The sequence below is a fragment of the Ipomoea nil genome, unplaced genomic scaffold, assembly GCF_001879475.1.
Source record: "Ipomoea nil cultivar Tokyo-kokei standard unplaced genomic scaffold, Asagao_1.1 scaffold2921, whole genome shotgun sequence".
NCBI lineage: Eukaryota > Viridiplantae > Streptophyta > Magnoliopsida > Solanales > Convolvulaceae > Ipomoea > Ipomoea nil.
This window is the reverse complement of record NW_017619349.1, coordinates 3336048-3408136: the sequence shown is the minus strand read 5'-3', so window position 1 is coordinate 3408136 and position 72089 is coordinate 3336048. Positions and strand designations below refer to the sequence as shown.

The 72089-nt window shown below is 32.2% G+C and overlaps 6 protein-coding genes and 1 non-coding gene across 16 annotated transcripts in view; 6 read left to right on the top strand and 1 right to left on the bottom strand.

Annotated features, from left to right (window-relative positions):
• LOC109161160 overlaps positions 1-8093 on the top strand; it is an 11028-nt gene extending 2935 nt beyond the window's left edge. The window contains exons 3-5 of the mRNA XM_019309513.1: positions 6110-6550; positions 6642-6723; positions 7786-8093. Coding sequence (XP_019165058.1) covers positions 6110-6550; positions 6642-6710 — 510 coding nt within the window. The 3' untranslated portion in view covers positions 6711-6723; positions 7786-8093. The remainder of the gene's footprint in view (positions 1-6109; positions 6551-6641; positions 6724-7785) is intronic.
• Positions 8094-15035: 6942 nt separating this feature from the next.
• Positions 15036-16096, bottom strand: LOC109161161 (probable membrane-associated kinase regulator 3). The gene has a single exon (XM_019309514.1). It carries the CDS (start codon positions 15881-15883, stop codon positions 15077-15079), a length of 807 nt encoding a protein of 268 aa, XP_019165059.1. The 5' UTR covers positions 15884-16096; the 3' UTR covers positions 15036-15076.
• Positions 16097-21034: 4938 nt separating this feature from the next.
• Positions 21035-21115, top strand: TRNAL-AAG. Its single transcript has one exon. It is a non-coding gene; the product is annotated as a tRNA-Leu (tRNA).
• Positions 21116-22538: 1423 nt separating this feature from the next.
• LOC109161071 lies at positions 22539-25207 on the top strand. Of its 4 annotated transcripts, XM_019309389.1 has the most exons (6): positions 22541-22796; positions 23479-23583; positions 23672-23927; positions 24009-24086; positions 24594-24773; positions 24888-25201. In XM_019309389.1, the coding sequence occupies exons 1-5, from the start codon at positions 22677-22679 to the stop codon at positions 24734-24736; spliced, it is 702 nt and encodes a 233-aa protein (XP_019164934.1). In that variant the 5' UTR covers positions 22541-22676; the 3' UTR covers positions 24737-24773; positions 24888-25201. The 4 variants fall into 4 exon arrangements, with proteins under 4 accessions (XP_019164935.1, XP_019164934.1, XP_019164933.1 ...); XM_019309390.1 differs by having other exon boundaries at positions 22539-22796; positions 23484-23583; positions 24594-25206; XM_019309388.1 differs by having other exon boundaries at positions 24594-25203.
• Positions 25208-26141: 934 nt separating this feature from the next.
• On the top strand, positions 26142-39490 carry LOC109161069 (glutamine--tRNA ligase-like). 6 transcript variants are annotated; one of them, XM_019309384.1, is made up of 24 exons: positions 26142-26470; positions 26912-26962; positions 27221-27292; positions 27528-27627; positions 27759-27854; positions 28143-28204; positions 28550-28651; positions 28753-28848; positions 29151-29303; positions 29383-29438; positions 29553-29643; positions 29727-29813; positions 30098-30295; positions 30374-30472; positions 31164-31295; positions 31413-31549; positions 31652-31751; positions 31949-32044; positions 32245-32345; positions 32433-32538; positions 32649-32738; positions 32866-32995; positions 38294-38384; positions 39455-39490. In XM_019309384.1, exons 1-24 carry the CDS (start codon positions 26330-26332, stop codon positions 39456-39458), a joined length of 2391 nt encoding a protein of 796 aa, XP_019164929.1. In that variant the 5' UTR covers positions 26142-26329; the 3' UTR covers positions 39459-39490. The 6 variants fall into 6 exon arrangements, 5 of the variants coding, with proteins under 5 accessions (XP_019164929.1, XP_019164928.1, XP_019164927.1 ...); XM_019309383.1 differs by lacking the exon at positions 39455-39490 and adding an exon at positions 39250-39268; XM_019309382.1 differs by lacking the exon at positions 39455-39490 and having other exon boundaries at positions 38294-38613.
• On the top strand, positions 34626-37371 carry LOC109161070 (4'-phosphopantetheinyl transferase HetI-like). 2 transcript variants are annotated; one of them, XM_019309386.1, is made up of 9 exons: positions 34626-34876; positions 34987-35105; positions 35250-35425; positions 35533-35600; positions 35692-35793; positions 35924-36079; positions 36156-36275; positions 36520-36649; positions 36727-37371. In XM_019309386.1, exons 2-9 carry the CDS (start codon positions 35026-35028, stop codon positions 36834-36836), a joined length of 942 nt encoding a protein of 313 aa, XP_019164931.1. In that variant the 5' UTR covers positions 34626-34876; positions 34987-35025; the 3' UTR covers positions 36837-37371. The 2 variants fall into 2 exon arrangements, with proteins under 2 accessions (XP_019164931.1, XP_019164932.1); XM_019309387.1 differs by lacking the exon at positions 35924-36079.
• A 9788-nt stretch (positions 39491-49278) lies between the features above and the next one.
• LOC109160866 (transcription factor bHLH75-like) lies at positions 49279-52391 on the top strand. Its single transcript, XM_019309113.1, has 6 exons — positions 49279-49662; positions 50427-50552; positions 51003-51068; positions 51187-51255; positions 51372-51452; positions 52215-52391. The coding sequence occupies exons 1-6, from the start codon at positions 49309-49311 to the stop codon at positions 52308-52310; spliced, it is 792 nt and encodes a 263-aa protein (XP_019164658.1). The 5' UTR covers positions 49279-49308; the 3' UTR covers positions 52311-52391.
• The last annotated feature ends 19698 nt before the right edge of the window (positions 52392-72089 follow it).

The following is a 72089-nucleotide window of genomic DNA, read 5'->3' as shown; positions in this document are numbered from 1 at the left end:
ACGACAAAATAAACTTATTCCATGAATTTTAATGGTATGTTTGGTTTGAACATGGGAACCGGAATCAAAATCAAAATGATAATCAAATACTTGATAATTGGAATGAGTTTTGGTGAAAGTATTCTGCATGTTTGGTAGAAAGAGGGAAATGGAATGATAATATTGATGTTTGGTTATGTATGATCCTATAATCGGTATAAAGGTTTTTAAAAAAAAAAAAAAAAAAAAGCGGCAATGAAAGTGAGTAGGCAATACAGTGAGGAAGTTGATGAAGTGAGGATAGACGAGTGAGGATGTAAAAAAATGAGGAGGCGATGAAATGATAGATAATATTAAATTAATGAAATGAAACCTTATTTAAATAAAGTAATGAGTTCTGTAATTATAGGAGTAATCAAATTATATACTTGTATTTTAAACTGTTGTCAACCAAACAATGTGTATGACTTTTATTCTTATTCCTTCTGTCTAATCCTATGAACCGAACACACCCTTATTTCATGAAATGTCATTTCATTCAATTCATGTATACTTCACAAACCAAAAGCCATGTTAATAAAATCAAGATATGTCTAGACTTAAGATACACTTATCATTATCCATTTTGTTACATGGTGTATTCAATAAAGATTTTTATAAACTTTCAAAAATTGTTAAAGTGATGAATTTAAAATGATTTTTTTTTTATAATTCTTTAAAATTTTTATAGAATCTTTTTAACTTTCATAAACTTGGTAGAAGTCTATAAGACAATCATTTATAAACTTTTAAAAGTATTTAAAGTCTTGAAAGTATAAAAGTTTTAATTGAATATATCCTCGCACAACTCTAAATTGAATGCATCTTTACAAACATTTTATAACTTTTATGGATACATTTCTTTTTTGAAATTACTTTTATGGATACATTATTTATAATTTTCGTAAAAAACTTTTATAATTTATAATATATAATACGAGTATATTCTTACAAATCATAAATAAATTAATGCATTGTAAAATAAAAACACAAAAAATGATTGCCATAAAAATAGATTGTACTATACATAAAGATAATATCAATTCATTTTCATTAAATGATATATAGACGGTATGAAACTAATAATACTATGAACTCTTTTTTTTTTTTTTTTTTTTTTTTTTTTTTTTTTTTTTTATGGAATGAAAATATAGTGCTTATGTTGCTTGTTAAGAGAGAAAGGATCTTAAGTTTCTCCTGAGTAGAGAAATGCATGTTTGAAAAAAAAAAAAAAAAAAGGAGAGAAAGTTAAAAAGTTTGGATTAAACGATTGGAATTTAACTATTTATATTTTTGAGAAAAAAGGTCTACAGGAATTCTAATATTAAACAATCTATAAAACTTAATAAATTTTTGAATACTAGTAAACTTTTAAAGACTCTAAAGTTTGAATCGAATACCACCATTATCAGACTTGACTCTTTAAAAGTTTGAATTGGATACAACTAGACTTTTAAAGTCTTTAAAAGTCTAAATTGAATACACCTCTAAATATTTAAATTTTTACAATTGAATATCAGAGTTTTTTATTTTGTGACCATTATATCCCATTGTGCATAACAACTAGATTAAAGCCTTTAAAATTTGAAATTTTAATATCAAACATTATCCAATCAATTCTTCTTCCTTTTTTATTTCCAATTTATTTTCTTTAACAATTTCTCATAATTTTTAAATTCCTCTTCTTTATATACAAATAAATTTAATCTCAAGTCTCATGTATAAGTCACTAGATTACAAAATCCTAGACTATATTTGATGTTTTTTTTTTTGGGTATATAGTAGAACTTGTAACTTGAGTTTAAAATATATAAACTATAATTATTATTTTTAGATGACGACGAGATAAACATACAATAACTATCTAGGAGCATGCACTAATTAAACCTCAATCATATATATATATATATATATATATATATATATATATATATATATATAAAATAACGTGCAAATTATACAAATACGAGAATTATATTTACTCACTCAGTGACGCCTTTCCTGCTTAGTCAACACTAATTATTCATATAAAACATGTATTTTGGGACGGAAATATTATTGTATCTTTCATACCATGCCACGTGAGTAGTGGGGCTGAATGGGAAACGCATTTTGAACAACTTTTTAGTTTTTAATCATGTTATAAAAATTTTAAATAACCAGAAAAATAATATGGCATAATTCATTAAATATTTTATTTTTGTTAGAACTCTGTTATTGTGTTAGACTATAATTCTATTCCTATACTTGTTATATTAGGATTCTAGTCCTATACTTGTATATATTCTGTATTATTCTCCCTCATTAATCAATCTAGATATTCTCCCTCATCTGGTATCAGTGGTTTCACGTTTCTGAAACTGTTGTCTCTGTATCATCACTTTGTTTCTATCAAACTTATTATCCAAAATTATTTATTTTGACGAACTCAGTTGATTCCTTTCCTGCGCTCATCATTTTTATGTACAGAAATAATTAAATATGGACGTTGAATTTTTCAAAATATTATTACGTGAAACAGTTTAAGTATACCTAATTGGATAACTTTCTTTCAAAAAGAATCTTTTGGAATTTAGGTTTGTGACAATTTTACCCTTGTACATATTATGTATGGACTTTGTTATTTGTACAATAATATAAACATATTATTTAATCATTACTTATCTTTTTCAAGAATTCCCATGTTGTAAAAGAAATATTATTTGTAACTAATTTTGTTTAAAGAAAAAATTGTTTTTAGTCCCTAAGTTATGTAGAACAAACTTTCATATATATATGATCCTTTTATTATTATTATTATTATTATTATTATTATTATTATTATTATTATTGAATACATTTCTAATACATAATAAAAATAAATAAGGGCAAGGGAAAATTAGGAATTGGCAAAATACATGATTCCCGAAATGCCCCCACCCCTTCCCCTCAAAATAACTATTTTCCTTGTAAACACTGTTGCAAAAATTGCGCCTAGGCGCTAGGCGCCCTAGGCTGTCCCCAGGCGCCTAGAGGGTGCTTAGCGATTTTTTCAACATTGCTTGCAAATGAATAATTCATTGTATAGAATTATATTTTTATGAATAAAATAACTTACTACATAGTAGAATAGACTTATTATCAGGAATATTATTTCATTTTTAACTTATTTTGTGAACCAAACATGTTATTGTGTAACACAAAATTATTTATAAAAATAATAATAATAACGATGGATGCAATTGCTTCTTGTACATATCGTTCAACAACTAACCTTTAACTTTTCAGAACAGATAACATCCCTTGACAAACATAGTAGACTTACTTTTTCAAATGAAAGCAATGTAGTTTTTTTTTTTTTTTTTTTGTCAGAGCAATCCCCATTCGCACCAGAGGCTCAATTAAGGGTCAAAGTACTGACCAGATTGATTTTTCTATACGAGAGGGGGCTGACCAAATTGCTTTTTCTATACGAGAGGAAGTTCGAACTTCCGATTTCTCTTAAAGGATAAGAGTGTACGGTCACTCACACCAACCAATTAAGCTGGTTATGAAAGCAATGTAGTTATCCCTCCACGAGCAAGTCAAGACTAAGTCGCCATGGGCTAGCTTCATGGTACAAGTTGACTCTATAAGCGTGTGCCCAACCTCACCGGCAAACACAAACCTCTTAGAACTAGACCTTTGCCAATTATTTGTCACTATCCTTTAATTTGTAATTTCAACTTATGGTATCATTTTCAAAATAATTGTTACGTTTTTCTTTTTTAAAAAATACTCACTAATATTTGCTCTATGTCATTATTGTATTTGATTATTATGTGGTTGAATAATTCATGAATACTCAATCAAAATAAACATTTTTTTTTCCTAACACTTATGTAAAGAAGTGAGATTTTATCATTTTAATGTGGAAAATAACTTTTGTTTTTAATGATATGGGAAAAAAAGAATAACATTTTAAAAAATTAAAATTATTCAATTAGCAATGAAAAATAAATAAGTTGTGATGTTAGTTATTTTTTCCCTTTTTATTTTAAAAATGATTTGTATGATTTAGTTGTTACTATAAACTAATGTTTAACTAATGTTTTTAAACTCATTCTGACAAATTTTTAGGTTAATCTAAGTATCGATTGGTCAAACACTTGAAAAAATTAAGTGCCACAAAGGCGTTATTGGTGAGCAAGGAGAATTCTAGGTGATATCATATGAAAATGGGGAAGTGTTTTATTCACTCAAGTTAGATCACTAAGAGGTTGATCAATGGTCCAATCGAATGGACGCTGGAGAGATGGTCGTTTCTTAAATTAGGAGTAACTATACACTTCTTTAGTGCTAGATTGTTCTCCCCCTCTTCGCATTAAATGGGGCTATTTATGCTAGTTAAATTACAGTAATCTCGAAGTTGACTTTGGGGGTCATCATTATCTCAGTACATAATCATTGTCAGCATGCCATCATACCCTAGACTATGACCAATTGACCTTGGTTATATGCTCCTTATCACCCCATGAGTTCATTTCTACCACCGGTATACCCGTTAACTTATATTCAAGTATGAAAAGAACTGATGGGCTAGGGTTTAGTTCGGGCCTTCTTGAGTTGCAAACCCTATTGCCTCTAAATTCGACCAGCATGATTTTCTTTATACCATCAAATTTTATTTAATATTTGAATTATAGCTTTTAAATTTAATTTTCTGGTTTAGTAGTATTTTTATATAATTTATAATTTTTATATATTAATAATAAATAATCCTTCAATTAATATTATCTTTGTAGTCGAGCGGTATAACTGTGGCTCTCTCATTTGGGAGTCACAGGTTTGGACCTCAGTATGAGGTGTAGGGGTAGGATGAATCCTTCTTTTTTTTTTTTAACATTGTACAATTTTATCTAAATTAAATATTAAAAGTTAATTAAATTAGACACATAGGTTATGTTTAGCAAACCTAGCAGAAAGCAAGCTAAAAATTAAAGAGCGGTAACTAGTTGATTATGCTTAAAAGTGTTGGATAAAATTAACTTTTTGATAAGTTGATAATGTAAAAAAGACTAAAAAAAACATTTTCATAAAATGTAAATAATGTAATTATTATATTGTTTTTATATTATTAAATACATGAGATATATTTAACTTATATATATAAAAAAGTTTTTGTTTTTAGAATATATATATGAAATACATATTAAATTAAAACAAAAGAAAAAAAGTTTTCAATTGATTAGGGTAAAGGATGTCATTTATTTATGAATGGGTGAAGTTAAAATTTTAAAGAATTGCTGGGTAGTGAAAGAGTTGCTAGGGAGGATGAATAAAAATATAAGAGAAAAGAAAAGGCCAAAAGTATTTTAATTAGGCGAAGAGTTGTGGGAAAGGATGAATAGAAATATAAGATAAGAGAAAAGGCCAAAGAGTTTTAATTTAGAAGGGCAAAAGATGTTATTTATTTAAAATAATAATGATAAAAATAAAAATAATAAGGCGCACGCCAGAAGACGGCGCAGTTTAGCACCCATTGTTGTCAGAAGCCGAACGTTAAAACCGCCCTCTGTGTCTCCCATATAAACTTCGTTCCCGGCGATTTTACGACTATAACGAACCCAATACGAGAAGGAGAAGAAATATATATATATATAAAGGGAAAAACACGAAACCCTTTTCCTCTAATCTTTCAGAGAGAGAGAGAGAGAGAGAGAGCTGAGAGAGAGACTTTGGGGTGGCGTTGATGGGGATGGGGCCGGAAAGATCAAGGCCGCTGCATAATTTCACGCTTCCATGTGAATTGAAGTGGGGGAACCAGAAGTTCTTGAGATGTGTTAAGCTGGATTCGAACGGGGAAATCGCCGCGGTTCACCGGAGGTCTAATGGGTCGACGGAGCCACCGTCAACAGGGAGGAGGAGGGTTGCGGCGTCACACCGCGCCGTCGGATCAAACGGCGAAATGGGTGTGGTCAAGAAGGGCGCCGCGGTGGAGAGTGGGCAGGAATTCGTCGACGACGGGATCGCCTCCGTGAGGGAGAAGTTGATGTTCGATCTCCAGACGGCGGCGGACAAGATGAAAGACGCGATTTTGAGGGAGGGTTTGAAAGAGGAGGAGCAGGGACAGCCGCCGCCGCCGCCGCAGGCGGCGGCGGCGGCGGTGGAAGAGGACAATATCAACAACGAACACTCTCCGCCGCCGCCGACCACTGTTCCCCCACCCGAATCCGCCGGCGCCGCCGACCCGAATAAGCCGTGGAGCTTGAGGACTCGCCGCTCAGCCTGTAAACCACCGAATGGTTTCCCCGCCGAGGCCGGCGGCGGATCGAGCCAGGCTTTTAAGGTTGATGTAATGAGGCCGGAAAACAACAAATCTCCATTACCAATACTCCGAAGTGGCTTCGCCGCCGCCGCTGCACCGCCCACCGGCGGCGAGAAGAGAGAGAGAGCGAAGTTCTCCGTCCCGCTCGCCCGCCGTGAGATCGAGGAGGATTTCATGGCCATAATAGGCCACAGACCCGCTCGCCGCCCCAAGAAACGAGCTAAATTGGTCCAGAAAAGCTTAGATGTAATTCAATTTCCCTCCCCATTCATCTCTTCTAAACAATCTTGAAATAATTATATTTCTGAAATTCATAGCTTCTTTGATTTCTCTGCAGACCCTTTTCCCGGGCTTGTGGTTGACGGAAATTACAGCTGACTTATACAAAGTTCCCGATGATCAGTAGAATATATGAACAGGTAAGAATTATATTGTTTTCAAATTCTTCTTCCATTGATGTTTCTGTTCAGCATATAATATATAAACATAAATGTACAATCCAATCCGGCTTAGACTTTGAAACATAACACAAACATGCTTCAATTCAAGGTCATATATAATATATAAACATAAATTTGCAGTTTAGTTTAGACTTTTAGTTGAAATAGAGCACGGACATGCTTCAATTCAACCCCATGTAAGGTTACCTGACACGTGAGGAAGCATGTTGAACATATATAATTATATAAACAGAAATCTGCATAGACTTTTAGTTGAAACAGAGCACACAAATCACGATTCTCATTCAGTCTTCAACGTTTTTTTAAGTTTTCTCGAATGCACATTGCATCTGAGATAAACTAAAACCATCATGTTTCTCACTCTTTGCATTTGAAATCGATTAAAATCTGGGTGTGTTTAATTTGCTTCTGATGTTGAGTTTATGCAATCAAAGTTGTGGGTATGGCATGTTTCTGGGGAGGTTTTAGAAATGGAACAAAATAAAAAACCATTCATTCTTGGCTGATGTGTAGTTACTTTGTGGTTTTAGTTCTGTCAAGTGTGAATTCATAGGATGAGCAAACACTAATGTTGTTTCTTCTCCATTTGACATTCTGGGATGTGGTTACAAGTGATGAAGTTATGGTTTGTAAAACCATTCATGATTGGCTGCTAGTGATTGTGTGTTTTCTTGTAAACTAAAGAAAGAATAGAATAAGAATGTGAGTAGTGATTGTGTGTTTTCTGGTAAACTAAAGTCGAGTTTAACACATGGGTAGCTCAGTTGGTTGTTGAGCATATATAGTATATAAACATAAATTTGCAGTTCAGCTTAGACTTTTAGTTGAAACAGAGCGCAAATATGCTTCAATTCAACCCTAAGAGGTTACCTGACACGTGAGGGGGCGTGTTGAGCATATAATATATAAATATAAATGTGCAGTTCAAATGGAGCATATGCTTCAATTGTTTGATTCTCGGGCTGAATTGAATGCTGATAATGCTAACATTATTGAAACTGTTTGCTTTGGTTTTTGCAGGTGGGAGGTTGATTTGCTGACAGGCAATGGTAAATTGTAACCAACCAACAACTAATATAGTGAGATACTGCAAAAACTCTTTTTTTGTGAGACTGGGAATTTGATCAAAGTGTCGAGTTTCCTCGGGTTACAACAAAGCTTTACTCGCTTTGGAAATGCTAATTTTCGGTCCTATATTTCTTCATATTCTTTTCTTTTTTTTTTTATGTGATAGCGGGAATAAGTTAATGTAGTACAGAAAAGTTTGATGAATATTCTTATCTTTATGACAATTGTTCATAGTTTGTGCTGAACTTCCATTCTTCCAAGTGCACTATTGCTCATCATTGTTCTTTTATGGATCCGATGTTTTTGTTTCTTGCAACAATTTTAGGCTTTTAAAAAAAGGTGTTCTTTAATCTTTAATGACAGCTCAGACAAGTTTGTTTCGTAGCAACATACGAGAGGTATGAGTTTCTGGGAATTATGTTTCCGGTTTGCATTTGCACTGCTAAAACTAGTTTGCTTTGTTTCTCCTGCATCTTTGTGTTTTGTTGAAGCTGTAAAGGCAATTCTTGAAATTCTGTTTGTAACATGGTGAGTCTTAGACTCATAGGCCTTTTCGGTTTTGTGCCAATTTGCTGTTTCCTCTTTATGATGTCTGGGGAATAGTTGAAGTAAAACCGTTCATGTTTAGTTGCTGTAATCGGGGATATAAAAGTCTGAACTGATAGTTGGACTGCACATTTATGTTTATGTATTATATATATGCTCAACAGAACCGACGACACCTTTGGTGGGGCGAAACACATGGGTAGCTCAGTTGGTTTTTGGGTAGTAAATTACAGACAAGAACAAAGAATCGAGCTCGGGCAGTTACACTGTGAGAGTTCACCCAATGTGATGGGCTTTTGTGGATATCAGACAGACGGGCATTGGCCTTTTTACTTAATGGACCACTGAGTCACTGTGATTTACTCTTTTGTTAAATGTGAGGTCTTGAGGGCGAGAAAATTCCGTATTTGTAGGCAAGATTTGGTAATCTTTAGTCAAATGAGTTAAATAGTCCTGTGCCTTAAATGAACATCAATGCAACTAATGAACTATTGGTACTTTATTTGGACAAGAGGAAGAAGAAAACGCACATGTTAAATAAGGTGGAGAAATTCTTACTATATTTGACTTTTGAACTTGGCTACCTTTAATACTTTGAATGGAATGTTGTTCTTAGATTGAATCATCAACCCAATGCCCAACAGAGTATTTAAAAATGTATAAATTACGGGTGAATTAAATGTCAGTATATATAATGAATCTGTCTATTTTGAGAGCTTCAAACTCAGACTGAGTGACGCCCATGACCACAAATTATGCCGTGAAAACGTGTTTACCATCCATGGTGAACACAGTTCCAAATGACATCGTTTTTACGGGAAAAAAAAATTAGTTAATGTGCTGTTAACGGTGTCGTTTGTTCAGATTATGAATTTACATTTATTAAATTATGAATTTTCTGTTATGAGATTATAAATTTTCTGTTCTGAGATTATGAATTTACTGTAATAATCTCATAACAGAAAATTCATAATCGCATAAAAGAAAATTCATAATTTCATAACAGAAAATTCATAATTTCATAACTGCACATTCATAATTTATTAATGTTGAAGAAGCTTGTGCGAAGAGGAAGTGAAATCGCGAAACGTGAAAATGAAGAAAAAAAAAAAGGCACGCGGTTAATTAAGAATTAAAAAAAAAAAAAAAAAAAAAAAAAAAAAAAAAAAGATAACGGTGAACTGTTATCATTGGGACCGTGTTCACCATGGATGGTGAATACGGTTCCATGGCATAACGATTGGCCCATGACACCCGCAACGGAACCAATGTTATGTGCTCCCGTCATGGGCAAGAAAACACTAGGGAAAGGGAAGAAAGAATAATAGTTGGAAAAGGAAAAGAAAAAAAAAAAAAACAAAAAAACAATGGATTACTCAAAACTCCCTTAGACCCTTTTTGGGATTGAATTTCTAGTTATCATTATTCTGAATAATACTCCCTTTTTATAGGGTAAAATTCAACTCATAGAATGACTAAATAAGTTAAGTAATCTACTGAAAAATCTTCTAATTAATGGTTGAGCACCTTGTCTTTTAAGCATGAGGTTGGGGGTTCGATTACCACCCAGGTGAATGGAGCAAACCATTTGGCCAGTCCTCTATCACTTAGTGTGCTGACAGTAAGGATGGGGGATTAGTCTTCTGGCTATCGGTTGGACGGATACCTTTGGACAACAAAAAAAAATTGATCTATTTATTTTGGACATAATTCACACATTACTATCGCCATCGAGGTTCGAACCTTGATCTTTTCTTCCAAATACTATCTATTGAGTTAAGCTAATAATGGAATATTATTTGTTTCTCAAATACCGGTGCAATTAGGCATACCACAAGAGATTGTATGTAATACAAAAGGCAACAATTTGCAACTTTTGTTTGATATTACTTGTGCATGTTATATGTATCGTTTACTCATCTACATAATGTAGAGAAATAAAATTCTACAATGTCAAAAAAATGTCATACAATACAATGTTATTGATATGTAATGTCTCAATACGTAATTTTTATCTACATACAAAAATTGTACTCCTATCGCAGTGGTCTTGATTTTTTAAATTAGTTATATACAAAGTTAAATAATATGATCAATTTCATACATTCTCTTAGTAAGAATCGAATTTTACATCATGTAACTATAAGTTGATTCTCATAAGCAATTTGAAGAATGCAAGAATTGTGCTATGCAATGTATTGAGACTATTTAATTAGACTAATGCTGCATATCCTTTCTAAAATTTTGATTTGAATATTAACTTTTCAACGATGTAATTTCGAATCAGATTTTTTTGTATTTGATTGTTAAACAAATTTCTCTTTTAAACTAGTGGTGTGGTTAATAAATTCATGACACCTAACAAAAATAAATAATTTTATTGTCACGACAATATATGAACTTAGGGTCTGTTTGGAAAGCAGGAAAATGAGTCATTTTTTATAAAATATTTTCATTTTTAGTATTTGGTTGCATTTTGGAAAATTTGGTGTTTAGTTTATTTTTAAAAAAAAATGAGTAGAATGGTATGTTTAAACATTTTGGCGGGAAATGACTTCCCCAAATTTTGGCGGAAGTCATTTTCCGTCAAAATGACTTCACTTTCCCCCGTCAATGAAAAATATATTTCGTTGACTAGATTTTCCTGTTACATCAAAACACTAAAAATTTAGAGAACATTTTCTAGAAGTCATTTTTTGGATTTTCAAACAGACTTTTAATAGAAAAATAACATTATTCAATTAATAATAGGAGTTATAAAAACAATTATTACGTGGGTCCAAGTTCAACTTGTTGCACAATTGACACTTTGGAAGAAAAAAGGATTATTTTCAAATATTCAATTTGATAATGGTCATGTCAAGAACTTTGGACTAATATTCTTAAATTTTTAATTTTTATAGAGGACTTATCCACATACTGTACCTGTGAATAAATCAAACAAATTCTTCCAATCATAATCATTGTCATTTCTGTCAATTATTTGTCAATATTCTTTGTTTTTTTTTTTTTTTTTGGTGGGGGTAAGCGAGGAATTACTGTTGACTTAGGTTTTAGTGAGGGGATTATTGTGTAAATTATCGGGTCAATTCTTAAGGTAGGAAAAATATAAAATTTTTTACTTTCCTCATTTTTTATTGTTGACAATAAAAAATTACTGTTCTTTTTAGTATAAAAAAACTACTACTTTATTGTACTTTAAAAAAAAAAAAAAAAAAAAAAACCAAAGAACTTTCACCAATTAAAGCGTTCAATACAAAAATGAATGTATTAAGTCAAATTAAAAAATCAGAATTAGTATGAGCGGCCTTATTCTACTTCATTATATCTAAATAATCAAATAATATATACATCATTTTCAATATATATATATACACACACACATACACACCATAAATAATATATAAAAATAAATAATAGACCATAAATAATTACCACTTTATTCATTAATCCAAACATTAATAACAATTATTGAATAATTTTATTTGATAGACTAATAAGTCATTAATTTGATTAATATTGTCCACAGACCACAATCATTAAATCCAATGCATTTTGTGTTAGTTATTAGTTGACTTAATTAAATGTAATTATTAATTAATCAATATTCTCTTTAAAAAATTAAATAGTATGTTACATAATTAATAGTCATGTATTCTATTACATATATTGTTCCAAAACTTCACTCATATAATACAATGAGATTGTCATTTAACCATGTATTTGTTCTATTTATTCAATAACACGACATTTTTGTTTTAATATTTACTAGCTATTTATAAATTGACTACCTCATCATGCATTACTAGAAATTATGAAATTTTCGACCACCTGAAAGTGATCTTAAATCAAGTCGAAAGCCTTGTTCCGACCACTTTTGGTATTCGAAAAAACCTTTGTTGCTATTTCCGACCACTTTTTGGTATCAACTTAATTTAATATCACTTTCAAGTGGTCGAAAATTTCATAATTTTCAATAGTGATGAGTTTCTTACTCATTAAAGACCTTTTCGTATGTTTACATAATGCTAATTGTGAATTTCTTAAGGAAATTGTTGTCTGATAAGACATATCAACTAATACCAACAAAATATTCCCTACTACCTCTTATGAATGCATTTACCTAGTACACAATAATTGCACATGGTTACATATAAAATAACCAAATAAAATATTTTATGCATCTAGCTAGATACAAATTAAATAGTATAAGTATAATAAAATCACATTGATTTATTTATTAGTTGCTTAAAGAAGAGCAAAGTGCATGGATGTTTGTTTATTACATTGACACGCATAAATAGCTCAGTTGGTTCTTGAATAGTAAATGGTAAATTATGGGTAAAGACGTAGAATCGAGTCTTGGCAACTGCAATATAGGAGTTTCACCCTCCTTGTGGACATCGAGCTCTCATTTAATGACATTGAGTCAGTGTAATTTATTCATCCACAATCCTATTGGATTAGGAAGTTGAGACTTTCTGGGGTAAGAGATTTCGCCTTTTTCACAAGAGAATACAATTCAATGCCAACTACCATGGAATATTCTTACTGGGCCTGAAGAAAGTCACATAATACTTTGGGCTGCAATATTGAGCCTAATGATCCACTATCATAATAATTAAAAATGAAAAGGAGAGAATAGGCCTAACGCTCAGTAAATTTTTCCGGTCCACGAATACAAAGTATATTTTTAATATATTAAAAGTATATTATTTATATGTTGAATATACATTATTTGATAGTTTACAAAATAATGTACTTTCAATACTCCCAAATAATGTAATTTTTACTTATGGTCGATATAGCTTTGTGGACCATGGTCCATGGGATAATGATTATAACACACATACCTGAGCCGTTGTATGTTGTCTAAGCTACGATGAATAAATGGAAGGCACATCACATGGTAATAACAGACACATAACATGTTAAAGTGATAACTACAAACACATAAATTGTTAACTGCAGGCCAAGTACATAATATGTTAACTGCAAAACACATAATATGTTGGTTTAACATCTTATGTGTCTGTAGTAAACATTTATGTGTATATAATTATCATGTTATGTGTCTTTAATTTATTTACAGGTAGAAAAACGGTTAATTGCAGGTACAGAATGCATCAATTATAGGTACATAATCTAGAAGTTATTCTTTTAACCTAAACCTATCCCCAGGTCTATATTGCAGATTATTTATACAATGTATGAACGAGTCAATACCGTCTCCACTGAGATTCAAATTCATGACCTTCCACTTGAGAGAGTCACTTCATGCCGCTTGACCACAAGGTCTTTGGTCTCACCCACACTACCAATGCATGTTATTTGGTGGCAAAATTTACTCGATGAATTTATTCCATTCTGACGGCTTTGGTTATTGAACAAATATTGAAGTATAAGATTGCAGTACAATTACAAGACAAAATATGACACATATACATGGTTGCAGTAGGCGTTAAGCGCTAATTGGACAATAAAGTAGCGCCTAGACGACCTAGGCGGCTAGCTAAAAAAATAATGCAGGTGTGAGTGTATGTCACACAGACACACACATATATTAGCAAGGGTGAGTCATTCAAGTTAACTCGATCGAGTTTATTCGGCTGAGTTCTCCGTCAACTCGGCCGAGTTAAGCGTCTAGGCGGCTGACTGCCTAGGGGGGAAATCCCTACCGTCTAGGGGCATCTAACGCCTAGACTAATTTTTGCAATAGTGTACATATACGATGTGAACAAAAAGAAATGTGCATACATAAAAGTGAAACAAGCTTCATGAATTCATTCATTCATTGTATATAATAATCTTTTTGTTCTTCTTTTTTTCAAAGAAAAAAGTACAAAAAAAAAATAAAAAAATTCATGCATGATTTAAAGAATCTGGTCAATAAATGGCACTTTGTGTTCTGGGAAAGGTATCCAAAGCTATGGCAAATGGCAATAGGAAAGCAATGCTAACTAAAAGCAGTTAATTAGATTGGTGAACTGTTAGTTTAAGTGGGACCCTCAATCATTAATTTCTTTTTTAAAAGTACTCCTTAGATCCAATTCTTGTCATCATCTCCTCAGTACATTTCTGCACATTCACACAGACTATCCAATTATCTCATAATAATAATAATAATAATAATAATAATAATAATAATAATAATAATTGTCAATTATATTGTCTTTCAAAATGGTTATTTTGAAACTTTATAACTTAACAATTAGTAAGTGAATTGTTAATGTAAATGTAATGTCAATGTTATCTAAACTGAATTCAAATTAGTCTCACAATAGTAAAAATATCATATGTCGTATGTAAAAAAAATGTTATTTTAGTTATTCATGTCACAAAATAGTGATTTTATTATTTTAAAAACACAATGCCGCTTTAGGGGACCAAATTAACTACTTCAATACATATATATTTGAAGAAAATTTTCAATTTATTTTTAGAGATACTAAAAAAAAGAATTGAAATAAAAACATATCTTCAATGTTGTATTTATAAAACACTCCTATGTTATAGACCAGTGAGCTAAGCCTATGCCGGTTACACATTTTATTTTTTTAAGGTTATAGTTATTTAGTACAATGTTGTAATAAAGTGATTAGGAAGAAATTGACTACAGTTGAAGAGAAGAAGAAATTGTAGAATGAAAATTTTGATTTATGAACAGTATTAATAGATATAATGTAAGGATTTACAGTTATCTCTTCTTCTTTTTAGAAGACTTACCATTACAAAACAAAGAACCTAAACCAAAAAAAGTAGTTTTTGAGATGTAATTAGGTGGGATGTTTAATACTGGGCTGATTCTCACGCCATGCCCGCCGGAAGATCTACAGCTACTGCTCTTCTTTAATGGCGAACTGTTAGTACTGTTCTTCTTTGAAGAATTCAAATGGCTATGGCTATGGCTATGGCTATGGCTTTGGGTGTTGAATAGTAATGAGGAGAGTGAGCGTGATATGAATGGCTCCGACTTTGATCTCTGTTTCCGGCTGGCCCGCGGCGGCGCGTTGGGTTTGGGGTTGGGGGCGGAGCCGGTGGAATTGCTGCGGGATAGGAATTGAAGGGAGCGGACTAGGGTGTTGCTTCGGCGGTTGTCGCAGTTCAGGCTGCTGCTCCGGCGGAACTGCCAGAAGTGTTTCGCCGGCGGCGAGTCGTCGTCGTCGGATTCTGGGTTTGTTGACAGGAACTCCTTCAGCATCTTTCGGTTCTCGTCGGAATTGGAGAGCCTCGGGGGCGTTTTGGGCTCCGGCGAGGCCGCCGGGATTTTCTTGATTTCCACCGGGAGGATCTGGCCGTTGGCGAAGAGCTCGTCGGCGGGAAGGGTGTGGGCGGCGGTGGTGCAGAAGTGGAAGTCGAAGTCGATGGTGGGTTCGAAGAGGAAAGGATCGGCGGCTTGGAATTGGATGGGGACGATGTCGTCGGAATCTTGGAGATCATGGGAGAAGGAGATTCTTGGGCTCGCCGTCGAGCTTGAGGCCTCGGAGCACACATCCACGGCCATGGCTGGGGGAAGGGGGGGGGGGGGGTGCTTCAAGAAGATTGTAAAATGGTGACAGAAAGGGAGAGTTTATAAGAAAAGAAATGAAGATTGCAGGGCAGGTGGGGGGGGGGGGGGGGGTAAAGATTTTGTGGCAAAGAGAATCAGATGTTGCTTTTTATGCTAAGTTTACAAACTTTAGAATGCACTTATAAAGGTAAAAGGAAATTTGTGATGTGTAATCAATTTTGCATATATTTGGTTCCTTAGATAGTTTTGATTGAGGACCATTTTGGTTAACAATTGCATAATTGGGGATGAAATTGAACAAGCTTGGAAATCGATGACTAAATATGTAAAGTCCAAATAGTCGAGGGACCAAATCGGGTATTAACTCTTGTTTTAACGATATTAAACTTGGAACGTCGTTGTTACCTAGCCAATTGTCCGCGAATTCAGATGGGTTGCTGCCGAAAATAAGAGGAAATTTGTGATGTGTAATAAATATATAACCTTGCAATATGGATCGTGGTCTACAGTATAATGATTGCAAAAGGAGTACATACGAACAAACAAAACAAATAAAAAAGTGAAAGTGAAGTGGCCAATTAAATATTTGGGCACCGAAAGCATTATAAGATGTTGAAAATGAAAGTTTTGGAGGTGGAATAATGACCTTCATCTTCTAGAGAGCCCATTTCTTTCAATGGTAAAAAACATGTTAACTATTTAGAGTTGCGGCTGAACAATTTACTGGCAAACAAAATAATAAAATTTGATCAGCCCTGACGAATTGATTTAATTGTTAACTTAACAATTACAAGATTTTAAGTTCGATCTCTGTCTTCAACTTTCTCAATTTGAATCAATTAGTTATATATAACATAAGCTAGTTTACTTCCTTGTAGTTCTTTGTTAGCTAACGTTATAAGGCAAGTTCCACCTAAAATGCACGTCTAAATAACTTGGCAAGTTTTTTCTTTTTAAATATTAAAAGAAAATGACTATGTTGTTTTTCTTTTATTGTTGATTTAAACCTTTATCTCTAAGTCAAGGACATTGTGGTCTAATGACACAAAATAAGAGGTTATGAACAGATACTACATTGTAACAGAGTCAGCAGTATTCAGGAAAAGAAACTTTTCAAATGGAAAAGAAAACACAAAAATAACATCAATTTGAATAAATGATAATCTGAGAATTGACTGAAAACACAAACATAACATCAATTTGAATGAATGATAATTTGAGAATCGACTTGGTAACTATATAAGATTCCAAGTTCTACTCTTTGTTTTTAGCCTTTTTGATTCAAACTGGTTAAATATAGATAACATAAATTGGTTTATCTTCTTGTGATCCTTTTTCGACTCATAAAACATACTTCACTCAAATCACACATTTAAATAACAATTGTTTGAACTTTTCCGTAAATTGAAGTGCCAATATATTCAAAAAAAATAAAAAAATTGAAAGTAAATTTAAGCCATTATTTCCAAATTAAAGTCCATAACAATTCTCTCTCCTCCCATCATTTTCTTACTTCTTCCCCAAAAATTGAATCCTCAACCCTAAGGGCTTCTACACCCCGGCCTGACAGAACATTTGGGAGAATATAAACCACGACGATTTAATGACTCAGCAAACATGATTAAATGCTGGTGCACACAAGGGATCTCAGATCTGTTCACTTTGAGCATAATCCCCATACTGTTACCGCCGAGGTTCAAACTTTGGTCTCTTATCCCATCTTTCTTACTTTTTGTTTTCAAAGGGGGAAGAAAACACAAAAATAACAACAATTTGATTGAAATAATGGTGCTATGCTGATGGCAACTATTGAGTAGCAAAGAACATGAAAGTCAATTTGGTAATTAGATGGAAATTAAATGGATTTGTATGTAGACCTATAGTAGCTAATGTCTTGTAAAAGACAAGCCTACTTTCATTATTGTGTCATGCAATGCAGTAAGCAAAACAAGAAATGTGGCAATCTGAAAGTGATAGCAATTGTGACATTACTATGATGATGACTATGAGTGACTTTGCTTTAATAATGAGCATCACATATATACAAGATAGATAAGCTAAGCTAGGGAGTGTACAACTCATTAATTGTGGCAATTAAACTATAAGTAAAATGTTTAGTAATTACTGATTGATTTAAAGTCTATTTATGATCGTTGATTTGTTGTGATCAAGATATTTACATTTTAGAATATTCAATTCATAAAGCTCAAGTGTGATAGCTTGTGGGCTCACGCGATCTGATTTATTATTTGAGGATATACACTAAGTAATATTTGGCAAATTATACCGTGCACCATTGTGCGCTCTGGTCCAAAACAACGTCGTTTTTGTACTCTTTTTTTTTTTGCGTGTCTGCTGTTAACTCCTTAAAAAAACAAAAATTCATGTTTCGAATGTACAGAATTGTATAATAGAAAACACAGAATTTTATACCTGAAAGCACGGAACTTTTATAACTGAAAATCTCCATGCTTCGAATGTACAAAATTATATAATAGAAAACACATAATTTTATACCTGAAACACATAATTTTATACATGAAAACACATAATTTTATACCTGAAAATTCTCATGTTTCGAATATACAGAATTTTATACCTGAAAACATAGAATTTTATAACAGAATACAAAACGACGTCGTTTTGGGAGGCGCGGCGCACATTGCTATGTGCACCTTGGTGCACGGTATAACGATTGGTAGCATTGCCTTGTAAAATAAATTAGCCTATGTTACTTTAAAACTGATCAACTCGAACCAAGAAGATCGATGTGAAGGTAAGTTATCCAAAATTGGTATCAAACTAACAACACAATCAATGTAAATTGGATATAATACATTTTGTAATGAGTTAATACTCAAAATCGTCCTCGACTATAGTGATTTTTCTCAATTTCGTCCTAAACGACTTTGGTGACCTAATATCGTCCCAGACTTTTGTGTTTCGCTCAATTTAGTCCCAGACTTTTGTGTTTTTGCTCAATTTAGTCCTTCATTTGTTATTCTGTCTATTTGGTGTTAAATAAATAGACAATTCAGTAATTTTAATATTGGCATCTCTTTACTCATAGACATGTGAATTGTGAAATCCAATTTTTTTTTTTTTACGAATTACTCACAGAATTACTCCTAAAACTGCGAATATAAAATTTGATTTGCAGGTCCGGGAGTAATTCTGGGTGTAATTCGTACAAGAAAGAGGAATTTCGCACTTCACAAGTTGAAAGTAAAAGATCAATATTGACATTACTGAATTGTTCCTTTATTTAACACCAATTTGACGGAATAACAAATGGAGGACTAAATTGAGCGAAACACAAAAGTCTGGGACGATATTAAGTCACCAAAGTCGTCTAGGACGAAATTGAGAAAAACCACTATAGTCAATGACGATTTTGGGTATTAACTCATTTTGTAATTGTAATTGTACCATGGCCAATTAAATCACATATATTTAATTAATGGAAAATAGAAGGAGAGAGAGAGAGGGGGGCAGCAGACAGATAAGAGGGTGTATGTGTTGATATATCCTCTTATTATTGGATGCTGGAGAGCATATCATGTTACCCGACCACTACACCCACCTCGTCCTCTGGGGACAGATTTGGCATCTCCTATGTGACATTTTATTAAATAGTTGTCAGTTGGGGAAGAAATGATAGTATGGTCAATTGCCCATGGAAAATCCTTTACCTCTTTCAAATATTCCTTCTTCCATGTGACCTAATCCTAACATTTTATATATATATATATATATATATATATATATATATATATATATATAGGGTTTGGTTCCCGTGCAGCCATGCATCATCAGGTATATAAAAATGTATCATTACGTATTTAGAAATGTACCAGGGCGTGGTGTATTTTTATAGTGTATTTGTACATTTCATCCTGGTGCATTTTTGAACACGTTGTAGTGCATTTATGTATACCTAATAGTGCATGACTGCACAGAATCGCAACTATCCATCTTGATAGTCTAACGGATCATAAACACTTAAAAAAAATGTGGTGATATTTTTGTAAATAATTTGAACTTTGAATTGCAAGTAATAGTTTCATAACGTGCACCTAACTGCAAGTAAAATGTAACCAAAGTGCAATAATATAATATACACTGAACAATAATATTAAGTGCACTTAACATTATTATTAGTAGCATCAAACGTTATCATTAAGTACACCAATATGAAAATGTAAATTACTTGCACAATTAAGTGTAAATTGTTGCACTTTTAAGTGATTTTACTTTCACACTTGCATATGTTACGGTCCGCGGTTGTGCAATTCTCATCACTGGCATTACCATCAAAACTACAACCGGTCCTACCCCAAATCCCACCAAAAAGCTTGGAAAGCCATTAGACCACCGAAACCAAGATTAAATCCAATCCATCAGTATGAAATTCTATAAATACCCTCAATTAGACAAACATTTGATGGCTGATTAAATGGATGACCAAATTGGGTAAAGTTTTCATAGTTGATGACTTAATTAGACAAAAATGATAAACGAAGACAAAATTGATAATTTCGCTAAAGTTAATGGACCATTTCGGTTATTAGCTCATTTAAAATTTATATATTTATGATGCTATATTAGTATGGACGCGTATTATGGATTAAAAAATATATATAAAAGGTGTTTTTAGTACTGTACTACAAATGCCTTTTAATTTAATTCTAATTTTGTTAATAGGCTTTACGTGTCTATAGTATTTTACTTTAGAAGAATAAAGATTTTACATTTTTTATTTGGACTTTGCGTGTCTAGATTATTTAATTACGAACACGTAAAGTTGCTTAAAAAAATTATAAGATCACCAACATAAAATTTTAAATGACTTTAGGAGTCTTATTTTTTTAAAACTATAGGTACTTACTGTCCTTTTTGTTTTTTTGGCTAATTCTTTATTGGTGCTAATGTATGTTAGGGACCTTACTGTTTTTGTTAGATAAACTATGTAGAGAAAAGGTTTACACAAGTTGAGATGGGCGAGTTGGTCTAAGGCGCTAGATTAAGATTATGGTCTGTAAGGTTGTAGGTTCAAATCCCACTCTCATCAATTTATTTTGCAGTTTTACGTTAGCAAAGAAGGCTGAGTAGTGTTAATATTATGTAGAGTAAAGGTAAGCGTAAGTTGAGATGGCCGAGTTGGTCTAAGGCGCCAGATTAAGGTTCTGGTCTGAAAGGGCGTGGGTTCAAATCCCACTCTCAACACTTTATTTTCCAGAGGATCAAAAGCATTTCTTTATATTAACAAATTGGAACAAAAAGTAATAATGCCTCTAATATAAAGTTTAAGTCCACTAGTATCTTAAAATTTGAAGATCTAAAAACACAATTTTTTTTTTTTTTTTTACAGTAGGTTCCATCCTGACTCGTGGTTCTGGACAACTGATCATAAAGGAAACTACACGATTCGTTCTTGCTATCGAAGGCAGATGGGAGAAGCAACTGATATGCGTTCATGGGCGAAGATATGGAGTCTACATGTTCCTCCTAAGGTGAAAAGCTTCTGTTGGCAATTAGCTTCACAATACTTACTATCTCGTGATATTCTTAATGGCAAGCGTGTTCATTGTTTGTTGACGTGTCACCTGTGTCGACAGCAAGAGGAATCCGCAATCCATCTTTTCTCAACCTGCAGTGAAGTTAAGAAAATCTGGAATGCATTGAACCTGCCGATCATATCCACTAATCTCGGTAATGTCTCCCGCTGGTTTTTTGATAACCTAAATACATTAAAAGGAGATTGTTTGTGTAAATTTGCAATGGCATGTTGGGGTATTTGGTGTAGCAGGAATGATTATGCGTGGAAGAATGCAACTTATTCAATGGACTCTATGCTACGATCTGCTTTGTCACTTTGGAACAATTGGAAGGGTGTTAATGAGCAAGAGGCACCGGTTAATACCCCCACTGATGAAGATAATTGGAGTCCACCTTTGCATGGTCGTTTCAAGCTAAGTGTGGATGCGGCCATGGAGTCTAACAACGGCACAATGGGCATGAGATGGATTATAAGAGATGAAATGGGTGTTCTTATGGCTGGCAAGAGTTCAACGTATTCGGGCTATTTTGATGTCAAGGAAGCCGAAGCGGTGAGCATTCGAGAAGCTCTAAGCTGGGTGAAGGCACTGAGTTATGATGACATTGATGTAGAAACTGATTATCAAATTGTTTTTTTATGCTTTATCTTCTACTTCATATAACTCTCCTTTTAGTTTAATAATTGATGATGTAAAAGAGGCTGCATCTCCGATACGTGATGTAGTCTTTCGTTTTGCTAGGCGATCTGCGAATTGCGCTGCCCATGTTCTAGCTAGGGAAGCCGTTTATTTGTCAGGTTGCGGGGAGTGGTTCCACACTCCCCCTCAATTTCTTGTGAACATTCTTGGTTATGATATAATGCATTAAACTTTTATTCTAAAAAAAAAAAACACATTTTTTTTTTTTTTTTCCTTTTTTAAACTAGGGTTTAATTCGTGGACCAAACAAATAAAATAAAAGTTTAAAGGTTCAAATGTAACAACTAATGAAAAATAGAGGGTCCAAATGTAAGAAAAAACCCTAATTAACATTTAACAGAAATCAGTAAAATCAGAGATATTCCATTTCCATTGACTGTGAACTAGGCAAAAATCTCCCAGTGAAGATTCTTATTACAACACGTAGAAGACCCAATCTCGGTGATGCAAATTGCATCTTCAATCGAATCTTGCAGAGCTTCTTCTTAGCTGAGTCGCTAGGGTTTGTAGTCTTCTTCTGGATTGGAATCATGGTGGAGAAGAAAGGGAGCAGCGACGGCGGGGAAAACCCTCTGGACCTCTTTCTGAAGATTGGATTGGATGAGCGGACGGAGAAGAATACCGTCGCTAACAATAAAGTCACTGCAGAGGTATGCATATTCCTTTGCTAACAATTGGTTAATATTATGGGCAATTGGGGTTCGTTTGGCCGTGTCATTTCAATTTTAATTCTGTTGAATATTGGGAAGTTTAGACTTTTTAGTGCCTAGAATCAAAGTTTTTCTAAGTAGCTAAGAGTTTGACTGGATTCGGTAATTGTTTATTATTGAATAATTCAAATACATAAAAAAAAAAAAAGTCCTATAAAAAGGAACAATTGAATGAATCTCTAGTAAATTTGTAGATTAATGCTAAAGTAAACAGAGTTCATTACTACAGAGTACATATGAAATTCTCTTTGTAAATACTGAGCTCAATTTTATGGAAATTTGATCAAATTAAGTTTTGAGCTATAACAACATTTATCAATTTCTTATCACTCCCTGGAAGTTGACAATTGGGAATAGTAGAAATATCCAATGGGTTGCGAGATCCCTGTTGAAAGTAGGAGATACTCTTCGATTCGTGGATTTCACACGTGCAGTGCATATATCTATTTTTCTCTTGCATCCTTAAGCTGGTGCAAGATCACTGATTGTTCTGAGTACACCTTATGTGTTGTCAACGCTCTTTTGAAAACTCTACAGTGGGTAGCTCATTTCTTTAACATTGAACAAAAGATGATTGGATTTTCCTTTGACTCTGAATGGAGTTCATTCATTTTTTTGTCAGAGAAGTCCAAGAATGGCTGGAACCGTCAATTGGGGCACTGCTACTGTTATTGGGGTATTTGCTGGCATGTTATATGGGGGTAGCAAGGAGGCAGCTGCCTCTGTTGTAAGTATGCATTCTGGGAAAATCTTTTGTCAACTCTTTTCTTGCAATGATTTATGATTACTATGATCATATTTCCATGTTTTGACAGAGCAAGGATGCAGAGGTAATGTTGAAGCTTGGAAGCACATCAGATAAGCGTGAACAGCATCGGCTGATGAGAGATGCTATGGAGAAAAGATTTATACGAGTCACTCGTGGCTCAATAGTTGGTGGTGTACGCCTCGGGATGTTCACTGCTGCATTCTATGGTTTGCAGAATCTTGTTGCTGAAAAACGCGGGGTGCATGATGTATATAATGTTGTTGGAGCTGGATCTGCTACTGCTGCAGCATTTGGTCTAATTAGTAAGTAGAATAAGTTGTTAGAATCAAATGTCTTTTCTGTGCTTTCCCTCATCTTAACTCATTTGACTTTTGTATTTCCAGTGCCAGGGTCAGTCTATTGGCGTGCAAGGAATGTTATGTTGGGTTCTGCTTTGGGTGCTGTAGTTTGCTTTCCTCTCGGTAATAATTCTGGCCACACTTGTTTCATCATTAGCTGCCTATTCAGTATTCATTTAAGCAGTGTTTCTTTTCACATTAACTCTGATCCTTATAGTGTAATGCTCTTATGGATTCCCTTAAATTCTATACCACCAGTGTGTCATGGACTCTATATACATTTCACATATTTTAGATGTTTTAGCAGCTATCATTAAGGAACAATTGCAGCTATATATATATATATATATATATATATATATATATATATATATATTCTCATGGCAACTTGGCTAGATGAGGCATTTAAGGAAACACTTTGTGTGCACATTTCCTTACAACTCCCTTTTCTCAAAGGTTTTTACTACATTTATTCAAGAAGTCACTTTTATGGATTACTAATATTTAGGTTGGTAAAATATTCATGTACGCCTTGAATGCATAGATGATCTGGTTAAGCAAAATGAGTTATATCCTAGTTCCTTTTGGGTGATTGTGTTAATTAGTAAGTGAAGCATATTCTTTCTTCAGGTTGGCTTCACCTGAAGCTTGTAGAGAAAGCAAATGAAGGGAAATATGATGCTTTTCCCCAGACTGGTGACACCAAAGTGAAGAGTGGAGTTGGTGCCGCAATTGAGAGGCTTGAAGCTCATTTGGGCAAAAAGATTGAGTGATGCCATCCATTTCATTAGATCCGGCAAGATGAGGAAGGCGAGGGACTAACAAAAAAGGATATTGAAATATTACTAAGTTCGCTTCGAAAATTATCTATTTTGCTGGTCAAGTTCACCAGTTTTAATTAACAAAGAATGATTGGGTGTTTAGGGATGATTGTGGAGCCGTGGAGCATTTCTGGCAGCCATTAACAGGTGTGTTCTGGGTCATTATACGGCTAAAGAAGCTGAAGCACTAAACCTACGAGAGGCCCTATGTTGGTTGAAGGACATTGGAATGAGATGGACTCGCAGTTAGTGCTTACTGCCATTAGAACTGTTTCTTTTAATATGGGATGTTCAGTTCAACTTTGTAAAGCGATCTGCGAATTGTGCCGCCCATTGCGTTGTTTGGGAGGTCTTTTCTGAGTCAGGTTGTGGGGAGTGGCTAGATTCCTCTCAGTCTTTCCTTGTGAACATTTTGGCAAATGATTTAATGAATTAATTATTCTTTCTATAAAAAAAAAGTCTTCAAAAAGGCTTCGAAAATTTCCTATTTTGTTGGAATAAATTAGATTATAAAAAGATATTGAAATATTACTAAGTTGTTCACGCTTCAAAAATTTCCTATTTTACCGGTTAAGTTCACGCCTAATTAATAGAGGATCAAAAACATCTCTTTATTAACAAATTGGAACAAAAAGTAATAATGCCTCTAATATAACGTCTAAGTCCACTACTATTTTTTTTTTATTATTTTTTTGTTGAAAGAAGTCCACTGCTATCTTACAACTTGAAGATTTAAAAACACAAATTTTTTTAAAACTTTTTTAAATTAGGGTTTGATTTGGATTGATCAATTAATAACGAAACGAAGAGTATATCTAAAACTCTAACAATATGTTTGGTTCACGGAATGAATTTTGAGGTAATAGGAATGTTATTCCATACGGAATGGAATATGCAAAGAATAGAATATGAATTGTATTCTTGGTTTGCGGAAGGAATAGACTTTAGGAATTATATTACACTGTTTGGTTGATTTAAGGAATAGAAATGAAATATGTTTTAAAAAACATAAACACCCTTATAAAAATATGTGATGATGGCGATGGTGGTGGCAGCGGCGGCGGCAACGATTGTGGTGGTGGTGAAATTTTTTGACCGGTTATTCTAGGTGAAAAATCTGTTATTGAGCTTATTTGACTTAAAATAACAAGTTGAAGGGCTTAATTGCACATTTTTAAAGTTAAAGGACCTAATTGCTCTTTTGCCAATAGTTTAAGGTTTATTTGACCCTTTTCCCAAAAAAATAAAATAAAAGTTTAAAGGTCCAAATGTAACAACTAATGAAAAATAGAGGGTCCAAATGTAAGAAAAAACTTCACTGCAAAAACCCTAATTAACATTTAACAGAAATCAGTAAAATCAGAGATATTTCCATTTCCATTGACTGTGAACTAGGCTTTAGCCCCAAGCAAAAATCTCCCAGTGAAGATTCTTATTACAACACGTAGAAGACCCAATCTCGGCAATTGCATCTTCAATCGAATCTTACTGAGCGTCTTCTTAGCTGACCCGCTAGGGTTTGTAATCTTCTTCTGGATTGGAATCATGGTGGAGAAGAAAGGGAGCAGCGACGGCGGGGAAAACCCTCTGGACCTCTTCCTGAAGATTGGATTGGATGAGCGGACGGCGAAGAACACCGTCGCTAACAATAAAGTCACCGCTAATCTCACTGCCGTTATCTACGAGGTATGCATGTTCCTTTGCTAACAATTGGTTAATATTATGGGCAATTGGAGTTCGTTTGAGAGGTTTGGCCGTGTCATTTCACTTTTATTTCTGTTGAATATTGGGAAGTTAGACTTTTTTAGTGCCTAGAATCAAGGTTTTTCCAAGTAGCTAAGAGTTTGACTGGATTCGATAATTGTTTATTATTGAATAATTCAAATACATAAAAAAAAGTCCTATAAAAAGGAACAATTGAATGAATCTCTAGTAAATTTGTAGATTAATGCTAAAGAAAACAGAGTTCATTACTACAGAGTACATATGAAATTCTCTTATAAAAGTGAGTATAGTGGTATACAGATGGTGGGGTGGTGTGCTTGTGTGATTGCACATTTAATTGCATGTCTATGAAAATTTGTGGAAGTTGATCTGAATATTGAGAAATGTGAATCATCATTGCAGGCAGCTGTTACTGATGGCTGTGATCGAACTGCTGGGAACCTTCTGTACACGGTGAGCTGACTCATTTTTATTTTTACTGTTTTTAAGTGCTTAGATAAGCTGCTTTAGGGATGTCTGTGCATAGAAGTGGCAAATTTCTAATCTGCCTGCTGAATATTCTGTACATAGATCTGCTAGATTGTTAGCTCATTCACGTGAATACATTATTGAGGTTTTTAAAGAATGAACCTGGCTTTCTCTATCTTTCACTATTTTAGTGTGATTCAGAAGGATTCACAAGATTTGATATTTCATTTCCTTGCGTTATAGGTTGCCACAAAATTTCCAGCAAATGCTCTTGTACATCGGCCTACATTGCTCAAGTATATCGTCTCATCTAAGGTTTGTGGCTCAGTTAATTTTAGTATTTTGGTATATGGAATTTCTGCTTTTCCTATTTCAGAGCTGAATTTGTTTAAATGCATAATAAAGCATCAGTTATTTTTCAACTGGCATCATAAATGGGTGAAATTGTTGGACTCATACAAGAGGTGTTGTTGAAGTATAGTGTTTTTATGTTGCATAGAATATTTTACCGTTTTCCTGTTGGATTAACTTGAAACATGTACGCCTACAGATCAAAACCCCTGCTCAGTTAGAAGCTGCTTTTGGGTTTCTTTCGGCTAATGCGTCTGAGACTTTGAAGGTCAATGAATTTGAGGAGGCTTGTGGTGTTGGTATGGAAATTGGATGTCATTGTAATTTTGTCTGTTCCATTTTTTTTTTTAAAAAAAAAAATTTATTAACACTCTATTTTTAGTATTATTTCCTTTCTGAAACAGGATTTTTAATACTTCCTTTTGAACAGGAGTTGAAGTGTCGATAGAAGACATAGAACTATTAGTTAATGACATATTTGAAGAGAACAAGCCCAAGATTTTGGAGCAGCGATACAAAACAAATGGTTGGTATATCTTGTTTTGATAATAACCCTAGTGAATGCATAATCATGTTACCATAATCATGAATGCATATATGGGTGCATTAATATGTTGTGGAGTTCTTCTATTCCTGACATTGATTTTATTTCTGTTCATTACTTGTGTGACAACTTATTCATTTTTGCTTCTGTATTCATCACTTATTCAATGATGTGTGGGGGTTTATGAAAATCTTTTAACTGTGATGACTTCTCTGACAAGCGTTTTCCTATGTTCCAAGATGATATAATTAAATTCTTCTCTCTCTGTAGTTGGTGAACTATTTGCTGCTGTTCGGAAGAGGCAGCCATGGGCAGACCCTAAAATTGTCAAGGTAATAATCAGCACTTATTTATAACAAATAATAAGAAAATACTAAAAAAAATTAATCAAGGAAGAAAGAGTTGGTTTGAACAATGAATAGTAAACAAGAGAAGTAAAATGGGACAGAGGGAGGTGTGTGTGTGTGTGTGTATATTATTCGTGTGTGCATCTGTGGATAAAATGATTTTGGACATTTAAAACATGATATGTGAAAGGGGGCTTTCTTATCAAATTGAAATGAGAAAGTAATGAAGGCCTTGACATTCATTGGCTTGAGGCTGTTGAATAATCACCTGGGGTTGCACTGTGTGATATAATTCCTAGATCATCTGTAATATTTATTTTATTATTGCAGCAACTCATAGATGAAAAATTGGTTGCATTACTTGGTGAAAGAACTGCTGAAGATAATGCCAAGCCTGTTAAGAAGAAGAAAGAAAAGCCTGCCAAAGTTGAGGTGTGAGCTACTTCACTTCAAAATTACTTTATCCCTAAATATGAGGGGTTATAAAACAGAAAGAACACTTTCTTTGCCTTATTATGTGTTCTCCTTTGCAGAGTAAGGCTAGTAAAGAGGAGACGCCTGCGCCAAACCCATCTGAAGAGGAACTTAATCCATATTCAATTTTCCCTTCCCCAGAGGAAAACTATAAGGTACCTGGGTGACTAGCTGCATGCCTCATTCCTTTGTAATAGTCCCCCACATTTTCTGTTCTAATAATTAATGATATAATTACTGGCTTCAAATGAGATCCTACTGCTAACATAGTTAACCATTTGGGCAAAATACAGTTGCCATCCTTGGAGGTGTGTATGATTTGGGGTAGGTGCTGTGTTAATTCAAGGATAGTAATTCTCAACATGTATAACTTTAATTGTTTTTAGTTTGTTGCTTGTCATAGTTACTCTTTTTACTTATTTCTGTAAATAACTATCAAACTATGTATCTTTATCAGGTACATACAGAAGTATACTTCAGTGATCGGCCTGTTCTTAGGATATGCAATACAAAGGAACTACTTGAAAAACATTTAAAAGCAACTGGAGGAAAAGTTTATACACGGTTCCCTCCTGAACCTAATGGATATCTACACATAGGGCATGCCAAGGTGATAGTTGTGTAAAATCATTTATAAATTATTCACTTATGTTTTTTCATTTAAATGTGAATATTGAATTATTAAACAGGCAATGTTTATTGATTTTGGGTTGGCGAAAGAAAGAGATGGATGCTGCTATTTGAGGTCAGAATCCTTTTCCTGCTGCTCTTTTTCTCCCTCCCCTGTTTTCAGTACTTTGAGATTATTTGTGAAATATCTCTATTGGCTTTTGTCATTGAATTTGCTCCTACTCTCTAGATATGATGACACAAACCCTGAAGCTGAAAAGAAAGAGTACATTGATCATATTGAAGAAATTGTACGATGGATGGGATGGGAACCCTTTAAGGTAATCATTCCCTTAATCCCTTCAAAACCATTGATTACAGCTTGCCTCTCTATTTCTTACTTACTGCCTTTGGCTTTTTGCAGATTACATACACTAGTGACTATTTTCAAGAGCTTTATGAGCTGGCAGTGGCATTGATACAAAATGGTCATGCTTATGTTGATCACCAGGTATTTTTGTACAAAACAAGTTCCTTCCAAGATTAATAATACATAGCATCACATGTTGTGCTTCGTTTGGATGTGATCTATGAGTTTTCTATCTCAATACTTCCCATCTTGAATCAGGTGCTTTCTGCTTATTGTACCTAAGAAAACAACCTTTTGATGGTTGCATTGATATGCCCACACACCTTGTAGATATAACCATTAGTTAGTCCTGCAGTCCTGCTACTTGTGTTTGGAATTATATATACAGAAGACTCCATAATTGTTTGGCCTTTCTTTTTATTTAGACACCTGAAGAGATAAAAGAGTACAGGGAGAAAAAAATTAATAGCCCTTGGAGAGATCGGCCAATTGAAGAATCTTTAAGACTCTTTGATGAAATGAAGCGTGGCATGATAGAAGAGGGTAAAGCAACACTTCGGATGAAGCAAGATATGCAGAGCGATAATCCTAACATGTATGACTTGATTGCTTATCGCATCAAGGCAAGTATTTCTGGAATGACATTTTTTGTTCCTGAAAACTAATGCTAGTTACTGATGTTAATTACATTGTTTCTCCAGTTCACTCCTCACCCACACGCTGGAGATAAATGGTGCATATATCCAAGTTATGATTATGCCCATTGCATAGTAGATTCTCTTGAAAATGTAACTCATTCGGTATGTCAAGATTACATTTTTTAATTCGTTTCTGTTTTCCAGTTACACAATTTAGATTTCTGCAATTGATTGAAAATTCTATGTCCTTGCCTTTTAGTCTACTGAAATATGATGTCTCAGTGCAAATATTTTCTTGGCATTTTCAACCAGATGCCATGATGGGTATTTGGGTGTGTATACATACAGATATCCTATACATATATATATATATATATATCCATGAATATATGTGTGTATGCATGCACATGCATACACACTCATAAAAACATGTTTGGTCTTTAGTTAAGAAGTAATAAGTTGGAAGGTCTGGTATGTGGCAAAGAGTCACTACCTGCCAATAAGGCAGAAGTTATATGTGTTAAGCAAGAGACTAGGGTACAAAGAGAGAATGATAACTTAATTACTAGATTGACAGTAACTTGTTTGAATGAGTTGCAATAGCCTAGTATTTATAGGTCAAGAGGAGTCTAGATTTATAATTTCTCATTTTAAACATTTTATAATTATGGGACTACAACTCTTTGATGGGCTGTACACTCCCTTGAGAATATCCGATTTTTAATAAATTTGCACAAACCTGGTTTTCCGACAGTGGTAAGCTCAATATCTTATTTCAAGGGAAAAACTATTAACTATATTTACTTACAATAGTTGATAATTTGGCCTTTGGAATTGAACATCTTTTTTGCAGCTGTGCACTCTTGAGTTTGAGATCCGTCGTGCTTCATATTACTGGTTATTGGATGCTCTCGGTATCTACAAACCCTTTGTGTGGGAGTATTCACGTTTGAATATCACTAACAATGTGATGTCTAAGCGTAAGGTAGATTGAATCTTTGAGTGTTGTGGCAATACTTATTCTGTGATGGTTCACTACTTCACTTTTCCTTAGATGACAACTTTCTATGAATTAGTGACTGACCACTTTTTTGTTGTCTAGTTAAACCGTCTTGTAACTGAAAAATGGGTTGATGGCTGGGATGATCCTCGTCTGATGACTCTAGCGGGATTGCGTCGTAGAGGTGTGACTCCAACAGCTATTAATGATTTTGTTTGTGGAATTGGGATCACTAGAAGGTTGGTTTCATATTATAGTATATCTGTACATTCATGTATGAAAAAATGTGAACTTTGTTCTGTATTCTTTGAATAAGTGCATTGACGGTTCTTTTTATGCAGTGATCACAGTGTGATACGTTTGGACCGTCTTGAATATCATATTAGAGAAGAACTAAATAAAACAGCACCTCGGACAATGGTTGTGCTTAATCCACTAAAGGTGTGTATCTGGGTAAACATAATTACATAAATTGCAGAGTCATGCTTGTGTCCAGAAACTTATTTAAGTCTAGTATTATGAAATCAAGCCATAATCTTATATATAAATTGCAAAGCTATGCTTGTGTCCATAAAGTTACATGTATACATAATCTTATATACTAAATTGATTATTATTTTACTTGGGTTTAATATCAGGTGGTCATAACAAATCTGGAAGCTGGCTTAGTGATGGAACTTGATGCAAAGAAATGGCCTGATGCACAATCAGATGATTCTTCGTCTTTTTACAAGGTAACCAAACATGTAAAGCAATGTATGCATGCAGACTATGATATCAAATTTTATGTGGATGAATCATCTACTTGGATCTCTCTAATTTACTATGGAATAATGTATTTGGTCTTGTTTTCCATGTATGAGCTGACAATTAATGATGTCTTGAATATATTGATCTCTTATGTATGGCTGCGTTGTTTGTGTTCTATTCACAGGTTCCCTTTTCCAAGGTTGTATACATTGAACATACTGATTTTAGAATGAAGGATTCTAAAGATTATTATGGACTTGCTCCTGGGAAATCTGTGCTTCTTAGGTGACAATATCTTAATTTAAATTAGTTCAATTTTTCAGCACACTTAAACACATGCCAACACCACCATGAAACTGCTTTTCTGTGCAGGTATGCGTTTCCTATAAAGTGCACAGAAGTAATACTTGGTGATGATAAAGAAACTGTTGTTGAGCTTCGGGCTGAATATGATCCTTCCAAGACAGTCAAACCGAAGGTGGTTATTTAAATTTTCACTAACACATTTGGAAAAATTAGTGTCGTAGTTTACCAGTATTTTGGGAAAGCACAGTTCTCAGCTCTATACTTCTTACATTTACTTTGTAGGGGGTCCTTCACTGGGTTGCAGAACCATCACCTGGAGTAGATCCACTTAAGGTTGAAGTGAGATTGTTTGAGAAATTATTCCTGTCTGAGGTTTGTTAGCATCTTTGTTTTATTCTCTAATTTTCAACCTGCACGGGCTTCCTTTTAAGTACAACAGGTCTCTGCATTGTTATTGCTATTTTCATTTGACACTGATCGTTTAATTTGTTGTTATCAGAACCCTGGTGAACTTGATGACTGGCTTGGTGATTTAAATCCGAACTCCAAAGCAGTGATGCCAAATGCATATGCTGTTCCTTTGCTACGCAACGCTACACTTGGAGACAAATTTCAGTTTGAAAGGCTTGGTAGGTTCTTGACCCCGCTATTTTTAACCACAAAAGATTCAACTTTTGCTTTTACCTGCATGTTTCGTTAACAATTATTTATTAGTAACAGTTTTGAGTACTACAGGCTACAGCATATATATAACAAAATGTAAATGAATTGATGTTTCAATGTGAAAACAGGGTATTTTGCTGTTGACAAGGACTCAACTGCAGAGAAATTGGTGTTCAATCGAACCGTCACACTGCGAGATAGCTTTGGTAAAGCTGGAAAGTAAGAAATCCATGGAATAAATATACTTTGTATATGGTGCTTGTTTTTAAAGTAGATGAGTTTGAGATTGTGTACACTGAATGACTAATTGAGAACAAATGGATGGTAAATTTACATAGTTTTTACTCTCTAGTCTTGTAGCTGTTGCTTGGTATTAGACTACCTACCAGTTTTGTCTGAATTTGGATTAGAAATCATCTTTTAGTGTATACATTTGCTACGACTTGCTTGCCCTTTCACCTATTTGCCAAAGGGCTTTCAACAATCTTTCGGTTACGAATAGCTGACCGTATTTGTTCATCTAACACTTCGAAAGGTAGGCCCTTCCACCTATTGGCCTCTTCGAAAGGTAGGCCTTTCCAACAGATAAGAATTTTAGACTCCAATTATTTTATTTCCTAACTTAAGGTTATTTCTGCTCACATTCGAACTAACTGAATGTACCTCGAGTGGTGACAACTCTATTCATCCGGATGTCAACTCAGAGAGGTTAATCTTATTAAAGAGTAATTCGAATGGTGCAAGACGAAGAGAAGAGAAGAAGATTGAAGATTAGAAGAGTAAAAGATACTAAGATCGAAAGGTTGCAACTATTTAATTGAGCACCAACAAATAGTAGATGGAACTATTTGAATTCTTGTCAAACTTAAAATATTCAATGATAATTGTTAAATTACCTCAGAAGAGAGATACGAAATAATAAATTACATTAAAATATCATCATCACATTAATCTTGGGATAATATAAAATTATTAAATTAATCTCATAACTTGAAACATAGTAGTATAACACTATCATATATACTAACTAAACGCCCTTTGACATAATGTTTGGTTAAAGAAGATTACAATTCCATTCTCACATAATGTCAAAGACAAGCAAATTACTTTGTTTGGTTTGAAGGGATTGTAATTATGTGGAATTGAAATTTTCATTTTCATGGAATTAAAATGCCATGCCTTTATTGTAAACGTTTCAGCGTATAATTAATGAATTAACTTCTTTATTTTTTAGAAAAATAAAAATAAAATACCATGTCTTTCATGATATTTCAAGTCCATGGATTTTAAAAAGAAAAAAAATAATTTAAAGACAAAATTACTCCTCATTCTATATCTAAAATTGACGTATAAGATATCTTTTTCGATATTAGCGTGTCTTTTTCTTCTACTCTCTACACAGAACATTAATCACTACGCTAGCCTCAATCAAATATGTCGTCTCAAAACTCCTTTTCTATTTTATTACTTTCAATATGCAATTCTAGAATTTATTTACAATGTATTGCATAAATTTTCAAAAGACAAAATTTGTATTTACTCATTCTCCATAAAATTATAATTTATTTATTTTACACCTAATTCCCTCTCTCCCCGACCAAACGCTTGTGTTGAGCAAAAGTCTCCCACCACGCAGACAAGACACACAACTAATCAACCATTTCGTCTCTGCTCATTCTTCTTCTCAATTTGAATCATGGTGGACGATAACGGAAGCAGCGATGGCGCGGCGCCCAGAATCCTCTGAATCTCTTCCTGAAGATAGGATTGAGGTATTGAAGTAATGGGTATCAAAATTCCCAATTGAAATCCAATTTAATTGAGGCGTTGAAGGATTCTGCTGCCCGGTAAAATTGGTATTCAACATCAAATTTTATCCAATTTAATTTAAGATTTTCGATTGTCATAACAAAGGAGAAAAAAAAAAAAATACAATCTTTATTTCATTTGTATGCAGAAATTCATCTTCTTTTGTGGAAAGGGTTTTAGTCTTGGAATGAGGATGCAGTGTAGCTTATATCGGAAACTATTCACTTGTTCACCCTCTTTGACTCCCGTTCAACTGCCATCTCCAAAGTACACTTCTATTACACTCTCTCTTTCTGTTTTTGTTTTTGTTTTGACAAAAGCGTGTATTGTTTTTATTGTATAATTGTGATGAAATAATTGTGGGTTTGAATTTTCTTGATGAGGATTTTCTGGGATTTATTGTGATTTTAGAGAAACACATCTTTGGTATGTAAAACCCAATGAAGTAAAGAGTGAGGCACTGTTAAAACAATACATGGAAATTCTGTCTGCATCTGAGAAGGAAAATGTGCTTCGTTTGCATGGAGATGAGCACAGGAAAACTGCTCTGCTTGCACGTGCATTGGTTCGAACAACCGTTGCTAGATGTAAGTAACCCTATTGGGTTTTTCTTGATATCGTGGTTATTTGATTTTATTTGTGTTTAGCGTAATTAGCTGCCTTTCTGTGTTGTATCAATACTGGTTTTGTTTAGATCAGATAAATTCTCATGTTGATCCAAGAACACTGAAATTTAGAAAGAACATTCACGGGAAGCCTGAGGTTGGTTGTGATTTTGGGTATTAACTAGCTCCGTTTTGCTTTATCTCACTTTGATATATTGCAAGTAATATAGAACAACCATTGTTGATAGGTAGAGTGGCAGCATAGTGATCATTGGCAACCGCCTCCATTGCATTTCAATATCTCACACACCACTTCTCTGATAGCCTGTGGAGTGACTGTTGATTCTCCTGTTAGTATTTCTGCCCCTTCTTCTTTGCACATATATATATATATAGTGTTTCTTTGTGGATGTGATGATGAAGTATTCCTATTAATTGTTTTCGTAATCCTAAGTAAAGCAGCAATGTTTTCCTCCATAGATAGGTATTGACGTGGAAGAAAACCAGAGGACAGTAAAGAACAATATTTTAAATTTAGCTCGAAGATACTTTTCCGAACATGAATATAAAGTCTTGTGTTCTATTGGTGATTCCCAAGTTCAGCACCAGGAATTTATAAAACTATGGACCCTGAAGGTCAGCATATGTGAATGCATTACATGTTTTGCACTCGAATAAGTTTAAACATTTATAGTATACTATTTGCTTGCAGGAGGCATATGTCAAAGCACTGGGTATAGGGTTCTCAGGAGCTCCTTTCAATACATTTACTATTCGATTTAGGAACTCTGTTGGAGGAAGCTCTCATCCCTCTTTGAATTCAGATTCCAAGGTAGATCATACAATCTCATTCAGTAGAGCTAAGTGGTGTGCTTCATATCTATTCCAGAAAGCCAATCATTCCCTAAAAATAGTCAGTTTTGTACAGCCTTAAGTTCCTACTTTTTTTTTTTTTTTTTTTTTTTTTTCACGAAACATTCTTTTTCAGTGTTTTGCAATCATAAATAGTCCATATAACTTTTTCCAATTCAAACATTAATGTTCTACTACTACTGTCCATATGTACATTTGCTCAGGCATCTGAAATAGCTGTAGATTACCTTGACAATCCTCACAGCAGTACAAGCAACTGGCAGTTTGCACTAATTGAGTTGGATGGTTCTCATTATGTTGCCATTTGCACCAGAAAAGATTCTGCAACTGGTGGTTAGACTCAAATTTTCTATAAATACTTAAGAATACGGATGCAGAGATTGTATGATAACATTCTTTTCACTCTCTAGGTGAAACTAGCGACTCTATGAAGCTGACAGTATGGAAGACGATTCCATTTCTTGAGGACGTATGTGTTTCTGGAACTGATGCAGTTGTAGAAGTGAATGGCATGACATAATCCTTCGGTCTGTGTTTAAGTGACACGACAACCGTACACTGGAAGCATTAGAATTCGACGTTTTGTCAGGAACGCATATGGTTTCGAGCTTGTTGAAGAACAAGATCATTCCATCAGTAACCCGACACCAAAGGCTGATTGTTTGTTCATGGGGCTTTGGCAAAGCTTGGTTGCTTATGGTGTGGCTACTTAGTTACAGCATTCCCAAAGTGCCTATATTTTTATGGATCTAACAATCTACCAAGATTTCAAAACCCATTCTTTACCCTATTTTAGATGTACTGTGTTCATTGGTCATATGAAACAAATATTTCAATATAACAACACACTTTTTCAGTTAGTCCAAATATTGATGCTGGTAGCTGCAGATATGAATCCATTGCTCCTGTATTTTACTTTATGCCTTAATCTTGATTATCAATCCTAGTGCATCCAAAGTTCATGTTTCTTTGCTAAACTTTATAAATGAAGGGATGTATTATGAAATAGATGTAACTCTGATACTAAATTGAAAGATTTGTTCTGTTTCAACTTATATTTGATGTATTTTATATATATATATATTAAAAAAAATTAAGAGTGATCCATGTTTGGTATTTAGCATCAAGATTCCATGTATGAGCTCACAATTAATGATGCCTTGAATATATTGATCTCTTTTTTTGTTTGACTGCATTGTTTGTGTTCTAGTCACAGGTTCCCTTTTCCAAGGTTGTATACATTGAACATACTGATTTTAGATTGAAGGTCTCTAAAGATTATTATGGCCTTGCTCCTGGGAAATTTGTGCTTCTTAGGTGCTAATATCTTAAGTTAAAGTAGTTTAATTTTTCAGTACACTTGAATACATACCAACACCATAATGAAACTTATTTTCTATGCAGGTATGCTTTTCCTATAAAGTGCACAGAAGTAATACTTGGTGATGATAAAGAGACTGTTGTTGAGCTTCGGGCTGAGTGTGATCCTTCCAAGACTGTGAAACAAAAGGTGGTGCCTTGAACATATTTATTTATTTATTTTTGTAGTTAGCCACTATTTTGGGAAGAATACTTCCTTCTCTGCTCTATACTTACATTTTCTTTTCAGGGGGTTCTTCATTGGGTGGCAGAAGTGCAGAACCATCACCTGGAGTAGATTCACTCAAGGTTGACGTGAGATTGGTAGGTTCTTGATCATGCTATTTTAATCACTAGTGATTCAAGTTGTAAAACATTCCCGTAATTAGATATGGTTGCGACTTACCTACCGTCAAGTTTTGTTTTTGCCTGCTCATTTTTATAGTAAGGTTTTTTTTTTTTTTTTTTTTTTTTTTTTTTTTTTTTTTAAAGAACAAAAGTTTTAAATTTTTTTTAGCTCTAATGAGTGGTTTGTTTCCATTTCGAACAAAATGCTAATTAATTCATTGCAGAATGTAACTAAAGTTGGGTTTTTGTTTTTTCTAAATGGAAATCCAGGCTATTTCTCGGTTGACAAGGATTCAACTTCTAAGAAATTGGTGTTCAATCGAACAGTCACACTACGAGATAGCGATGCTAAAGTTGGAAAGTAAGGTTTCCATTGAAAAATATACTCTGACATTATGAAAAAAGTTTTCAAATAAACGAGTTTGCTTTCTTGCTATCTTGTAGTTGCTTCCTTGGAATACATATTTGCATTATCGTAAGAAACTGCATTTTGGGTATGTGGTGTCCTATGAGCCATAGATCATTATTAGTATGATATGAACATTATTGCAAGTATACTGAGTGAACATTAGAGTCAACATTTACTTCAATGCCTCGCAATATAGTATGACCAATCATTATAAACTTGATAAATATGCGGAGTTGGAGGTGCGTGTTGGGGGGGATGGGGGGGGGGGGGGGTGATGGTTATCACTAGCTTTGTGATATGCCATTGAACTAATCTCTTACGATAAACTATTTTCAAACCCGAGATTTTCACTAGATAATACCCTAGTCATTGTGCTAGTCACTCTGATCTTTTTAGTAGTCACTTCCTCTTTAGTTTTGCTTGACTTGAATTGGATCAGTACATGAATTCCATTTCTTAGATAAATTGTATCTGGACTTCTCAAACTTTTAGCAATCAATGATGGTGATGTTGGCAAGAATTGTTTAATTTATTTGATTAAATAATGGCTTTGTTTGTGGATTGGCATTTGACTAGTTGATTTGCATTAACTTTTTGTATATATATGTTTGGTAAAAATTAGTATTGTCCGTCGGACACAGTGATTAATCCTCTCGCTGAATTGTAGGCATCTCTTTTGGATGGGACAGCTGGCCTGGAGATTTAAGGTTGCTCCATACCCAAACCCAAAGCTAAGATTTAAGGTTGCTTCAAACAATTTCATTATATTTTTCACATTTCTCTAAGTATAGATTTTAACTTGTTCTTGAAGTTTCAGCTGATTGAGTTGGTTGAAAAACATGTTCTGTGACTACTAGTAACAAGGATGTGAGATTCGAATCCAGGAATTTTAACCAGTTCTGCGATAAAATTGAAGGATGCGTTCTGTCACAACTAAAAATTCAAACTGATATGATAATGATAATATATATTGAAATTATACTTAATATCTGTAAACTTTTAACATGTTCATGAAGTTTGAGTTGAGTTGGATGAGAAAGATGTTTTGTGAGTACTAGCTAGTAGCAAGGTTATGGGATTCAATTTTATTTGAGAACAACTTTTAGTTAAGTTGGTAATGATAATATATTGAAATTAAACACAATATTTGTAAATGGATTACAGCATTATACAAAAGTGGTCATAGGTTGTTAGCTATTTGTACCAATATAGATGATAAGCTATTGAGTGTCCTTATGAAGGCACTATTTTTGTCACAGCTTTGATTCTCTTTACACTAAAGTTTTTCAGTCAAATCTCATTATCTGTATGTCCAAGCATATATATATATATTTGGAGTTTTGGAGATAAGTTAAGGACTACTATATATAAAACTTAGACCAACATGGGCCTAGCTATGAAGTAAAAATTTGAGAGTTCTTATCTAGAATTCTTCCAAAAGGTTGAACCCCAACCCTGACCCGACAAAGCGTTTGGGAGGATATAAATCATGGTGACTCAACTGAACATGAACCATACAGGTTAGATCGGTGCTCACTGCGCACAAGGAGCCTCCCTCACTTTGAGAGGTTGCTCCCACATTGTCGCTGGTGAGACTCGATCTCTGGTCATTCTTCCAAAGGTTCACCTCTATGACCAGTTGAGCTACCCATGCGGGCTCTTATCTATAATTAATTGCACTTTTGGTCGCTAAGATATGTAAAAATGGTCAAATTATTCCCTTAGTTATAGGTATGAACTAATGTTAACTCGGCGGCAACCCGGCTTAACCAAGTTAGTAATTGGCTAAGAGCATCCTCAGTTATTGAGGTCTTTTGTGGGTTTTTAGGTTGCCAAGTAGGAGAGAGGAGAGAGGAGAGAGCGGAAATGTGAGAAAAAGAAAAAGAAAAAAAACAATTCTGACAACTAAAAAAAATAAAAATAAAAAGGTTGTTTAACGTGCCCAGCTTGACACGTGGTGTGCACGTGCTCGACTGGGCGCTTCTAGTGTGCCTCACGCGCACCCGGAGACAGCTTTTTTTGGTAGGGCCTACTGAATCTGACAGAAATCTCTCCTGCAAGAACTCAATTTATTATATTTCATCTGTGCATTACTACCTGTAAAAAGACTTTCAAAATCTCCCTATTGGGATGCTCTTAATCCTCTTATTGGTTATCCAATAATTATCCCATAATCACCCACATAAACCATCCACGTTACACAATCAATTGGTGCCACCTTAAACTCGGACATGGAAATATGTTGGGAATCCAATATAATGCTGACATGGTAATTAACACTCCCCATGCCATGTGTTTTCTCTACTTCTTTATTGCTTGGTTTTGTAATTGTTGATAGGAACACTAATAACAACTTGGCTCGACAGATCAGATTGCAATTATATTATTCCATCAATAATCTAGGCATCCCAAAAGGCCTTAAATCCCTTAATCACTTCAAAACACATAATTTAAGCACTCGTGTGATAATCCATTGTATAATCATGCATGCATGTTTTGAAATAAGGGGTAAGCCTATTTTGTCTTGATGGCAAGAAACAAAGGCTCCATGGCCTCTCCACCCACTTGAAAATTTGGGGATGTGAGTGCAACTTTGAACCCAAGCTAAGGTAGCTATATATAAACATTAAACTAAGAGCATCACCACCTGTGATGTTTTTTTAGAGTTAATGTCAGAAAAACAAGCCAACTAAGCAAGAGAGAGACAAGAGGTTCATCTGCAAGGGTTGGAGATAATGGCAGAGAAGTGGGACCCACCAAAGAAAAGGAGCATTGTGACAGCCTCGCGTGGCTGTCACAATGGCGCCCAGCGGGCGCGTGCAACTGGGCGCGGACAGTGCGCCTGCCACTATTTTATTTTTCTTTCAAAATCAGTGTTACTATTTTTTTTCTTCCTTTTTTCTCTCCCTTCCCATATTCTCTTCTTAATCACACTTACAAAAACTCATCAAAAACCACAAAATATCCGCAACTATTATAGATGCTCTACAATGAGATCGAGATTGAGCACTAATGACAGCCACCTGAACCTGAAGGGAGAGTCAATCCCAAAAGACTGATCTATGGTATAAGGATTGGATTGCGGAGGGATATTCCAATCCCCAAAGGGAATTGGATATTACTCATTCATATTGAGGACCTTGTTAGATCAGAGTTGGGTAAAATTGACATCTCTAATTTTTCATTGATCTTTGAATTGTTATTCCTAATTAGATGCACTCTTATATTTGAACAATTTTTTTTTTTTTTTGAATTCAAATTATGTGAATACATAACAAAAAAGTTCTGACTTCTGACTCACTTGGGTAACTGAAAACTTTACCAACATGAAATCAATATATATATATTGTCCATAAAAATGCATTCAGTACTGTATATGATATGAGAGATTATAGTAATCTTGGACCAATAATTCCCACTATACTATTGCACTGATTGTAGACAATGCACTAACACTTAATACTAGGTTAGGTTCAATGTAACGGATCTTCTAGATTATTAAAGTTATTATATAACCTCTCAAATGTTATGTTATTCTGTCGAGTCGGGATGTGAAAAGCCGTAAAATTAGAGATTCAACCTTTTGCTGACGTCAAAAGAACATGTTGTGGCCCATAGAAACGTCAAACCTATACTCCATCACTACAAGATCTTTTGAAGGGATGAATGAAGATTCATAATCAATTGCAAACCTCGAATATGATGAAATTAGTATTTTTTTAGAAATCTTTATTGATTCAATAGGATACAAAATGTATAATTTCATTTAATAATAGGGAATCCAAGTGATGTTGATAGAAGTCTTAATATAGTCTTTCTTGTCTCGAAAAGAGTGGTCGAGTGAGTGGAGTATGATTTTCATATTAAAAGGTAGCTCACGAGAAATTATTTTTTATCAATACTATTTTTGTCCAGCATATCACATAGGGTCTTCATAGTGCAGTTTAAGAGTTATTACTAGGATTGATTTTTGAACTCGTATATTGAAAATTATACTATGGACTGTGGTTCACATTGTAATGTGGATCGTTGGTAAATGTTTATTTTTTTAATATACTAAAAGTTCATTTTTAAGTAGTATGTCAAATTACTTGAAATTCACAAGTTTTTAACAATTTTATCTACACAATAATAATCATGAAAAATATTCAAGATGCTTTCGTAAATGCAAAATAATCAATAACTAGATCAGTGTCTTCAACTATAAAGAATTTTATAAAAATGAATAAAAAATTTAAAATCAAATAAGTTTATAGACAATCACATTATTATCATAATAAATAATAAAATTAATTATTTATAAAACAAAACTTACAAATAAGAGCAGAGCATGAAATCTTAATGACTGTGGGCAATAAATTAAAATACTTTAAAACGTGATAAAAGATATTCATAACAAAATATTAAACATAATTAATTTGATAAAATAGTTCGAATGAAAAGCACATTATAAATCATACATCTTCTATATCGATATGATATTTATAAATACTCTTTCTTTTAGTCAGATTAATTTTAAGTTTTTTTTTTTTTAATATTAATTTGAATACGAAGATGCATAATAGAACTTCTGATCTAAATTATATTGACAAGATAGTTCATAAATAGTAATCTATCTTTTAAAATATTTTCCATACCCAAATTATAATTTTTTTTTTGAATGCTACTGACTCTATTACAATGTAGTGATGCTCGAACCCACAATTTCCTATATAAGGGAACAACTTGGTGCTATTGGACCACAAGATCCTTGGCCTAAATTACAAAATATATTTCTTATCAATTAATTAATCAAGTTAAATAATTTTTTCTATGCATAACTCACTATAGAGCTCACAAAATAACACATGTTATAAATATAAGTAATAAATTACCAAACTAGATATAGATACAAAATATGATATAAATCACAAATCAATTCAATCTATATTATAAATTGTTGCAAATAAGGTTGAGAAAATCAATAATAATCCTACGAAAAAGGATTATTATTTTCTGGGAAAAACTGAAAATTTTTGGGAAGGACGAATGGATATGGTGGGTAGGTGGTTAGCACGAGTCGAGCGAATCATTCTTTCCTTAATAAGGTAAGGTGCTAGGAACGTTAAGATTTAGGTTTCTCAGGATAAAACATACTACGATTCTAAGTTGTGAGCACTCAAACTTAGAACCCAAAGAACAAGAGCACAGGATGAACACATGCATGAGACAAGAAAGGAGTAGGACCAGAGTTTCGAGAGAGAAAAAGTTGATTTCTATTGTATGTAAAAATCTGCTGCTCTAATATCAACTTATATAGGGATTGAAGATTAAATAACACTTAGTTACCAGAATAGTGTACTTTTAATATATTAATTTTTTTTATGGTCCACATAATTGTATATTTGTATGAACCATGGTCCATGTAATAATATTTACAGGGTGGGGTAGTGGGTCCCTTTTATGCGTGGGCTCTGAGCAAGGGCCTAGCCTGCTAGACTGAAATAATATAATATTTATATGTTATGGAGCTTAGAGATAATAAAACGTGGGATATATGTATATATGGCAGGCCGGCAAAGCATAGTTGTGGAATATGCTATGGCTAAAAGCATGTATATATAGAAATCATTATTTACAAGAATTGAAGATGATGCCAAAGGCATAGACTATCAATTTTATGCCATAGATTAGGAGTGTGCTTAAATCATCAAAGATTTTTTTTTTATTATTATTAAAATAAAATCATCAAAGATAGATTTTAACTTAATTTTTATTGGATAAATAAACAATTATTTATGAAAATAAATTATGAAAAATATAAAGGAAAGTTTGTATCATTGTATGTAAGCTCCCTTTTTAAATATTTCAATGAAAATTTTAAATAAAATTGTAATAAATATATTATAAGGTAAATTATTGTTTATATAAAAATAAATAATGAAAAATAAAAACTTATTATACGGAGTAATTATTATATTATAAATGTAAATAAATTAATTTTTATTTTTTAAAATTTTAAATAAAAAATGTATTAATATAAAAAATTATTTATATATTTTATGAAAATTTCATATCTATTTTTTTTCCCAAATCTATTGCATTATGTTTACGAGTTTTAAAATTTGAAATTGAAAATTTGGATTGGTTAAATGATATTTTAAATTTAAATTTATTTATGTGAATGTGATAGTTTGTTAAAATTGAAAATTTCATGTCAATTTTTTTTTAATTAAACTCGATAGAAAAGTTCAATGACCTGAGGTTTTAGGATTAGAATAATTTTTTTTTTTTTTTTAACTTGATAAAAATTAAGCTCAATTAACCTGAAATTGACAAAATTGACAACTCGTCAAGCAAGTTGACCCGATTGACATCTCTAATTTCAAGTATTATCCTTTTTAGTCCGTATAGACAGCTCAGTTGGTCACAAGAGTGGCATTTGAAAACAATTACCCGTGATCGACTCTCACCAGCGAATGTAACTGACACTTGTCTTTATTATTATTATTTTTTTTGAATGTGAGATATATAGTTTCTCCTTTTTGCAGCAGCATGGAAGGCTATAGAAAGCAGAGAAAGTAAATGGCAATTAATTAATTGAAGTATGAACACCCATCCCACTAGGGTTGTTAAAAGATGGAAATATATATCATACCCTCCATCCATCCATCCCCCTAATTATCATCTTCTTTAGGTAGGTGTGGAATTTCACTTAACGTCTCACCTATCATCCACCACAATTCATTAAGCTCAACAATTACTATAATCTTCGGAAGATTATTGTATATATATGAACCTATGTGGCCACAAAGCTTTTATTATTCTCTCAATGAAGATTTAATTTTTATTATTATATTTATATGTCAAATAAATAAATAGTTTTGATTCTTGCCAATATGTCTCGTGGTTGAATCCATTGTACAATGTTATTTTAATGCGATTTAATTATCCTTCTTAATTAAATAATTTACAAGCTATTATTATATAATTAATAAGAGTAGGGATTGTGATTTTCACCATTATCCAAAACTATATAAATAACTATGCTAAATGTGGTGAGTGCACAATATGGTTTAGCAACCAAAAAAGAAGTGTTGGGCTAAAAGGATTGCTTCATTATTGATTGGTACTCACCCCCACCCCCTCTTTTTCTTTTATCAAATTTAATTAAACTCTTACCCCTTACAACCAAAACAAAGCTTTTTGTAGATTTGAATATTTGTATCAAAGGGTTCAAAGCTTCCAATAGTGGAAATTAGTTCTCAATTTGGTTTCACGAGGACTTTACATCCAATCACTATATCTAGAAATAAATTTAAATGCTATATAGGCAGCTTAGTTGGTCACATAGGTGAAGATCGGGAACAATGATCTGAGATTGAGACTCATCAGCGACAGATGCTCTATCGAGAAGGGACGTGGGGATCCTTGTAATTGGGAATTCAACATTTTGGAAACAATAGAAATAAATTTAAAAGTTGGGAGGAGAAGAAATAAATATAAAATAATGTAAATAAATGCGTATTTATCTTTTATAATTTAAACTTTTGATTCATCTTCCAAAAGGCTGAATCCCAACCATTAGGGCCCTTAAACTTTTGATTCATTAGAATACAACAAGTAATATCTTTTCTGCACCCCCACCCAAAAAAAAAAAAAAAAAAAAACACACACACACACACATTCACGCACAAGTGCACAACCCACCCTATTGAAGACATTGTTATGATTTAAGGAAAAAATGGTACTTTCCTTCCTTAAAATCACACACTAATTTTTACATAGGAATATACACAAGATAATGTTAAATGCCTATAAAGTTATCAACATATATATTTTATATGATTACATGGGTTTATTTGATTAATCCATGACATGATTAGTTGATTTATGAGTAATCAATAAATATAAGGTTGTGAAGCAGTAACATGTGTAAACTTGTACACAAAGTTCTGCGTGAAAATAATATTTTACAATTAGTAAAGTTAATTACAATCTCTCTTTCAATCTCAACAGTACAACATGTCTACAACCTCGTGATTTGCTCTAATACTAGAATTGTGAATGTATAACTTTATTTCTATATGTTTACGTAACAGTCAATGTCATGTTTCAATGCTAAGATGTTGGATTAGGTTCTCCAAAATTCTGCCCCGGAGACAATCAAATTAAAATTACCCTTGGTAAAAATGGATCCTATTTGCTTCTAAGTTGTGATAAGTGAGAGCTAGCATAATAAGTTAATTGAGTGGTGGAGATAAATAAAGAGGTGGATGATAAAATCCTGAAATTTTTTGGTTAATTAGATAGTGACCATAAGAAGAATGATGCATGAATACCTTCAGGCTCAGTATCCATCAAACCTCAATTATTTTTACTTTATAAAGAGTAGGTATGTCTATCCTTCCCATATAGTTATCATTAGGCAGTAGTACGAGGTCTAATTTTTGAGGAAAATTTGGTGAATGGGAATATATAGTCTCGCCATTTCCAAGCACTTAGTGCCAAGCCATATGCACCCTCAACTTTGAGATCAATGCTGCAAGCTGGCCCCCACTTCCTTGATTTGAATGTGGACCCCTCAATCTAACACATCTAACAAAGACTCATTACACGACAGAGCGTTTAGGAGGATGTAAATCACGGTAACTTAATAGCTCATCAGCAGACAGAGCTAAATGTCGGTGCGCACAAGGGCCTATTCACTTTGAGCATAATCCCTACACTGCCGCAATCGAGGTTTAAAGCTTGATATCTTCTTCAAAATACTGCCTACTGAACTAGTGAGCTAAGCCCATGCAGACAGTATACAATTTATCTGTTATAATTATTTGATGAGTTATACTTTTGAATTTAGTCATTCAACTATCACTCATTTCTCATTTTAATTATTGACTTTTAAAATTATCAAATTTAGTCACTGATGAGTATTGAATTATTTCTAATTGTAATCAACGATACAGTTTTTCATGTATGAATGGTTAACATTGAGGGTGGAATTACGATTGCTAGAATATAAAAAACATGACTTTGTTTTTCGTTGCTGAGAAACAATTGGCGTAATGATCATGATTTTTTAATTTTACCTTCAGTATTAGCGATTCACACAATGAAAAGCTAACAATGAATTACAATTCGAAAAGATTCAATACTTAATGGCTAAATTTAGTAACTTAAAAGTTAATGACTAAAATTGAAAATTAAATAAATGATAATCAGATGACTAAATCTAGAATTAACTCTTATCTTATTTTCAAAATAATTAATAAATTGCACTAGCTATATCTTATAACAATCAAACGGGGAATCAAGCACTTCATTACTACTATGTCAAAAGTCATATTGAGTAACATAATATAAACGGAACTTTATTTTCCTACAAGCTAGTGTCACGTTTTGATAAGAATTTTGGACTCGTCTACCAAGTCAATGCCTAACAATACGTGCTATAATACTTTAATTTAATAATGGAAGACTAACAACCTTATAATTAAGGATTAACATATAAATCCCAATAAAATTGCATCCCACATTTCTTTAATAATTTCTGAATTTGCATCCCATCTTCCATGTCTTTCCATGTCCCTTTAGGTAAATGTACTATAAGGTACATCTCACTATCATTGAGTCTTGCAAACATCGACATGCATTTGTTCATTTGAAATAATTTTAAGAATAACATGCTCAAACAGTCGAGCTAAGGCGGCTAAGAGTTCATGTAAGTTTTTACTCAATGTTGTGTTGTTGGGCGTTGGCTTGGAAGACCGAGTCCAGTATCTTGCTATGAAAATGCGGTCACTGTTACATAAGTATATGGAAATAAAGTTGTGCACTTATACGTTGTTAACTCTATAGCTTTTGATGGGGTGATACGCTATTGATCCTAACAATTGCTATCATTACATGTCACGAATATGCTGTACAGTTGAGGCTGGCTGAGGGTTGTTAGGCGACAGCTCGAAAGGTACTAAATAACATAAATAATAGTTGTGCCTAATATAAAAATATATCAGTATGCAGAACTCTTTTGGATGGGGCAGCTGACTTGGAGATTTAAGAGTGCTCCATATCTAAAGTCAAAGATCAAACCCTTGACCTTTGGTTAAGGTAGATGAGTCACTTCCACTCAACCACACACTAGGTTACAAATACGATACTATACATGCATGTTACATAAAGTTAGGAAAACTTAGATGAATATTGTTTGATACATACACATAATACAGTACCCAATAATTTATTCTAGATTCGATGTTTCATGTTAGGTTTAAACAACAATTTCTCAACGAGTTGTATCCACAAAAGCCCTATTGCCACTCGTGGTACCTGCTTTAAAGTTCAAACCCAATTTTATATCATGGGATATGCTATTTTTTCAAAGTATTTTTTTTTTTAATAACAAATTTTGTTCTTTATTATTATTTATTAGAAATTAGATATGATTTTGAGTAATGATGGAAACCCTCGGCCATATTATCCTTAGAATATGCACTGAATAAGTACTGTCTTGCAATCTGAACTTGTTCATACTTGTAATATTGTTATTACTAAGTCGATAGTCTTGACTAATTTAACTGGGTTGTCTCATATCTGAAATGATTTGTGACAAATTATTAGCGTTTGTATTCATTCCATCTCTATGAATTAGTCAACCCTAATACAAATTAAATAAATAAAGTCTCATACGATAATATATAAAATTTGATATAATAATTAAAAAAAAAATAGCAGTACCTAAACATTTATGGGAACCAACCAAGACCCTTGTAGTGCAATCTCTTTCAGGTCCCATAACCTGTCACATCATATATATTTATTTATTTTCACACACTATATATTATATGTATATATACAAAAAAGCATCCACAATGCAAGAATCCTATAATTAATTTCCATGGCAGAGTTCAATATTGGAGATTTCCTCAACTTGAACACCCCTCTCCCAGACAACCTTAATTACTCCAACGATCAACATGGGATCATGAGATTCTCAAATGATGGATTTGATCATCAAGAAAATCACCAGAGTGCTCTTCAGCTCACCATGATGACTTTCAACAATGAAATCCAAATCCCTAGTTATGATGATCACCACCACCATCATCATCATCATCCTGCACCTGATGATTCATCTCCTCAGTTCTTCTCCATGGAAGCTGGAGCCACCAGCCATGGCTGCACCACCGACAACATCAACCCGCTGTCAGAACCCGAGGGCTTAGTTGGCCGTCAGGCTTATCCTATCAAGGTTAGTGAAAAAGTATCATCTAAATACAATATATATAGATAGATCCATAACAGTACTAAGCCCTCAGGCTTATCCTATCAAGGTTAGTGAAAAAGTATCATCTAAATACAATATATATAGATAGATCCATAACAGTGTAATCTTTCATAAGTTCGCAGTTACAGTGCAATCATGTAGTAATTACAATGCAATCTTTCATAAGTTTGCAGTTTACTGGACCCTAGGCATCCCCTAACCTTCTCCTAAGCTCCGATTTTGCTCCTTGACTTGCCTCGTGCCCTTATGCTTTCGTTTTTGTGCTCATTTTCACTTGTAAATTGTCTCTTTCCTTGCCCGTTCAGGCCTTTGCCCAATCGTCCTTGCCAAAAAAAAAAAAAAAAAAAAAAAAAACTTCAATTATGAGCGATTTTCATCTCAATCGCTTAAGATCCATGCAAATTAAGATCAAATGAGGTGCACCACTAAGCCAATTTATGGCTTATCATGCATGGATCTTTCATATATTATATAATAAATAATATATGTGGCATTTTACATATTTTTAATTGATTATGATAACATATCATGATAATCCATAATAAAGTTGAATTTACTTAAAGATCATGAAAGGATTTAGGCAAACTAAGTAATAAGTGGCTTAGAATTAACATATAAGACAATATTATATTTAGAATAATGTTTGAGATACATGTAAAAATAATGAAGTTATATATTTCACCTATATAATAAGGGAACAAGATTAAATAATTATATTATTGTGATAGAATTGTGGTAGGAAAAAGAGAAAGAGGAACAATGATATTGGAGAAGGTGATGGGAAGCCTAAAGAAGTTGTTCATGTGAGAGCCAAGAGAGGGCAAGCTACTGACAGTCATAGTTTGGCTGAAAGGGTAAGTTATTTCATTCATTAATTCATTATATTACATATATAAGCTTTGTATATATCTATATGCATGTGTTTATGTATATTTGATTCGAACTCGATCAGATCTGTTATTTATAACATAATTGTAACTTATTACTGATCTCGATCGACTTATAATATACGCACATCATTATGATTCTCCTTTGTTCTTGGTATCTTCCCACCTCTAATGTTTTAGGTATGGTAATTCACTTTTTGAAACTATAGTACATGTTTAAACCTAAGAATTTAATGAAATGTGTACTAAAAAGTGGTAAAAGTTATTTTCAAAAAAAGTGGTAAAAGTTTGTGTAAATTGAGCATTGAGAAGCAAAAATTTTAACCTAGTATGGGAGAATGGGATAAGGTAAAGTAGTATTTCATGGTAGCTTTAAGAATTTTCATTGATTTTTTTTTGGGTGATCTGATGATCTAGCAACGAAGAGAGAAAATTAATGAAAAGCTCAAATGCTTACAAGGTTTGGTCCCAGGATGTTATAAGGTAATTAAAGCCCTTCTTAATTTTGTCCTCTTTTTTTTTTTTTTTTTTTTTTTGTTCAAAATTTTATTTTTTTAGCACTACTGACTCGGTTACATAAATATGTTAAAAATGGTTGCAGACAATGGGAATGGCTGTGATGCTGGATGTAATAATCAACTATATCAGATCATTGCAAAATCAAATTGATGTATGTATGCCTTTTTTTTTTTTTTTTTTTTTTTGTTTTAATGTATTTTCAATTCATTTAAATTCTTTTTTGTTTTTTAGTAGTACTTACTAATTTATTTCTTAATTATTTTATAGTTTCTTTCCATGAAACTCTCAGTAGCAAGCTTATTCTATGATTTCAACTCATCAGATGTGGATGCAGTGGACATGGCACAGGTGCACCTTCTTTCTTTCCCATCCTAAAGCAAAAATAAATAAATAAATAAATAAATAAATAAATAAATAAATTAATTAATTTAAAAACTAAGTAATAGAAGTTAGCTATGTATTTTTCATCTTTAATGCAAAATCATATTCTACCCTTCCAATTTTTTGTGCCTGGTTTTTGTTAACCAAACTTGACTGAAATTATTTACAATTCGATCATTTTTTGGCAATATTTAAATTAGTCTTAATTTATAAAATGTATATGTATATATATATATATATATATATATATATATATATATATATATATATATATAAACTACATTAAAAGTACTATTAAACATAAAAAATCAAACTTAAAAGCATTAAAAAAATGTTATAAAAAAAATAAAGAGTTAGATTGACCAATAAATAGTATATAGAACAGAAAAATGGGACAGAGAATAATAATTTATATTATGTGTTTCAATCTATACACATATTATATTATTAGTTGAGAATACAAGTAACAAATTATTTAAAATTTATAATGAATTCTAAAACCGGAACCAACGAATTGAATTGTATATTTTAGATTCATAAAATCTTGCTTAAAACGATTCTGAAATTTAAATCATGACATATCTCACTTAAAATTTCAATAACCTATGTATTGCCGACGCTATCACAGACTCACACCGGGTCACAACCCTACCTCAAATACATTGTATATATACCAACTATTCCCCTAAATCATGATGGAAGTGTGATTGTGGTTGATGTTTGTTGTAGGGGGCAAATCTTTATGAAGCTCAAGGGATGGGAAAAGCTATGGCTGAAGGGTATGGAGGATTTCCACCTCAGTTTCAAACATCTTGGCCTCTTTAATTATATTGTACTTCTACTATCTACTTCTTGATTTGAGCTCCACTCCCTATATATATATATATATATATATATATATATATATATATTATACACTGCATATTTACATCAACTTGAACAACCTCTTTCTTATGTAATTTGGAGTTTTTCTTTTTTATAAATACACAAATGTATGATAAAATAGATGAAAGATGGAAGACTAAATATATTTAATTATTAATTATTATATATGTTCGGTTTAAACTTTGTGATGCATTGGTTATTATCCTTATTATTAGTTTTGTTTGTAGCTTGTTTGAATGCTTTGCAATATATGAAATAGTGTGTTTGTGTTTGAATTCATTCGAGCATTAAAATAAATAGAGAGGGAAATGAGATAGTATTTTTATAGTGATTTTGAAACTCCCTACCACTCCTCTTCTAAGACATGGAGGTTTAATACAAATACAAGTGATAAGTAGTCTTTCACACTAATTGCAAACCTAGCCTGCTAGATTACTTCCTTCCCATTTTTGACAATCTCTAGAATAACTTTCTACAACAAATTGTATATTCTGCACGGTCTGATCTTCAACTCCAAGGGTCGTCCACCAATTAAGTCACATTATATTAAGAGAAAATCTTCAACCTTTGATGAACAAAGAGATGGTTTTTGTCATAAAGACACTGTAGGACGACAAAATTTAATTACATGAATCTTTGAAGCTCAAATTGCTTAAAATAGCTTTCAACTTTTGCTCATTTCCAAACTTTTAACCTCTCATTATAAGTTTCATGAGGGGTCCTGTTTATAGAGTTGAGGAGTCGAAAATTGAAATCGCGTCGAATCTATTTGTTAGCACCCTCTGTGATGGTAGGACCAAAAATTGCCATATCCTCATTTGTTTGGTTGCATGTCATTAACCTTTGGACTTCACCTAGTACCTTTTAGGTGAAAAGCATTGGTTTGTCCCTAAAAGTAACTTTGCAATCCTTTTGAACATATCTAGAAGTGAGGAGTCATGAGAAATGTGTCCAATAATTCTTTTTCAATTCTTAATAGATATTTCATATATCTCGTATTGACATCTGGCGAATGTTCTTAAAAAGTAGACCATGGCTTTGCTTAGGGGTGGCAATTTAGTTTGATTTTCTCGAACTAGTTCGGTAATATACCGAACAACCGAATGATAATAGATTCTTGTATATTGAACGGTTCGGTAAAAGACCGAATTGAATCGAATACAATTTTTTTTAATATAATAATAATAATAATAATAATAATAATAATAATAATAATAGAAAACTGCTGGAAATTATGAAATTTCTGACCACATGAAAGTGATCTTAAATCAAGTCGAAAGTCTTGTTCCAACCACTTTTGGTATCCGGAAAAACCTTTGTTGCTATTTCCGACCACTTTTTGCTTTCGACTTGATTTAAGATCACTTTCCGGTGGTCGAAAATTCCAAAATTTCCAGCAATGAATAGTGATAAAGAAGTAAATCCAAGTCCATTGATGTCTGCTCTGTCATTTCCCCACACTTTTTTCCTAACGAAATGTTATTTCATACACTTTTTTCCTAACGAAATGTTATTTCATATATTAGAAATTCGTTCGAGATGTTATACCCTAAAACCAAAAGAAAGGGAAAGGCAGCGCAGATAAAGGTATAAGATATGTAGGTATAAAGATTCCAAAGAGTTGGGATTATGGCCAAATGTTGAGGAAGAAAGTGTGGGGAGCAAAGCACAGTGATGAAGAGTATGTTGCTTTTGAGGAACAAAAGAAAAACTATGTACTACACATTAGGAGGGGTGTCATTTTTTATACTCGAATAGTCCATTTTTCTTAAGAATAGAAAACTTTAATTATTATAGTCCATTTTTCTTAAGAATAGAAAACTTTAATTATTATACTTCAACGATTAGAAATGTCAACAACCAGGTAGAGAACATACAAACTCATCATAGATTGTCAGAATCAAGCCTGCAGCTTACCATTACGCTGGCCCTTCAAAGAGTGGTCAGTGATACAATCACAACTGATGAGGAATATTGAAAAAACTATTTTTCTATTAAACAAAAAACCCTAAGATAGATAGATGTACAAAATTACTTTGCCATTGTTCCACCAGAATGACACCAAAAAACTGAAGAGAAAACATTCTATTCCCAATGGACTGAAGGAAAAGACATTATACCATGCATGATGGTGATGATGGCATCCACGAAAGGTTGCAGAAAAGCCAACCCCTACGCTAGCTACTTCACCTCTAACGGCTCTAAGTCAAAAGAAACATTCAAGAGAGGAAAAAAAAAAAAAAAAATAGGTTGAAGAACTAAAGTGAGCAAAAGTTAGTAAGAATAACTCAATTTAGCAAATTAAATATAGTTGTTAGAATCAAACGTAGCAAAGATACATCTTTATTTCTTTATACTGTCACACAAAACAATCATCATCTTAACACCAACCAGTCTTAATGGCTCTTACTGGGATTGTAACCTGACTGGCGGACTCTGATACCACTTTTTAAGATCTAATGTTTACCATTACGTCAAAATCTATAGCTAGTAATGAACGCGCAATTTTATTTTCTTATATGATATCTATCGTCACACATTTTCAAGAGACATACTACTGGAATTCGTCCTTTACCAACTGAATTATCTCTCTGAGCATATAGTGCTGGACTTGGCCCTTACTGGCCTCTATCCAACAATAGTAATGCAAGTTTGTGCTACGAGGAAGCTAAGGGTACTCTCTGTCCTCGATAGAACATTCAAAATTTCCTATTTCTATTCAAATTTTTTTGAAAAGGAAAATATTACATATATTTCTAAATTTACTCCCAACTTTTACTTCTTACTCTCAAAATTTTGATATAAATAACTTGTCGTGAACTCACACAATGAAAATGTCCCATCCATGTTTACCACATTAAATAGTATAACTAATTGAATAAAATTCGGGAGTTTGCATAGTAAAACTCTTTTGAAAATAATCTTTTTTCATGTTCTTTTTGAAGTAGGCAGTAGGGATGGCAAATTGCCCCGTCCCCATTTGAAAAAAAAAAATCAGGAAATGTATGTAATTTCTCGTCGGGAATGGGGATGGGGACGAGAGTACCCCTTCCCGCCCTAGTAACCTGCTATTACCGACATTGACTGGTTTTGGAGCTTCATTACACGAAAATAGCATGTTAATGGACTTAATTATACATTTTAAAAGTTCAAGTGTTTAATTGACTTTTCGTATAAAATTTAAGGGCATATTTGAGTTTTTTTTTCCAATATAATTAATTCGTTCGAAATCATTTTGCTATTTCCTGAAATAGGGGCAAAATAGTAATTTAAAAAGTTAATGGACTTTTGCTTACTAATCAGTCTGGATCAACTTTGAAATTTCGGGAACAGGCCCTCATTACAAAAGGTAGAAAATATTTGGGCTAAAAAATCCATTTCTATTTGGTGAGGCCCAAAATTGTAGCATTGAATAGAGCTTTGGCCCATTAATAAGGAGGTAGTCATGAATAGAGCTTTGGCCCAATAATAATTAATCCAGTCGTTATATTATAGACCGTGGTGCATGTGCACCGCGGTCAAAAACGACGCCGTTTCTTTAAGTAAAGAAACGGCCCGCCGTTAGAGTTAACGGAGTCCGTTTGTTTGGTATATTAAACACCAACTGACACTACAGTATATCCAAACCGACACTGCAGTTATATCAAAATGATACTGTAGTTATAGTGAAATGAAACTGCAGTGTATATAAACTGAAACTGAATACATTTCACATATTTGAGTGTATATTGTACAATGAAGCTGTAATTATATCAAAATGATCATGTAGTTGTGTTTTAATGAAACTATAGTGTATATAAAATAAAATAAAATAACATTTTCACATATTTGAGTCTATAAATATCGAATGAAACTATAGTTATATCGAAATGAAACTGTAGTTGTGTTCAACTGAAACTGCAGTGTATACAAAATGACACTGAATAACAGAGTTACTTTTTGCAAAAGGGTGCGAAACGGCGGAAATAAACACTGTTAATTTTCATTTAAAAAAAAAAAAAGACGCGCGGTACATAATCGACCGCGGTGCATAATATAATTTGCCTAAATAATCGTTGATATAAGCGTGAAATAACGTCAAGCTTTTATTATCTCAAATACTACTTGTTAGAATTTTTTTCTAATGATGATTATTTTATAAATTGTTATTTCTTTGAAAAATTTAAAATGGTTATTAGAAACTTAACTTTTAAGTATAATAATTTTCACTGAATTGCTCATTATCTCCTCCATCTGATTTTATGTATTTAGTTCAATTAACAAGACTTGACTCACGTTATTTACAATTTGATTTTGAGTAATATTTTGTTTAGCATTAATATTTAAAATTTATATATTTAAAAATTACATTAAAATACTATTAAACAAAAAATTTAAATTAAAATTTATAAAAAAAAATAAACAAATAAGGAAGAATTTGTTTGACTAATGAATATATAGTTGATGAGGTTATGGAGCCTGGGACCCATTTTATTTGCGAAGTTTTAGCCTAAGAAGAATGAATATAATTAAGGTTCTTATTGAGCTAAGGTCCAAAATATCTTAAGGAGGTGTAGCCAGGGGTCAAATTTGTGACCTCTTATTTAATAAGATACCGACTAATTACGTACTAAGCAATCAGTGTGGGTAATTTTTAATTTGAGAAGAATTTAATTTTAAAAATACAAATTTTTATGGGTATATTTGAAAGGGTAAAAAGTTGAATATGAAATCGTTTAATTATAGTTACTTTGGTATAATAGTATACCCCAAATTTTTAACCACGCAAATTTACAATGAGTGGAAGTATAAATTGTTGTTGAAAATTTACCCTGCAAAATAACACATCTATAATTACCATCCACCATCCTTAATAATATTGATCATGCATGCTATTCCGTTTTCAACGTGCTTTGACTCACTTTATTATTATTATTATTATTATTATTATTATTATTATTATTATTATTATTATTATTATTACCATTTTTTAAAATGACATGGAAACTAACCGTCACTGTTCAAGGGTGTGTACTAGATAAAACTCACATTATAATGTTAACCGACAAAAAACTATATGAAAATAAATCAATTTAAATTTTTCATAACTGACCAAGTCAAATGTCAATATATATCTGCTTTCACTTTTTACCATCTCTTTTCCCTATATGAAAGGAGTGCTAAACATTGGAAAAACATCACGTCTAACAAGCATTACAACGTAGCTTGTTAATTACATTTGTGGTAATCAAGAGAGAACAACATAATTAAATTAGCCATCAAATAGGCTCAGTGAACTAGGTAGAAAGATGTAATTCTGCATACAATATATATAGAGTTTTATACTTGAAATAATTGTATATCACTACTTTAGATAACAGTTTTTCATAATTCTTAAATTCTATAGTTCTATATACATTATATATACACGCCGATCTATACATATATGAATTTACTATAGTGTGGTTCATGTTCAGTTGAGTTACCATAATTTACATCTTCCCAAATGCTCTGTTGGGTCGGGGTGTAGGGGCCCTTAGGGTTGGGGTTCAGCCTTTTGGAAGAATGAATTTAACTATAGATATTATTCACGGGATTGGGAAGAGGTAATTACTAATTACTTTGACTTCAAATATTCTACTCTTATTGTTTGGAATTATTTTCGGATAGAATTTGATAATATTAACTTGTGTAATTTAACGACGTAAATTCTCTAAAATTTACCTTGTAAATTGTAATCTTTGATTTGATAGCATATTGTAAAGACAAAAAATAGGACTTAGTCTCATCAAAATCTTATAATTAGAAGATCTTAACGGACAGACCATATAGATGGAGTATTATAATTGACATATATATATAATAATATCGTCAGACCTCATTCAGTACGTAGATATTTTGTTTAAGGATTTCAGTAGATCTTGCCTTCATGATCGATAGACCAAAGCAACAAATATCATCACCTTCATCGACATATCTCAATTTTCTCAAAAGCTTAAGTCAACAATAAAACATTACATTCATGTGTTAAGGTCTTTCAATAGATGTTTTATCATCTAACTAAGGCTAGAATTAGCAAAAGTACTAGAGTCATGATACATCATACATCATACATTTTTGTGCAGCATATCCAATGTCTACTCATAGAAGTACTTTCGGCAAATGTCAATACGAGAAATTGTGTTGGTCTCAAACAAACAAAAAGTCTAGAAAGGAGAAAAAGAGCAAGGATAGAGCGTTGAATAGACTTTCTAAATTTTTTAAACATTTTTATTGCTAAACATTTTTCTTTAATTTTATTATAACACCAACCCAAAATTCTGTAATTATTTAACAATAGTCATTAGTTTTAGGCTTAGCTTGTAGTTCTATTGATTGTTAGAGTTGCTATAATTCATTGCATTTAGTTATAATATATTTATGAAATAATTAAACTGCAATTTTATTGTTGCACCAATTCTATATAGTATAATTATTTGACTGTAATCATTACTTCGACAAATAAATAAATCAATATATATATATATATATATATATATATATATATATATATATATATAAAAGAGAAAAAATGATATTTGCACATAAATTTTTATACATACATTTATTTAGCTAACATAATTTCACAATTCTAATCGTGTCAACAGGTACACTAGTCCTCCATTGCCTAATTAGTCGTTGAATTATTGTGATGAGTTTTTTGCACTTTTAGTCCCACGACTATAGTGACACTGGTAGAATTGATCCACGACTTTTGAACTTTGCAATTTTAGTCCACGACTATTGATTTTTTGTAAAAATGGTCCTTCCGGCCACTTTTCCGTCAAAATTTTACCGGAAAAAAAAATTCTCTATTTTTAGCCGGGTTAAAATTGACATTTTACTTATCTCAAAAAATTGATATTTAACTACATTTACTGGGCTACATACTGCTGCCCCAGGCGGCGGAATACATGTACCACTCCAATGCTGCTGTTGGATAACCCAACTAGCCCGGGGAACGCCACGGCCGCTCCGCCGCTTACTGACAGCCCTGCCTGCTCCAGGAACTCCGCCGCCTGGGGCAGCAGTATGTAGCCCAGTAAATGTAGTCAAATATCAATTTTTTTAGATAAGTAAAATGTCAATTTTAACCCGGCTAAAAATGGAGAATTTTTTTTTTCCGGTGAAATTTTGACGAAAAAGTGGCCGGAAGGACCATTTTTGCAAAAAAATCAATAGTCGTGGACTAAAATTGCAAGGTTCAAAAGTCGTGGATCAATTCTGCCAGTGCCATTATAGTCGTGGGACTAAAAGTGCAAAAAACTCTTATTGTGATTTACCTCTCTACTATTCTGTGTAGGGATGTGAGGGTCCACATATGAGAAAAAAATTTCTTTTGTGAACAAAAAATAGTATGCATAGTTATATTCATTGTCATTTAATACCTATACAGATGGACTACCTAAAATTATGCACAAAAATTCAGATACATCAACACAAGAGCCTATATTAAAATGCAAGCATGCAAAAGGCTGGCTAACACATAGTCGCATACTCCTCTCATTGTGCTTCGCAAATGACCATAAATTAGCAGTCCAAGAAACAGAAGCCAATGGCATCAACTTTTGGTAATGGGAACAGCAGAAACACTGTTTCAAGTATTACTAAAAGGGTATATGTATTAATATTAAAATAATTATAATTATTGTTTATTAATAAATTAAATTAAATTAATAAATAAATGATCATGTTTTTTTATTGTGTTCTGAAGCAGTTGAGTTCTATAGGATCATGCGCAAAGGGGAACCGCACGCGGACTGACTCATTCTCAGTTCATTTTTTACCCAAAAAATATTAATTATTTTTTAGAGTAATTTAAGTGGAATTGTTTAATATAAGTGCATGGTTGGTTTAGTGTAGCTAGTGAGTAATATAATTATTTTTAAAATTTTAAATAATATACTATTTTTAATTGTAAAATTATATATTAGAAGACCCTTCCAAGGCACTCATTCTATAGCTCTCTTTTCTATGTATTTGTTTGTCTTTCTCTTAGCACTTTACATTCCCCTTGGGATCCTCCATTCCTCCATCATCATCCTTTCCAATTTATTTACTAACATTATTCCATAAATTGTGTTTTAGAATATCATGTGTTAAGCAAATTTCTTTTATATTTCGTTTAATTAATCTTCTTTTGATTATTTATAACAAGACTCAATATTTCAATTATGTTTTTACATTATTAAGAATGATTTAAGTCATTATAGTATTAATATTTTTGTCAGTATTTCTATAATGATACAATTGTATATTACTTTACAAATATTGTACTGTTATTTTTTTCGGACAAAATTATTCATATATCATTGTCATACATGCGCGACCTAACTACAAAGTTGTTGATCAGAAATACAACTACACATGAACTCTAAACGTAAGACCATTGTCCAAAGAATTAACAAAGTTTTAACACATCATTGGCTCCAATTGAACAAGTTTACACATCATTCTCATAATTTTATCAATGCATGAAAACTTCTAAAGAAATTTGTAAGTTAATTTTTACTATAGCATTATAACAATATCTATTGTAAACATATATTTTGAATTATTTATCATCATTATCTATTGACAATAGTTGTGATTGAAAAACTCTCAAAACAATTCGTTTCAAATAGCGAATGAAAATAAAAAAAATCAATGACTTCATTGAAGTGGATGATATTGTAAAATACTTATTGTGCATCCTTTAAATATATTAGAACTAATATAAATTTACAATTCATTCCATTTCATTTTCTAGACTCAACATGTTTAGATTAAATGCATAATCAGCATCAACATTGACAATAAAAATACTTAGTATATATGATGTAGTCATTGTCTAAAAAAGATTTATGCACAAAATGACAAACTATTTAACTACATGCAATGTAGTGAAAAGACAGCAGTGGGTACTCAAAGGTTAGTATCATTTCAACAAAACAAATTTACAAAAAAAAAAAAAAAAAAAAAAAAAAAAAAAAAAAAAAAAAAAACACACACACACACACACACACACAAAATCAAGTAGTAAACTCACTCATACTAATTCGAAAAATATGAACTTCAAAATGAACAGTTGTAAAATGGATGTGAAAATTGTTTATAAAACTGGATACATTGCGGCATCAGTATTCGAATTACTTGCAAAGTCATTGTTATTATTATTAAGTAAACAAGTTATGAAACTAGAACAAGAAGTACTAGTCATTAACCTTCTACAAATATAATAAATATTAATATTTTGTTCAATATTTTCACATGAGAATCTACGACACACATATCACAATACATGAAACATGTAGTGGATAAAATTATCACTGCCAAATATCAACAAACACTTGCAAAATCAAGAGTTTATAGTACAACTAACATCATAGTCATATATACAAAGTAAATCCACAACTTCCGACACTATAATCTCATTGCATGACACTTCCCTCTATGTTACCACCAACAACACAATTGCGCATGACACACTATTAATTAAAAAAAAAAAAAAGGTGAACAGGTACCAAAGATGAAGACAATGGCAATGCTATCCAACAGAGAATTATAAAGATTTAGAAAAATTCAAACCAAAAGTAGTATTTATTTAGACTATAGTTTTTAGACTAAATATTTAGGCTAGCAGTGTTTTAATAACATTTATTTATCAATTTATTTTATCTAGTGTTCATATATTTTGAATTACCGATTTAAATAAACAAATTCAAATTTTAATTATCCATGCATAAAATTTACTATATAATGATATATTTTGAAATACTTATTTAAAAATAAACATTGACATTAGATTATTCGTACATGAAATATATATATATATATATATATTGGTGGGTAAACATGAGGCATTTTGGAAGGATGAAAAGGAGGTTTAGTTCTCGAGATGGCAGTGGTGATGTGTACGTTTTCATCGTTGAATACTCCAATGCAACAATGATGACCAGCCTAGCTAGCTACTAGAGAAACATGGAGGACTGTTTCAATTCGTAGCCTGTAAAAATAATGGAAATGAAGCCTTCCTTCCTTCATGTATGTATAATGTATGTATGTATGTATGTCGCCACTGATCCTTCATCTTAGTGGGTGGCGGACTGCATGCGCTGCCGCCTGCCGCCGCATGCCTCACCACTTCTCAATTCTCACTTCACTAGAGACTCTGTGGTGACAATCATGCATTCTTTTTTTTTTTTTTTTAGTTTTTAAAAAATATATATATATAGACGAGCGTGCAGTGGTTGTAGCATAATATTGATCTGGAAAACAAGAAGATAGAGAAAAACAAACTGCAAGTGACAGACACTGCCTTAACACACAGCTAGTCCCAAGAGTTTATACGTACGATGCGGTGTCTAGGAAATAGCTGATAATTAAGTTTTAGTTGGTTTGATTAATTTTGATGATTTGATTAATATTGGGATGAAAATTGTGGATAAAGGAAAACAGAAAAAAAAATTAATTATATTTGGTAGAGGATGTTATTTTTTAAAATAATAACGACAAATAGAAAAAAAAGTTAAGAATATTATTTTAAGCTCTTATTTTAAAATAAGAGCTTATTTTGGAAACATTACAAAACAGAGCTTATATCTTATTAGTAGCTTAAAATAAACTATAAGCTCTGCCAAATAGACTCTTAGTCATTTTAATTGCCACTGACCTTGTAGTCTAGTGATAGCAAGTTGCTCTCACATATGAGAGGCCGTGAGTTTGAATCTTAGGGGGGTGTATTCAATCATGACTTTTGTAGAGTTTTAAAGACTTTTAAAATGATAGATTTTAATAAACTTTGATTGACTTTCATAGAGTCGTTTAAAACTTTTTAAAACTTTATAAGACTCTATAAAAGTCTATATAAAAAACATTCATAGACTTTTATCAACTTTTTATTTTAAAAAGTCTACAAAAGTCATTGAAATTCTAAATTGAATACATCCTTACAAACTTTCAATGATTTTGATTCTTATCATTTATAATTTTCTTACAAAATATTTATAATATATTATAAAATTCTTCTTATTATATAGTTCTTCACCCACATCAACATTCTCAAGATTATTATTTTTATCCATAATATGCTGAGACTTATATGCTAATTATTTATTCTTCAAAAAAAATGCTAATTACTTATATATATATATATATATATATATATATATATATATATATATATATATATATATATATATATATATATATATATATATATATATATATATATATATATATATAAAATAAAAATCTAATATTAATAATATATATATATATATATATATATATATATATATATATATATATATATATATATATATATATATATATATATAAATTATACTTGATATATTGCTAGGCATCTATCACACAAAGTACTATTATTTGCAATAGCAATTTGAGACTGCGAACAACAACAATGTGCTACTGTTTGTAACCCCAAATTGTTATAGCGATCAGTAGTTCGCTATTCGTAGTAACTTGTTGTTAAAAAAGGAAAAATATATATTACGAATATAAGCATAAAAAGAATAAAAAATAAAATATATAAGTATTTATATGAATATTATGAAACTTATACTAAAATTTGACAATGAAAAATTTGCTTTGTTCATGTATTTAGAGGGAATTAGAGAAAGTTAGGGATAAAAAATTCATAGAAAAAATAAAAATAAAAATAATATTATTTCAAATTTTTAGATGAAAATTGTAAAGTTTAGGAGAGAGAGAAAAATTAATAGAGTTTATGTATGAGGAAAATATAGGATAATGAATAAAAAATAATTTTATTGAATTTAGATAGATTTATAAAGTTTAAATAGGGAGAAAAAAATAGAGTTTTAATAGAGAAAGAAAACATTCAAAGTTGTAAGAAAGAAAATTTTGAAATCTTGGGGTTGATGGTTGGATTTCAACTATTTATATTTGAGAAGGAAAAGTCTACAAAAGTCTTAAAATTAAAAAGTCTACAAAAGTTCATAACTTTTTGAATACCACATGACTTTTAAAGACTCTTTAAAAGTCTTAATCGAATACCACACAACTTTTAAAGACTCTTTAAAAATCTTGATTGAATACCGCCTGACTTTTAAAGACTCTCTAAAAGTTTGAATTGAATACCTCCAAACTTTTAAAGTTCATAAAAGTCTTTAAAACTCTATGAAAGTCATGATTGAATACACCCCCCTTAGTGGATGCGGTATTGACTATTTGTGCTTCAATAGATTAAAAAAGTAGTTATGAACATATACTGCATTGTATCAGTGTCCGTAGTACTAAAAAAAGTGAAGTTTAATTGAAATTATTATTAATTCAATTCTTCACCGAAATTAATTCAAGGTGATATATCTTTTTTTTTTTTTTTGGTAATCCCTTCCTATAGAGGATACTTTCAACATATATGACTTGTTCTAATATCAATTGTAAAAATCAAACTCAAATTATTTTATCCAAAGTTATAACTATTAATAAATGTAAAACTTTATTTATTTATACTTATATAACAGTTAGTGTCAAGCAAGATGTTGGACTTAATTAATTAACTTTCCGGTGTTCTTCTTAGAAGAAGAAGAAAAACAAAAAAGGTAATTAGTGAAAATTAGTCAAATTTGGAAGTTTGTATTTATCTGTACATAGTTACATATACTATAATACTATCTCTCCATTTGATTATGCAGGATAAGGATATACGAGTATATGACAAAAGTAAACATGACTAAAATAGTATCAAAGAATCACCCTCATCTTAATCAAGATTACCATGGGATTATTAATGTAAATAATACATTGATATCAAATTACTAAAAAAAAAAAAAAAAAAAGCATTATTAACCATATATAAAATAAAAATAATAATCATCATGATTATGCCAGCAGTGGCCTGGCAAGCTCAGTAAACAACCTTTAAAAATTGACAAATTACACCTAATTATCTACTTAATCACATGCATTTGGTTCTTTATTCCTACTCACTATTAAGTCACGAGTGGGTGAATGCCATTAGTTGAAATTAAAATTTTATAAATTGTTGTATTTGAGAAATTTTTCTTATTTTTTATGCAGAAATGGATTTTTTAAAAAGAAAAAAAAAAGAGTACATCAATTATACATTTGGGAAAAAAAAAATTGGCTTAGCAGTTTGCTTTGTAATTACAAGTTTTTAAGTTTGACTTTTAATGAGAGCTGTTTATTAGTCTTATTGGTTTGAGTCAATCAACTCTGGTCAACTTACATCGGTATGGTCATTTGATAGCAAAGGTTACAAGGCGGACTTCATCTAGAGCGCTCCTTCAGGTAATGATTGTGGACTTTTCTATAAATTAAAATAAAATAAATAAAACATTTGGTGATAAGAAAATAGTGAATCTCGAAGTAAATGCAATTCAATAAATATTTATAATAATTTATTTATTAGTTATGAATATGTTTGTGTGTCTGTTTGATACATGAAGTCCCTGTTAACAAATTCTCTCTGAAGGCATTAATTATATGTAGTGGGTACTGATTACAACTTAAAGTGCTATTTAGTTGTGCTAATAATATGATGGCTTTGACTCAAAAACAAAGTCTTTGATGGGATAGAGCTTAATCCTTCTTATTTTAGATCCGAAAATGCTACTCTCAACTTTTACTTCTACACTCATATTTTTAAAATAAATACTTTATGATAAATCGGACCCACATAATGAAAATGTTTTATGATAGTCAACCAATTGTTATACGATGGCACAGAATTCACCATGTATTGTGGATCTGATCCAAAATGACATTCATGTTACATTGTTATGTACTTCCAGTTAATATACTATGTATTTTTAGTTAATAAATTATGTACCAACTACAATTAACATATTATTTATCTGTAGTTAACATAATATGTACCTGCAGTTAATAAATTATATACCTATTATAACTATTGCAATAACATATTATTTATATGCAGTTAACATATCATGTATATTATGTATCTTTAATATATATATATATATATATATATATATATATATATATATATATATATATATATATATATATATATATATATATATTAGTTGAGTTCAACTGAGGACTACTATATTATAGAGGACGGTACGGACCGGTGTAGTCGTGTGTCATTAGTCTGTATGTCGTGTGCATATGTTTGTTAATTAATAGAGCCTGAGTTCGAATTTCGAAACCAGATGTTTACATGTATTCTTGTGTGCCATTGTGTATTAAATTGTATGCATGATACTAATTTGTTGTGTGCTCGTAATCAGTCCACACAATCCTCTATATAGTGTGATCCTCATGTGAACTCAACCATATATATCTGTTCACATTACTACCATAATCAGCAAAAAGATCACAAAGAGGTAAACAATAATAGGTTTGTTATAATGACTTCAATGGAAAAAAAGGGGTGTTTGGATGTAACTATTCAACTGTGATTTCACCATATCAGAAAGGCCATTATCCCCAATCTGGGGAAACTAGTCTCTATCCAAACCTGGACATTCATCATTATGAACTGGGCAAAATGGTGATGAATATACACAGCTTTTAGGACCCACAAAACTCTATACTTCCATATATCCTATGCAATAGTTGTACTATACATCATGCAGCCTTCCTGTTCACATCAACTCATAACTAATCATGCAAAATAGGCATTAGGAATGTGATGTAGTGTCAGAGCTTGGGAGGGAGAGGGTGGGGGGGGGGGGGGGGGGGGGGGGAGGTTTAGCTGGAGAGGATGATAATGGATGCAAGTTTACAGGGAGAAGATGAGACAGTGACCATTTTTGAAATATTGATGAAACATTTAAGAAGTTTCCATGATTTTCAAAGGAGGTTTCAGAACCTTGGATTCATAGACTTGTCCTGCCTTGTTCATATATGGCATTGTGACAATTGTGTCCAAGTTTCAAAAAAACCTAAAATTTTGTACCATTTTTTTGGTGTTAATGTAATTGATGTAACATGGGCTATAATAGAAAACAAGTTTAAAAAGGAGAAGTGGTCGTGCGCAAAGACTTTTCCACTTTCTGAATTATGTGTTAAAAGTGAATAACAATTTTTTTTTTAAGTAATACTCCCTATCTTGTTTTTATTTCACTACTGAAAATTATGGAATTTCTGACCACCTGAAATTAATCTTAAATCATTTCGAAAGCAAAAAGTGGTCGGAAATAGCAACAAAGATTTTTTCGGATACCAAAAGTGGTCAGATCAAAGCTTTCGACTTGATTTAAGATCACTTTCAGATGATCGGAAATTCCATAATTTTCAATAGTATTTTATTTTATTTTTTATTTTTACCCAACACACACGATGATATGCGGCACACCCACAAATAGTGACGGGTGGTTTCCATAGTATTATAAAAAAAAAAAAAGTGACCATCACAAAAAATATGAGTTATATACTCTTAGAAATATATATTTTTCGGGTCAAATATCATTTAGATAATGAGTGTATGATGCAATATGTTCATCACAAGATAAAATTTTGGAGGCATATTTAAAGATGGAATTAGATACACCTGCAGGTTGTAACTGGTAAATCACACTATATATGGATCCACGCATGTGTATATTTGTGTTATCAGGATTTATATATAATTAGTGAATCCAATAACATCCTTAAGCAATCTTCATGGATTGGATTCTGAGAATCTAATGTAATCCTGCAAACGTTAGATTAGTCCTAAATTAGGTTTGTGTTGATAAAGTATTTGCTGTCTAAACGTGCAACCACGTATTTAATTAACATAAAGATTAGCATCTAATCTTCATCTTATTTGTACCGGAAAATCTTTTAAATGTCGTTTAAGTCTGCGGATAATGACAAATCATCTTGCAAATCCCAACACCTAAAAAGATTTTCATTTTAATTTTGAATTTGTTAAACAAAATCCGTTTCCTCACCCAATTATATTTTTTTTTTGAATATATACACTGTTGATATAATTGTGAATATAGAGTTCAAAAATTATGAATAATAAAATTCGGCAATTGTGAATATTATTGAGTTATGTAATTTTGTATATTGAGATCTAAAATTGTGAATATAGAGTTCAAAAATTGTGAAAATAGAGTTTTGCAATTGTAAATATTGAGTTCTGTAATTTTGTATATTGAGATCTAAAATTGTGAATATTCAGCTCTAAAATTGTGAATATATAGGAACAAATTCCGAACACAAATGCCAAGTTAACGACAAGGAATGGAACAATTTTTTTTTAAAAAAAATTCAGGCGGCGTCATTTTGAAGCAAAACAACGCCGTTTTAGACCTGGGTAAACATCATAATTTGACCTATCCTCCCCCCCCCCCCCCCCCCCCCCAAATACCCCTAAATCAAAACAATTACCCATTAGTTAGATGACTATAGATTTTTTTTGGGTGTACCTAGGGTTTCTACCGTTAGATACAGTGACTAATCTCCTCGCTAAATTGTTGGCATTTCTTTTGGGTAAGACAACTGACATTGAAATTTAAGGCTACTCCATACCCAAAGTCAATGATTGAATCTTTGACCTTTGATTAAGGATTGATGAGTTCCAAAAAAAAAAAAAAAAAAAAAAAAAAAAAAAAAACTTGTTAAGAGTTGTTAAAAGTAGATGACTATATATGGTAACTTGCTAAAAGTTGTTAAATTATACTTTTTTTTAAAAAAAAAATCTATAATTAAATTGAAACTTAAAAAAAAAATTAATTTAATGATCTAATTACATTTTTTTAAAAATAATTTGATAATTTATTTTTCACTAATCTATCGTGTATATGTGTGTCTATGTGAACCTAAAGAATATGTGTGGAGTAGCAAGAAAATTGTTATTTTGAGTTACAAAGACTTAAAGGTATAGATTGAGTTAAACCCCGTCTTGTGACGTTAATCAGAACTACAAAGAGTTAGGTCAAACCAAGAAGATCAATAGACCGTTCTGTTAGAATAAATCGAACTTGTTATATATCTTGAGGTTATCAAGTCAACCATCTAAGTTATTTGATTGGGGTTATCAACATTATAAATTTTGAAGGATAGGACCACATTGGAATTAAGAATTGGCAAGCGTGCAATTATGAAAGTGTAAACATTGTAGGAGTTAGGACCACATAACCTTATAGTGTAGGTGTTAAAATTCCACGTCAAAATGAGAGGTTTTGGGTGGATAAAATTATCTTCCGTTTCAAAGTTTGATGAAAAGTTCATAAACGTCCTCTTCCTATGTGTAGAAAATCTTTTATCATATAAACGTGACACTTATATTATTATTATTATTATTATTATTATTATTATTATTATTGAATTAAGTGATTTTTTTTTACGGAACAAATGTTGACTAAAATGATACTTATTTATTTATCGACCCCTTATATCGACTCAACCAATTAAATGATGACATAACATACATAACATGTCCTCTTTCATAATTTAATTACACTTTTTTTTTTCTTTACATTGATTTACTTGAAAGCCCGCATCCAGCTTGAAGGTGCGCTTTGGGTGAAGGCGGATGCGTGACATTAACTTGCAAAGAAGCACAATACGGTAAAACACTCTCGATTGCCTATAGTTGACCAACTTTATTATATTGTTTTTTTTTTTAATGACAAGAGAAATCTGCAAATCTCATCTTGTAATCATAACCGACAAAAGACTACAATGAGATAAACTAGTCTAGATTGTCTATAGACTATAGTTGACTGACTCAAACTAAGAAAGTTAATGAGTCGCTCCCGTTGGGATTTAATTTCTAAATTTTGATTACTAAACTTGGCTGAAGTTATCTCTCGGAGCGATATGGAGTAATGCTGTTGAATTTACCCCTACCATACTATTTAACATTATTGAATTGGACTTTTTAAATATTTAATTACTGTATAATTTTTTTTAAAATACTAATGACTCTATTAGAATGTATGAATTTCTTTTAATTCGTCACTTAATGAATTACACAAATACACAATAAATATAATTTGTTTCTTTTAGGCGTCGGCAAAAATAGTTGCTTTCAAAAATCTTTCCTTCCGATGTTATACTATAGAAGACTTTTCCAAGCAATCCCCACTCTCAATTCGTGGTCCAAAGGGAAATATTTTCAATCATTTTATTTGTCTTATTTATTACTCAAATATCAAATTAATAGATTTTTTTTGTCATTTTAAAACATTTTTATGATACTTTAATTTGACTTTTTTTTTTGGTAACAAATTTAAAGTAATTATAAATATAAATTGTATTTCCTATTAGCACCAAATAAATTAATACTTAAATTTAATTAACTATAAAATGAGACAGTAAAAGCAATAAACAAAAGAAACAAAACAAAAATTGATAAGATCGAAATGGAAAATAATGACATTGAATATGACCACAAAGAAATAAAAGATGATCCCCATAAAATAATTAATATATTTTTAATAAATTCTTTTTTGAAAGGAATCTTTTTAGTAAATTTTAAAAATTATTAATTGAAAATTGAGTTTATGACTTGTTAAAAAAATTTTTAAATTTGTGTCTTTAGATTACAAAATTTCGATCATTAAGATATTGGATTATTTGTACTCTAGAAATGAATGTGAGTGCAATTTGATATCACCGTTCTCATGGGATTTAATTTCTTATTTTTCTTTAAAAAATGTACTTTTTATTAGGAATAAATGTCAAATAGGCCACTCAAGTGCACACCAACATGCAATTAGACCATCCAACTCAAAAAGAATGCAATTGGGTCCCTGAACAACACAAACTTATGCAATTTGACTCAAAATTACTTGTTTACTTGAATTAGGAGGTTACTAAATTTAAAAATTATTTTTTTACAATAGTTTTAATTAAAATAAATATATAAAATATAAAAAAAAAATCGCCGGAGATGAAGAAGTCTTCATCTCCGGCGGGTCCCTTCGTCTCCTGGCCGGAGACGAAGGTACTCATAGCCAGGGGCGGAGTCAGGATTTGTTAGCGCGGGGGCCAATCACTACAATATATTTTATTTTTCTTAGCAGTAAATGCATAGTGTTCTAATTAAGAGACGAATTAACGACCATTTAATTACAATATTTAGACTTTTTGTTGTGGTAAGAACGAATGAATTTATCTCCAATAATTTAATACAGGGTAACTTATAAATAAAAAATTCCAAAACTTTAAAGAATAAAGAAATGAAAAATTACCTGGAAGCTACTTTAAAACTCTAGACTCTAAAAGCTTTTGAATGGGATTAATTGAGGAGGGCCAAAAACATTATAATAGTAATAAAACAAAATTATTTTTTGGGGGAGGGGGCCAAGGTCCCCTGCAACCACAAGGTGGCTCCGCGCTTGCCCATAGCCGACGGACACAAAGGTACCTTTGTCTCCATGGCCGGAGACGAAGGGACTCGTCGGAGACGAAGACTTCTTCGTCTCTGGCGTTTTATTTTTTTTAAAATTTTAAATATTTATTTTAATTAAAATTATTGTTAAAAAATTATTTTTAAATTTAGTAACCTCCTATTCAGGTAAACAAGTAATTTTGGGTCAAATCGCATACATTTGTGTTGTTCAAGGATCCTATTGCATTCTTTTTGAGTTGGATGTCCTAATTGCATGTTAGTGTGCAGTTGAGTGGCCTATTTGACCATTATTCCTTTTTATTATTACACTATATTTAGAGAGAATTAAAATTGTAGTGATATAGATAAAATGGAGGGGGATAACCTCATAACCGACTGATATAGGTTATCCCTCC

Bases quoted from the DNA above. Each gene is read 5' to 3' on its own strand.
- LOC109161161 (XM_019309514.1), bottom strand. From the start codon at position 15,883: ATGGCCGTGGATGTGTGCTCCGAGGCCTCAAGCTCGACGGCGAGCCCA.
- LOC109161071 (XM_019309388.1), top strand. From the start codon at position 22,677: ATGGTGGAGAAGAAAGGGAGCAGCGACGGCGGGGAAAACCCTCTGGAC. The intron at 22,797-23,478 runs GTATGCATATTC...TTTTTTTGTCAG, and splicing joins ACAATAAAGTCACTGCAGAG to AGAAGTCCAAGAATGGCTGG. The intron at 23,584-23,671 runs GTAAGTATGCAT...ATGTTTTGACAG, and splicing joins AGGAGGCAGCTGCCTCTGTT to AGCAAGGATGCAGAGGTAAT.
- LOC109161069 (XM_019309384.1), top strand. From the start codon at position 26,330: ATGGTGGAGAAGAAAGGGAGCAGCGACGGCGGGGAAAACCCTCTGGAC. The intron at 28,205-28,549 runs GTAATAATCAGC...TTATTATTGCAG, and splicing joins CAGACCCTAAAATTGTCAAG to CAACTCATAGATGAAAAATT. The intron at 28,849-29,150 runs GTACCTGGGTGA...TATCTTTATCAG, and splicing joins CCCCAGAGGAAAACTATAAG to GTACATACAGAAGTATACTT.
- LOC109161070 (XM_019309386.1), top strand. From the start codon at position 35,026: ATGAGGATGCAGTGTAGCTTATATCGGAAACTATTCACTTGTTCACCC. The intron at 35,426-35,532 runs GTAAGTAACCCT...GGTTTTGTTTAG, and splicing joins TCGAACAACCGTTGCTAGAT to ATCAGATAAATTCTCATGTT. The intron at 35,794-35,923 runs GTTAGTATTTCT...TTTCCTCCATAG, and splicing joins GAGTGACTGTTGATTCTCCT to ATAGGTATTGACGTGGAAGA.
- LOC109160866 (XM_019309113.1), top strand. From the start codon at position 49,309: ATGGCAGAGTTCAATATTGGAGATTTCCTCAACTTGAACACCCCTCTC. The intron at 50,553-51,002 runs GTAAGTTATTTC...CTGATGATCTAG, and splicing joins GTCATAGTTTGGCTGAAAGG to CAACGAAGAGAGAAAATTAA. The intron at 51,069-51,186 runs GTAATTAAAGCC...AAATGGTTGCAG, and splicing joins TGGTCCCAGGATGTTATAAG to ACAATGGGAATGGCTGTGAT.